Here is a 72089-nt window from a genome sequence, read left to right on the forward strand (position 1 = left end):
CCGAATTATGCAGGACTTTACGTGCTGTATTTAAATACGCATTAGAGCTTGATTGTCATGACATTATGGGCATCTCTGAGTCATGACTGAACGAAGGCCATACTTGGGAGATCGAAAGATAAACTTTGTATCGAAATTAAAGGAGGGAAGTCTTAGGCGGTGCGCATATGTTGGTAAGAGATGGAATGACAGTACATCTTTCGAAAGAGGTGACATAGGGTCAGAGAATTTATAATTCTGTGAGTGGAGTTAAGAAATTGCAATGGGTAAAATAAACTATTATGAGATTCACATAGAGACCTCTAAAGAGCGGCCAAGGTGTGCGGTCAGTTTGCAAAGGGAGCTGGAAAAAGTATGTAATAAGTGCAAAAAAAAGTTGTAATGGGGGTTCAAAATTCAAGGGGAATGAGACAACTGGTGTTGGATCGCAGCAGGGGGAATTTGTTGAATGCCTATGAGATGGCTTCTAAGAGAAGCTCGCGCTTGAGCCTAATCGGGCAAAGGCTATCTTCGATCGGGATATGTGTAATAACCCAGGTCTTATTAGGGAGCTTAACTTAAGGAACACTCGGGAGACAATGAGCATGATAGGATTGAAGTAAAACTGAAGTTTCATAGGCGGAAGGTTAACTCACATGGATCAGTTTCGCAATGGAATAAAGGGAATCAGAGATGCATGGAATAGAAACGTGCCTAGGTGGATTGGAGGACTATACTGTTGGGGATGACGGCGGAATCGAGATGGCTGAAGTTTGTGCCGTACACAAAGCGCAGGCTTGATAAGTCCCACATAAGAAGAAGATCGTTGCTGACAGAGGAAGTTACAGACGAGATACAAATAAAGAAAAGCGCATATAAGGTAACAATAACGAGAATATTGTTAAGAGCAATGTGCCCCATATCTCCAAAAGGATGTGTTGTAGTCCAGATGAAGTTGACGAGAATGATTCCGGGAATGAAGAAATAAACATCAGAGGACGGTTTGTATGCTTTCGGACTGCACTCACTGGAAATTCGAAGACAGCGGGGGAATCTTATTGAAACTAGCCGTATGTTGAAAGAAACGGATCATGTGGATGTGGAGAGGTTTTTTTCTATTTGGGTGCATCACATCTAGAGGCCACAGGCTCAAAATTGTGGACACAAGGGAAGGCGAGATTTCTTTTTTAACCACAGAGCGGTAAATCTGAATGCTCTGCCACAGACTACAGTGGCACGACATCGGTGCGCTTATTTAAGGGGGAAGTTGATCGTTTTCTGAGCGGTCAGGTCATCCAGATGATATAGCGAAAAGACGGGTATATGCAGTTGAGTTAGATGCAGGATCAGCCATGATACATTGGCGGAGCAGAGCCCCCAATTTGATTGATAGGTCCTTAATTAATAAATGCACGTTCAATTTTCTACTCTGCTGTCACCGTAATTTTAAAGTTGGAGGTTGCAATTGAGTGAGCTATTTGTACGTATTCCTCCTCTGGGATACTGAAATGTATATGTAGGGGGTATTGGCGGATTCGGAGTGCACACCCATTTGGTCATGCAGACGGATGTGTGATGACACGTGGATTTGAATGTGTTAGAGGGGTTGGGGCTTCGTTTACAGATACTTTAATAAATAATGAGCTTTAAACTGCAGCTTTCTTGCTATTTTTAAAGTGGATTAAACAATTTTGTGAAATGTTCAAAAAAAACCTTTGCTCTGGGATAAATAATTATACATGTAGGGACCCCTTCGGTTTTAAGAGTGGACGGAGATTTGGCGATGTGCACTGCGAAATTCCGTACATACAGATTTGGGAGTGTTGATGAATTTTGGTGGGTGTCTCATCTCAAGGTCTTTTTTTATCATAATACTCATAATAAATGCACATACAACTTTGAAATTTGAAGGAGTGGACAGCTATTTTGTGAACTGTTTGATACGACTATTGCTTTGCACGTGGAGTTATCAATGTGTTTGCGGTGTACTTTGATTCTGGGTTGCTCGAATTTAGTGATGTGCGCAGATTTAGTGTTGAGGAAGGATTTGGCGACGTTAGCAGGTTTAGGGTGTGTTCTCGAATATTCCGGTGCACACTCATTTACCCATTGTGCAGTGCAGTGTCCGGCAAATAAAGCTGCTCACCGATTTGGGAAAACGGAAAAGATGTTTCGTGTCACTGGATTTGCACTTGTGACGTATGTTAAGATTTCATTCACAGATACGTTCATAATCAATGCAGATTGACATTTCATCGGTACTCTTGTGGTTTTATAATGGAGACAGCTATTTTGTGAACTGTGTGAAATGATTATTCCTTTGGGGTATTCTACTGTGCATGTTGGGGTATCAGCGGGCTTGGGGTGCGCACCTACTTGGGATATGAGCAACCCCTTGGATTTGGGGATGCGCACGATGATGACCACATATTTTGGTGTCTCGGCGTATTTAGGGATGCACATGAATTTGAGTGTGAATGCGCATTTGGGACTGTGGCTCTGTCACGTTTACACACATGTACGGTATCTGCACCTTCAGATGTATGACGAATCTCGAGATTGTTTCATTGAGACAGCTATTTTATGAACTGACTACAATGATTCTTGTTCAGCGGTAATCTCATGTGCATGGCGGGGTGTGGAGGGCACGTGGTGTCAGCCGGCTTGGGGTGGATGTATTTGTGGATGCTTGAGGATTTGGGGGAACACACGTGTTTGGGATTCCTGTGGATTTACGTGTGAACGCTGATGTTGGGTTTGTTTCCGGTTTGAGGAAAACACAGATTTGGGGGTGAACATGCATTTGGTGCACACGAGTTTGCGGATGCTCACAGAGTTAGGGACTCGTCGGCAAATACGGGTGCGGCGTACTTAGTGGATGCGAAAAGAGTTAGGGATATGCCAAATAGAGGTGCACACGGTCTTGTGGTGTGCAGAGATTTTGGTGTATGTTTTCGAATAGTTTGTTGGATTCGGAATGGGAGTGGACAGAGATTCGTGTGTGTCGGCGGGTTCAGGAGTGCGCACGGATTACAGGCGATCTCAAGGCACTTTGAATTTTGAACTTTGTCCTTGATATTGCTTAGAGTAGAGACAGCTATTATAAGAATGTTTCTTGCTCTGGGAAAATCTAATGTGCACGTGACGGTGACAGTGTATTTGAGGATGTACTCAGATTTACCTCTGCTGGAGAAGTTGGGAGTGCACACAGATTTGGGGATATTGGTGTATTATGTGTTGCACACTGATTTCTAGGTTGCATGTTTGCTGGGTGCTTCAGGTGGATTTGGGTCTGCGCACTTGGTCTGAGTGCCCGTGCGGATTTGGGGATGTGCGCACATTTGTGTTGAAAATGGCTGCGAATGGAAAGGTGTACGTATGTTGATTTAGAAATGTGACAAACTCAAGGAATTTTTTTATATAGATATCGTCATGATAAACGAACTTTAATGTTGAACGCCATTCTTGCTCTATTTTTAAGGAGGAAAAAAGCATTTTCTGCAGTGTTGGAAGCGAATCTTTACCTGGGATAACCAATTATGCATGCGCAGCTGTCAGAGATTTTGGTGATCCGTATGCATTTTGTTTGGCACTCGGACTTGAACGGTGCGTGCGAATTTGGCGATTTACGGGTGTGTCAACGCATACAGGTGCACAAGGATTATTGGATGCCGGTGGATTTTGGTTTTGACGAGTCTCAAATTAATTGGATACTTAAGTTTGTTCTTAAACTTAAACATTTGTTTAATTGGAGTCTCAAATTGGATACTTAAGTATGTTCTTGCAGTATCTTTAAGGTGGAGACATTTATATTCTGAACCGTTTCAAATGATAGTTTTGCTGGGATAATCAAATGTGCATATAGGTGTTTCTGTAGATATGGTCACGGATTTGAATTGTTCACGGATATGGGGAAGTCCGCATATTTTGGGGTGTGTCTGCGAATATTTGAATGCACACGGATTTGCAAGTCGTCAGTGCATTTGGAGATGTGACGAAACTCAAGATTGTTTCATTTATAGATACTTTATTACATGTTTATAATACACGTTTAAAAGCATGTATAAACTGAACTTTGGCCTTGCTATTTCTGCAAGGTGGAGGCAGCTATTGTGCGAACTGTTTGAAATGGTGTTTATTTTTCCTCTGGGATAACGACTGTGTATATGGGGTGTCAGCGTGATTGTCGGTTAGAATCATTGAAACATAAATATAGAAATCCTTCTGCACGGTAGAGTGCCTTCGGCCCACAAAGCTGCGTCGATCATGTCCTTAACATAGACATTACCTAAGGTTACTTATAGCCCTCTATTTTTCTGAGCTCCATGTACCTGTCCACGACTCTCTTAAAAGACCCTATGATATCCGCCTCCACTACCATCGCCGGCAGCCCACTCGACGCACTCACCACCACCAGCATCTGCGTAGAAAAATACCCCTGATATCTCATGCACCTACTTCCAAGCACCTTAAAACTGTCCCCTCTCGTGCTACCCATTTCAGCCGTGGGGAAATAAATAGCCTCCGACTTTCACAGGATCAGTGTCTCTCATCATCCTATTCAACTCTATCAGATCACATCTCATCCTCCGTCGTTGCAAGGAAGAAAGGTCGAGTTCACTAAACCTATTCTCATTAGCCATGCTCCCCAATCCAGGCAACATCGTTGTAAGTCTCCTCTGCACCCTTTCTATGGTTTCCACGACTTTCCTGTAGCGAGGCGTGCAAAATTGAGCAATGTATTGCAAGTGAAGTCTGACAAGGGACCTATATAACTGCAACATTAAACTCGGCGTTAAGTTCCTAAACTCAGTCTTGCGAATGATAAAGGCAAAGGCAGCTGTATGTTTTCTTAACCACAGAGTCAACCTGCGCAGCAGCTTTCTGTGTCCTATGGACGCGGACCCCTAAGATCCCTCTGATCTTCCACACTACCAAGGATCTTAACATTAATATCATATTCTGCCGTAATGTTTGACCTACCAAAATGAACCATCTCACACTTTGTGATGAACTGCATCTGCCACTTGCCAATCACATGTAGCATCCTATCAATGTCCCCTGTGACGTCTGACTGCCCTCCACACTAGCTACAATACCTCCAACCTTTATGTCATCAGCTATTTTAGTAACCCATCCCCTCACTTCATCATCCAGGTCATTAAAAAACTCACAAAATGTGGGGGTCCCAAAACAGATCCCTGTGGCAGACCACTGCTGACCGACCTCTATGCAGACCTCTACAGCTCAGTTTTTTTCCTTCTGTGGGCACGCCAGTTCTAAACCCCCGTGGATTCCATGCCTCCTGACTTTCTCAGAAAGCGTTTGGTGGAGTCCCTCGTTAGATGCACGGCCACTGTTGCTTCCCCCAGGTAGGCTGTCCCTCAACAGTACACAATCTATATTTATTGTCAAGGTGAAAACCAGAATGGTGCTCTCTAGTCTCCGATCCTGCATTTCCCTCTCCAGACGGTTACCCACTTTTCTGATTCCGTAGGACCCGGTGTGTCTATCTGCACATTGCTCCTATCTATCACCTACTCACTTTTCCTGAACAGACAAACGTCGTTGAGCTGCATCTGCAATTCCGCAACACTGTCCCTAAGAACTTCCCGCATGTGACACCGAGCACAGAATAACGGCCTCACGAATTTTTTTCTTGTCTGTATTCTACATAGTCAACCTACCTCGCCTCAACCCGTTATCGCTAAAGCCCCATTGAAGCAAAGCCTTCCTATTCCCTTTCTCTATACTCTGTCGCCCGCTCCCCTGACGTCCGCTCTCTAAAGTTTTCTGCTTTTAAACTCTTCTCGCTCTTCTCCCTGGCTGACGTCCACGCGCTTGCTCAGTCGTGAAGTAGTAAACCGCTGAAGAAGTAAAAGTCTTCTTTTAAACTCTTATCGCTGTTTTAATTGGCTGTCGTGAACGCGCTTGCACAGTTGTTTGCCGATCAAAACTGCTGAAGAAATTTCAAAGGATTAAAAGGTTTCAAAGGTAAGAATAATGTCAGAGAAATGGGTATAATATAATTCCTGAAAATATTTTTTCTTCACAAACATCGACCGAAACAGAGGTCTGCAGCAAAGCATTACACCACAGCTGTCATGACTGTTAAAACCCTAATGCTCCCCGCCCGCAACGTCCCCCCCGCCTCCCGTCCCACACGCAAGAGGCAGCTAAGCAACGATCCCCTTTTCCGTCAGCAAACAAAGCATCGGGGCCTCTCTCCGCGCACTCAAGCGTGCAGCAAAGAATCAATCAAGACAGAGACTTGTTGTACCTCAAAGACTACTCGTTCATCGTGTAAGTGGACATTCCATAAGCTCTTTCTCCCTAATAAGGGAAAAAAAGATTCACTCTGAGAGGGTAGACATTACAAACGAATCCGGGTTTACGGATTTGCGAATGTGCACAGACTTCAGGATACGTCATCCAACATAGAGATGATCATCGATATGGGTGTGCACACTGATAACGGAGTGTCGGTGTTTGAGGGGTCCTGACGAGTTTCAAAATTGTTTTTAACAATGTTTTAAGAATTTCAATTTTGAACATCGTTCTTGTTGTATCTTTAAGTTGCAGTGTTTGAAATTATTCGTTCTCTGGGATAAGCAAGTTTGCGTTTGGGACAATCAGTGGGTTTAGGGGTGTACACAAATTTAGAGCACACACGGAGTAGGCTTTGCGGAAGGATTATGCTGCTCTTCGTGATTTATGGGTGTGCGCAGATTCAGGGGAACGAAGGCGAATATAGGTGCACTCGAACTTTTGTCTGTGAGTTTCGGGGAAGCTGACAAATCTCAAAGATGTTTCATTTATATAAAACTGTAATAGTATTTGCACTTTGAGCACTTTTTAAATTTTTTGTTTTTTTATTATTATTCTAATGTGAGCCAGATATTTTAGAATTATTTGAAATGATTGTTGCTCAAGGATAATCTAATGTGCACTTAATTGAACATGAGATGCATAGATAGAGCGGACAGCCGGTATTTTGCACTGAAGATGAACTGTCTAATATCAGAGGGCATGTATTCAATTTGAATTGGGAAACAGAACTTCACAAGTCCTTTTTCACCCTGCTTTTTTATTTACTTTGTAATTTCGTGTAATTCTGTATATTTTTCCCTGACAGTTGTTGTAAAAATAATCAACCTAAAAAAGCTGTAGTTCTAAACTTCACTCGGAATGTTTTCTTTCACATAGTGGTGTGTATATGGAATGAATGCCAGGGATTGTGCGTGAGGCATATACGATACCGGCTATTAGATATACATGAGTATGTGGAGAATGGAGGGCTGTGGACCTCGTGTGGGCAGAAGGGATTAGTGTGACGTGAAATGATCAGTTCAGTTGGTTTAGATCAACAAATGGCCCAAGCTGTACTGTTCTATGCTCGTAGTAAAACTGTTGGAATGTTGTGTGCATATCTGATCGACCGCCTCCGGAAGTTTGTGAATAACCCAGAAAGGCGTTGCAAAGATTCACGTATTTTGTAGCAGGAACTGGAGGACTCGGCTCAGATGGAGACTGTATAGTGTCTGTGCACTGATGCTAAAACTGAGGGTGATGGGACATTGGTTCATTCCTCTGCCTCTGCAGACCCTCTGTCATGGTGCAATTGTACGAGAATGCCATTGTTCACAATGCAAAATAGCCCTCAGCTTTAGTAGAACTAGCAATCTCAAGTTTGCTGCCAAAAGCCGCGTAATAATGAGAGCAAGAATAGCATGATCAGTCATAATAATTTAATCCTGGCTAAGAGACTGGTGTAGAGGGCAGGTCTTCAGGTTCCCAGGTCATCGGGGCCTCCTCCGCGCTACATACGACCTGAACCCACCTGAACCCAAATGGGACCAACGTCCGAGCAGGCAGGTTTAATGGCGCTGTTCGGGATGGTTTCACCTAATTTGGCAGGGGGATGGAAACCGGAGTAATAGGGTTTGAAGAAAGGGAAAACAGAAAGATAGCGTACAGCAGAGATGACATAAAAGACATCCAAGAGCTGAGGCATAATTACACCCTGTGGGATGCGTTACAGGTCAATAGAAGCGTTGTGCACTTAAAACAGAAAGAAACAAAAACTGCACCAGGGATGTTATATTTGAACACACGCAGCATGAAAGAAAATGGACAATATGGAAATTCAGCTACAGACAGCGAAGTATGACGTTGTGGCCATCTCTGAAACTTGCCTAAATGAAGGCCGCCAATGCGTGCAGAAAGTTCAAGGATATACTGTGTATAGGAAAGTTGTTTAATAGACAGAGGGTGTGGTCTGGCAATTTGTATAAGATTATTAAATCATTAGAAACGGATGGCATAGGTACAGGAAGTATAGAGAAACCTATGGGTTGATTTAACAAAGGACAAGGGTAAAACGGCCCAATGGCAGTTGTCATCAGGCATCCAAACAACAGCTGGGGTGTGCAGTACAAAATATAGCAGAAGACTAACGTGATGATAATTGTTAGGGACTTTAACATGAACCTGGACTGCGAAAACCAGGACAGTACTGGACCTCAAGACGGAGAACTTGCAGGATGTCTGAGAGTGGCATTTTAGAAGAGCTTGTTGTTAAGCCTTGTCGGGGATCGGCTGTTTAGGTATTTCAGTGGAATAAAGGAAATTGCAATAGTGTGAGAAGGGAACCGACCAAGGGTGACTGTGAAGAAAACTTAGCAGGAAGAACAGGAGAGTATCAATGGGTTATTCCAAATAAGATGTATTTTTCGAACGGAAGAAAGACAATACCATGGTTGACAAGTAGACAGAAAGTGAAAGCAAAGGAGAGAGCTAACATGCCCCTTTTTCTAGAACCAGGAACCAGGGATAACAGGGTTGCCTCAAAAATCAATTTAATCGATCCGGGAGGTAAGGTGCAACGAGGATGGCTCTGGGATGCTGAGGCCAGTGAGTTGTGCGGAGCAGTTGTAACCAACTGTTATGTTAATGTAAGAGAACAAACTGCTGCAGGAACACAGTCGACCAGGCAGCAACCAGGAAACCACCATTCCGGCAGAAACCATTCATCAGACTTAATCTTGTATTTTCCCACAAGTAGGAGAATAGAAAATGTAACATGAAAGCAGCAGAAATGAAATGCATAACAACATTTATTTATAAGGATTACTGAGTTTCAAAATCCGAATCAGCGGGTATGGCACCCCTTTCTTCAGTTCCTCTTGAAATGTGCTCTGCGTCAGGGCGTAAGTACACGTGTTGGTTCAGGAGCTGAGAACCTGTAGCATCCCGGCTGTCTGTTCTGTGATGTAACGGGGATGGGTGACAGGATAGCCAGATCTCAGTGAAATCCGTTGATTGATATAAAATACCACCTGTGTTATCCACAACAATATGTAACTACCGGTAATACTGAAGAGTTGAACGGGGGCCTTGCGTCGGTTCTCCATCTCCCGGTCCCTGTCATTCTCTCCGCTCTTTTGTCCCTTCAGCTCCCTGCGGGCACGACTGGCCGTTAAAACCCTTCTGACAGTCAAACATTGAACAGCAAAGTCAGAAAGAATGCAACACAAGGGGTTAAAATCCGGTGTAACAACTCAAATGCCGCCCAGGAGGGAGAGTTATCGAAGCTCGGATTGTAAGCACAATCCCAGGAATGACCATTAATTATTAGAACATGCTCCAATGTAAAGCTCTAGGGGACACTCTCCAAACAGGCCAGCACACTCACTGTCCCGACAAGCCAGATCGTCATGCACAACCAAATTCTGTGAACTGATTGAAATATTATTCCTGCTCAAAGATATTCTTATGTGCATTTGGGATTTTCAGCGCGTTTGCTGGCGCACACTGATTTGTTCTGTGAGTGTGACGAATCTCATTTATAGGAACCCGGTAACTAAATGCACTTTGAACCTTGATCTTTGATCTAACTATTATTAACATATGAGCCAGCTGCTTTTTGAACTGTTGGAGACTATTCTACCTCCAGAATAATCTAATGTGCATGTGGGTATTCCAGCGCATTTGGCGGTCCATCCAGATTCAGTGGTGTACACAGATTTAGGAGAGTTTCGGCGAGAACGTGTGCAGTGATTATATGGGTGTATGGATTGGGGATTTGGGGCCACATGTGTACTTCGTGGTTCTTTCCGACTGGGAGGTTGCACAGTTTAGGGATGTGTCGGCCAATATGTGTGCACAGCGATTTAGACATCCTTATGGATATGGATATCGAGGTGCATGAGGATTGGGGATGAGGCAAGGTTTATGTGCGTGTCGACGCATATGGGTGCACATAAATTTGTTGGTGTCGTTTGATTTGGCGTTGTGGCGAATTTCAAAATCATTTCATTTATAGTGCCTTTAATAATTACTGCACTTTAAACTATGCACTATGTTCTCACGATTGCTTTAAGGTGAATGCTGGCCCTTTAAGATGATTCGTCCTTTGCGAAAATCAAATGTATATACGTTGGTGTCAGCAGGTTTGGTGGTGTACACGATCTTAGGCTGCTTCCGGATTTGTGGGTGCCTTTGGATTCTTCGTCCTGACAAATCAGATGGTTGTTTAATTGATTGGTACTTTATTAATAAATACATTTCCAGTTGTCTACTCTGCTCTGGCTGTGATTTTTAAGTTGGAGGTTGGTACTTGGTGAACTATTTGAAATTGTTTCTCCTATCCGATAATCTAAACTGTAAGTGGGAGTTGTAGACGGGTTCGGAGTGCTCACCCATTTGGGTGTGCATACGGATTTGTGAGAGCACGTGGATTTTGGATGTCAGAGGAATTGGGTATAATGCCAAAATTCAAATTGTTTCTTTTACAGATACTCGGATAAATAATGCACTTTAACGTCGAGCTTTGTTCTTGCTATTTCTAAAGCGGATTAAGTGATCTAGTGAAATGTTTGAAATGTTTCTCGCTCGAGGATTATCAATTGTACATATAGGGGCGACCTCGGATTTGGGGGTTTTCAGAGATTTTGATATTTGCGCGGCGAGTTTTGGTACACACGGATTTGGGTGCGTCGGTGGATTGCGGGGGGCGTGACTGATCTCAAGATTGTTTCACTTACAGGTACTTTAATAATAGAACATGGAACTTTGTTCTAGATTTTTGAACGTGGAGCTATTTTTGTGAACTGCTTGTCCTGATTCGTGATTTCGGTTAATCCAGCGTGCATGTGGGTTTGTCGTCGGGATTGGGGTGCATATGAATTTAGGGAGAGCCCTTACTAGGTCATACGCACAGATTTATGGTTGAATATGGACTTGCGAAATGTGCGCAGATTTAGGCGTCTGTTGTCTAATATGGAGGTGCCCAGGTTACACCAAGATTTGTGTGTGTCAAACGCTCTGGAATTGCAGATGCATTGCGGGATTCATGCTGATTTTAATGTCGAAACCCTCATTTTCTGATCTATTTGAAATGATTCCTGCTCTGAGATAATCTATTATGCATGTTTGGAGATTTTTGGGATTACGCCGATTTAGGGCGGTGTCGACAAATATGCCCGCACGCACCAGTCTGGGGATGCGAACAGGTTTAGTGATTTGTCTGACAATATAGAGGTACACATTTATTTGTAACGCGCATTGATCTAGGAGCGTGCAGGCCAGTATGTGGATGTTTCCAGATTTTCAGCAAATATGTCCTTACACACTAATCTGAAGATGCGAACAGATTTAGTTATTCGGAAATATTAGATATCAGAAGGTAGATAATTTCAGAATCTATGCACCTTGAACTTTTATGCTGGAGGCAGGAATTTTGTGACCTGTTCGAAATGATTCTTGCCCTGTGATACTGTACTATGCATGTACGGGTGTCAGCGGGTTTGCGATGCCCATCGAATTGAAGATTATTCAGAGTTAAGGCAAAATAGTCAAATATATAGTGCACACTGTTTTGGCGCTGCGCCTGGATTTGGGCATGCGTCAGATTAAGGGGTGTTCTTTGGTATATGGGATGCACATGGATTAGTAGATGTGCACAGATTCGGGTGTCTCGGCGGATGTAGGATAGCACATGAATTTTGGTGCACGCGTGCATTTGCGGTGTATTTGGGGATGTGACCAATATCACAGTTCTGTCACATGTAAACTTATGGATCTACGGATTTGGAGGCTGCTGCCTTGTGGCAGCAATATTGTGCTCTCTCCTAAATGATTCTTGCTCAGTGATAATCCAATCTGCATTGGAATGTGTCAGAGAGCTTGGGGAGAACGAATGTGTGGTTGCATGAGGATTTGAGAGGGCACACGAATTGAACTGCCTATGGATTTTTGTTTGCAACTCATGTGGGAGTTGCTTACGGATTTGTTGATGCACACAGACTTGGAGAAGGAACTTGTGTTTCGTGCACATTGGTTAGCGGATGCACAAATAGTTAAGAATATGTCCGCCAACGTGGGGAGCACCATAATTTGGAGAAGCACAAAGATTTTAGGATAGGTATGCCAAATAAATTTGCACATATTTCATGTTTCTTTTTAATATTATGGTGCACACGGATCGGGGATGAGCACAGATTTGGGCGCCGCGGTTGGTTTAGGGGTGCACACCGGTTTCGTGTTGCGGGTCTAACCTATGAGCTTAAATAAGTATTATGGAACTGTATTCTCAGATCCCTCTGCTCTCCCTCATTCCTCAATTCCCTAACAATTATTGTATAAGTCTACCCAGGTAGGTCCGGACAAAGTGCGATGACTCTTGATCCCATCTGGATGGAATGTCACATTAGATTCCAACTGCAAAATGTTCGGTCCGTTTTCCCAGTGGCTTCACTGACGCTGAAAGATTTCATGAATTACATCGCTGTCCACTCATGCTCTGAACCCAGGTGTCATCTGCAAATCAGGTTTCTCATATTACAATTGACTTATATAACCTGTTCCTTAGAATGTCTTTCAATAATTTTGGGGGCGCACACAGATTTGAGATTGTCGGTGAATTTGAGGTGCATACTAATTTGATTTGCGGACAGTGTGCAGATTTAGGTGTGTACGTATATTTTGTCATTTTGTGAAATGGTTTTGGGATAATCTAGTTTTCAAGTAGGTGTGTCCACGGGTTTGAATTTTTACATAGACTTAAGGGTACCCAAGTATTTGGAGGTGCGCTCGGATCTCAGTGTTCTCAGAAATTTGGTGTGTCTGCGGATTTGTAGGTATGGAGAAGCTCAAAGTTGTTCCATTTATAGATAGAACAACAAAAATGTCATTTGCACTTCGCCACCTGCCCTTGTGTTTCTTTTTTTCTTCTTTTTTAGGCAGCCATTACGTCATAATTTGAAATTATTCTTAGTCTGTGATAATCGAAAATGCTTTTGGGTTTCTCAGCAGCTTCAGATACACAAACACAAACTCGCACAAACACACACACGCACAAACACACACACGCACGCACACACACACACACACACACACACACACACACACACACAGACACACACACACACACACAGACAAGGGGTCTGAGGGCGCGCTCTTACTTGAGGATGTGCGTATATTTTGGGGTACACACGGATTTGGGAATGCGTACAGATTTTGGTGTACGTTCTCGAATATGGGGATGCACGTGGATTTCGGGTTACTCACAAATTTGGTTGTGTCAGAGGTTTTGAAGTTTTGCCTGGACTTTAAACTCTGCACGCAACCATGTTCTGAACTTTTGAAATGATTCCTGCTCTGGAAATATCTGTTGTGAATATGACAGGAGTCAGCGGGTTTGAGGTGCATACTGAATTGGACATTGCGCATATTTAAGGTTACCTTCTCGAATATGTGGATGCAAATCTATCTGGCAATTGAGCAGATTTAGGGGTGGGTTCTCCTGCACACGTAAATGGTGTTGTGCGTAGATTTAGGCTGTGGTGTCGAATATGGGGGAGCACAGGGAGTTGTGATTAACGGTTGTCAGCGGGTTGAGTGCACAAGGAATTTGGGGCTGCGCTCTTATTTAGTGACGTAAGCAGATTTGCAGGTGCACACGGATTTGGTGATGTGTCCGGATTCAGCGGTGCATCGTCTAATACAGAGATGTGCACTGATTTGACGATGTGTACAGATCCAGCGATGTGTTGTCCATTACAGGGGTATACACTTATTTGGTGATGTGCATATACTTAGCCAATACCGGTCTCAGGCATCTTTCAGATTGGTAATTTTTGTCGTTTTGGAGTTGCGGCGCATCTTAGTTTCATTTATAGATTATTTTAAAATAACTTTCAACAGTAATCTTGTTATTCTATGCTGCAACCTGCTACTTTGTGAACCGTTTGAAATAATTCTTGCTCCCCAATGGTCCAAGTGGATTTGGAGCTGCTCACGCATTCCGGGCTGAGTGCCGATTTTTAATGTTGAGACCCATTTCCTTACCCAGTGATATTCCGGCTGGATTTAGTCCTAAAACTGCTGGAGAAAGTGCGGAAAAGACAGATGCTGCTTTCTCCCGGTAGGCATTAGTTTTTGGGCCAAGTGCTCCTGTCACGTTTTGTCACCCTGTAACCTTATTCTTCAATCTCTTTGAATTATGGCGGACAACATGGAATGTCTCTCTCCAGCAGATTCATCATGATCTTCATGACTCCTGTATTTCTACTATTTTTTTTACATTTCCTAACTGAATATGCGATTTTTTGATGTTTCATCGCCGAGCAGCAATGAACCATCTGACTGGCCTTGCAGAGTTCTGTTTGGGAACAAGTTGACTGAATCAGCATTTCTGATCGTGTTTTCACGATCACGCTTAATAAAACAAGTCGGCCATATTCTGAACAATTTGAAATTATAACCGCAGTGTCAGCGGGCTTGGGTGCACAATCAATTGTGTATTGCGCAGATGTAGGGTAGCATCGGCGAATATGGAGATGCGCACGAATATAAGGGTGTTTTATCAAATATGGGGGTGCGCACTGATTTGGAAAATGCGCAGATTCACGGCTGTGGTGGCAAATACGGGTCTGCAAACAGTATTATGGAGTGTAGATGGATTTGGCGAGTCGCGCAGAATTAAAAGTGTTTACCTGAGTGTTTGGCACGGATTTGGTGATGTGTACAGATTTAGAAGTATGTTGTCAAATTTAAGGGTGCATTTTGGTGGGAATATTAAATGCTCAAACAGACATTTTCTGAACTGTTTGAAATCATTCCTGCTCTGGAATAATCTGTTTTGTAAGTGGGGTGTCAGCGTCTTTGGGAACGCACTGATTAGGTGAGGTGCACAGACTTGGGGATGCATTTTGGGTGTGTTGGCGAATCAGGATTTGTATACGATTAAGTTTTGGTTTTCATGTGGCTTTCTAATGACTAGGCTGCCATTTAGTGAGCTGGTTGAAATGGTCTTTGCTTTGGGATAATCTAATGTGCATGTTGGGATGTCAGTGGGTTTGGGGACTGTGCAGACAGAGGGGTTCACATGGTTTTGGGAATGCACGTGAATCCGGGGATGTGGCAGATTTCAGGATTTGTTCTCGAATTTAGGGTCCACACGTATGTTTCGATGTGCACATATTTAGGCGTGCCTTGTCGAATATGGGTGTGCACAGGTATTTATTGTTAAACTGAGAGTTGCGACTCTCGGCCGATTCACAGTTCAAATCGTATTTCGGGGTACATGGGAATTTTAAAGTCGAAACAGCCGTTTTGAACGGTTTGAAATGATTCTTGCTCTGGAAAAATGTAATATATGTGGTGCGTCAGCGTGTTTGGAGAGCTCACTGATTTGCGGATATGCGCAGATTTCGGGGTCTGTTTTCAAAGATGGGCGTGCACATACATAAGGAATACATATAGATTTGACTGTGTTTGGTGGATCAAGGACTGCACAGGAATATTTGCCTGCGTGCAGGTTATTAATAAAGAGGAAGTCATTTTCTCAACTGCTTGAACTGATTCTTGCTCAGAGAAAACCTAAAGTGCACGTGGGAGTTTCAGCAGCTTTGGGGTGCGCACTGAATAGGGATTATGCATATTTAGTTTATGACGGCGAAATCGGGAGAGCACACGTTCTTGGGGAGGGCTTGAATCCGGGGGTGCGTACGGATTTAGGTGAGATCTCGAAAATGGGTTTGCACAGGTGCGCTGATTTAGGGGTGTGAGCTCCAATATGGGGCTGCCGATCTATTTGGGGATTGAGCAGATTTAGGGTTGTTTCGACGAATATGGGAGTTGGAAAGTTTTTGTGGGTGTATATGATGGTTCGGACGGATCTTGCTGTGTCGGACCTGGGGATGCGTGCGGATAATTTAATGTCCAGGTCGAAATTTTGAGTTTGGAGTGAATCTTCGTCAGGATAATTTAATGTGCATATGGGAATATGCGCAGATTTGGGGAGTGTTCGTGGATTTCAGTGATGTGCGCATTTTTAAGGGGGAATTTTAAAAATGGGGGTGCACACGAATTTGGGTGACAGCTAGATCTGTGTACGTCGGCCGATCTGCAAACGGATTTTAAGGGGCGTGAGAACTTTTAGTGTTGGGACAGCCATTTTCTGCTCTGAACCAGATATCTGTAATAGCTGGTTCACTACCGTACGTACTAATCCAGGTTCGAAGTACGTCTGTCTTAAGTATTACACACCTTTTGTGATATAAACTGACCTCGGCCTCGGAGCCACCGGGATATTTAACTCGGTCCAGTCTGGCCTTCAGTTTGGCGTTCCTTGACCTCGTCTCTGCCTTTTATTCAATGCTGCTTGCTCACCTGTGGTTCTCGTTCCTACTCCATCGCCCACCCCCAACAGCAGGCATGCGCATACTACATGTTAATGCCAGGGCAGCTTCATCAAACACCTCAGTTAGAATATTAAATCTCTTTCAGTACATGTGTAAAACCCGTGCTCCTTACACCAGTCGCACCAAATGCGTGAAGGGAGTCCAATACGATGACATCCTGCAAAAATCGTTAGCTACACATTTACCTGCACTTTCTAAGCATCTCTTTCCTCGTCAGATCACCAATCCGGAGTTGCTAGTTCTTAAGCCATGAGACTTCGGAACCACTAAATTGACTGATTTGGAAATTTTGGGGGATCTATTGGCTTGCATAGCACGACTCCCCTGTTCCTCCACACTGCGATCAAATCTACCATATGCACTCTGTAACTCAGTTTAAAATGTTATTGTGTATGAACATTTTATTGTGATGAAATTCTACGCTGTCCACAAAAGGTGCCATTGATTCACTTAGAGATGAAGCGAAGAATAATGAGCCACGGTGCCCAGTAACCTCAATTTTACCCCAGCCTAATCGCAAAGTTGTTTTATGTTTTTTTTCGTTTACCTTGTGAGAATACACATAAATATCACAGAGGGGATGTTCAAATTCCTACCGGAAAAAAAAAACACCGGAATGAACTCCGATTTCCATTGTTCCGAGCTGGAATCGTCTGATTCTAACCGCAATGCTACGTGGAGCCCCAAACTGCAAGTTAACAACCCACATATCCACTTCTTCTCTGAAGTCATTTACAAATATCAGAGAAAGCAGGGTTACCGAACAGATCGTTTGCAAACGCCCCATCTACTGCTAGCCCCATACTCACCAGACCTCCCAACGTTCTCGATCGAGCAATTGTGGGGGCTCTTGTCAAACGCCTCACTCAATTCCATACACCGATCATCAATCTGATTAATTTGTTTTGTCACTCTCTCAGAAAGTCATTCAGGTGCGTAAGGTATGACATTCCCCTCACAAAGCCAGTTGATTGCCTGTAATTATGCTTCTCCAATTATTTGTCAAACCTATCGTGAAGAACCTCTTCAAAAGTAGTCACTGTTCTACAATTCCCAGTATTATCCGTATTACTTATTACCCGTCTTAACCAAGCTTATATTTAGAGTTAATACTTCGCTAATACCCGCTCACGATTAAAATTAATAAACATCATGGACCAACCCCTGAAGGACGCAGATTGATACCTCAATTCAGCTTTCTCTGGTTAATGTAATATCTGAATACAAACTGCCGATACTCCCAACATCTTTCTAATTGAATACATACTTTATCCCCGATCGCGTTTGTTTAGAGAGATCGTCAATTTTCCCTGTTGCGTCAGTTCAAAATTAGCTGAACCTTTGTTCCATTAATTATCAAGTTTCTGTTTCTGTCACTCTGTCCTTTTTTACGATTCTTTGTTTGATCTTTGTCCAAAGTCAGTTCTGCGTTGGCATAGTCGAATATCTCGTTGACACTGACTAAGATTAGACCAGTGAGAAGCAAGACACAATCTGCAGACTCTAGAATTCCAAAGTGCTGAGGGAGCTCTGCAGGCCAGGCAGCATCTGTGGACAAGTGTAAACTGTGGACGTTTTGGGCAGAGACCTTTCATCAGAATTGGATTTCTTTTCCTCTCTCTCCAATTCTGCTACCTGAGCTGAAGTCTTTCGCCAGCACTTTGTGCAGGATTAAATCATATCAGTTCACATTTCGCTTCGCTGTGTCTTCTGTTCTTGGGTTCACAACATCGCCTCGTCCACCCAACACCGCTCCTCCACCTTCCCTTTGAACGCTAACATTCTGTTACTGGAAATTAGTTCAAATCGGAAAACAGAAAGAAAAGCTGCAGGTAGGGACAGAGGAGAAAAGGGGATTTTCTGGGATGCTGAGTCTAGTGGTGCCGTTGCGATCGACTGTACATACTTGTTGTATGACTGCAAGGCAGCACTCACAAAATGCTGGAGCAATTCAGCAGCTGGATGGCAACTTTGGAAAAGAGTAAACATTCAATTATTCGGGCTGACAAACTTCATGATTTTGTCTGTGTTCTCCTGCATTTCGAGCATCGACAGATTTTCTCCTGCTGTGTTTGTAGCTCTGTTCATCAAATTGTTTCTGTTTATTTACAAGTGGGAGTCCAGAACAGGAGGGTGAAGGCAGCTGAATTGCACTACTGTATATCATTTATTTCCATATGTTAATGAGTTTCAAAATCCGATTAAGTGGGTATTTCACCACATTCTTGAGATCCTCTCGGAATTTGCTCTGAGTCATGACGTAAATACACGTGTTGGTGCAGGAACTGAGGATCTGCAGCATTCCCGCTGTCTCATCTGTAATGTAAACGGGATTCGTGACAGAATAATAAACAAATCTCTTTGAAATCCGTTGATAGATGTGAAATACCAAACGTGTTCCCCACAACAATAGGAAACTACCGGTTATGCTGAAGAGCAAAACGATGGATTTCCGTCTGCTCTCCATCTCTCGGTCCTTGTCATTCTCTCCACTCTTTTGTCCCCGGATCCTCCTGCGGGCTCGACTGACCACCAGAATCCGCCTGGCAGTCAGAATATTGAAAATCAAAATCAGAAAGAATGGGACACAAGGGGTAAAAATGCGGTGAAACATCTCAAATACCACCCATGAGGGAGAGTTTCTGTATCTCGGAGTAAGAACACAATACCAGGGGATACCATCAATTATTATCATAGACTCGTATACAAAGCCCCAGGGAACACACTCCAGACAGGCCAGCACACTCACTGTCCCGATAACCACAGCGGCCGTTCTCTCGGTGCAATATTATGTTCTCAGCTTCTCACAGCAAATAGCCACAAACCGATCGACGGTGAACGAGACAGTCAGCCAGACAGAGGCAGCAGTGCTCGCAGAAATCAGCCACCTAGCGATACTGCACACAGGAGTGATGAACAGGAATGATCGGGGAAAATAAAGCCAAGCAGTCCACGTCAGGAGCGGAAGCGAGATAACTACCAGGAGATCGGCCGCTGCCATTCCCACTAGGTAGAGAGTTACACATTTGGAGAGACCGCACTTATCCCGGGACAGGATCACAATCGCCATCAAGTTCGCTGAAGAGAGAGGGGAAATAGGAAATTGAGAAAATACTGAGTAAAACCCATTGCCGCAGTTTTCTGGGAACATGTAATATTCCGATTTTTTGTTGCATTCAGCGGTAGAAGGGTGAAGAAAGGGTCAAGAGCTGGCTGAGTTTACACATTAAAATAAAGTCAAATGAGTTAAATGCGGATTCCTTTCTGATGGCCAAAAATATGAAGAGGAAGCAGACAGATGAAACTAGTACCCTCAGAGTCAGTACAGTTTGCAACATTTTTATCGGCTTCATCCGCATCTGATATGAATGAAATGAATCAATTCGGACGCCGATGGCAGGATTTTTGCATTAAACAATCATCAACTTCTCTGTGACTCCCTGTCAGCGACAGAACAGCCGAAGGACACAACAGAAACAGGAATTCGCGGAACCACTCATCCAGACAAAATAGAATATATGGGAAAACAGTTAACGTGTATTTTCTGAGCTGTTTTCAGAGAGCCCCCATGACACGACTTTCTCCTACTCTTTCTATACAAGCTGCCTTAGGCTTTGTGTTGCCAGTACTTCCCGTGTTTGTTTCCTATTCCAGCATTTGCCACCTCGCTGACTTTACAGCCGAACTTTGACTGAGGCAGCAGTCACAGTCGAGTCTGATACAGCCTCTCAGATATACTTGACGCCCCCGACTGAATCCATCCCAGGGAAGCCGGAAGAATAATTCAACGTCCAGTAGCAGGCACGGTGACACAGTCAGATGTCTGTAGCCGTGTCAGATGTGGATATATTATAATACGTTTTACAGTATTTATAGTTATACGGATAATATAATACATTTCACATTGTTGGTAGTTATGAATCAACACCTCGGTTTTGTTAATTGATCAGCAACGACGTCATTGTGTCAACAAACAACTGTTTCACTTTCTGTCACACAGCTCAGTTTTACAGAAAATCCTCAATCTTCCTGCTGCAACAGGCTCATCAAATTTGCTGAATCGTTACCACTAATCGATTATTTGATCATGACACGTACCTCACACAACCACTCATATACCAATACAGACAATCAATTAGCATCATCTCCGCGACAGTATAAACACAGTATTTGCAAATGCAGTGTAGCTGCTTCGAGACCAATGGCACAGAGACCCAAACATCACATTATTGAACACAAACCGCTGGACGATATTTGCTTGGCCCACTGAGGTTTTCCGATGTTGGCAGATTCGCTGAATTCTTACAGCGGTTTATTTTTAGATCCAGATATCAGAATCCACAATCGCTGTCTTTGATTCCATTCCTAAAATGCCGAATACTAGGACTGGACATGTGGCTGTGGAAACCAGCGACAGAAACAATCACTATATGGGTATTAATTTCAATTCCCACCAACGACAGCTGATACCGCAGCTTACCGAGAATTCCAAAGGCTGAAATGAAAGGATAGTAAACTTCTCCTATCCGCAAAAGGACTGGATAACCCATTTCCGTGATTGTGTTGCTCCTGAATTCACAGCTCTATCGGAAATTCTGAGCTAATGTATTCAAAACGCATTTAATTTATAGAAAGGATCTGTCTCCAGAGACACTGATATGTCGCTGACTGACTACAGTCACGTGAACAATCATGGTAATTCAGCACCATTCATTGTCTCTGATGTAAATATTGGGCCGACAGAAGACAAGAACTTCTAAATTCCTAGTCATTACCTCCGCGGTTCCTCACCTCGTAAGAAGAATGCTGGAGCTCCATTGATAAACACCCGGAGCAGCCAGATTTACAGATTTCATTTTTTTCTCTGCTAATTAACCACTTGTGAACAGAGTTCAACGACACGTCCGAATCCAAACATCTCTGCCTGTGGTTCTCCATTTTCAACATCATCCGGGGCATACGCATACACAGGCGGAGTGGCCGTGTTCGGATGACCACGATGCTGATGTACTAAAGATGACAACATTTGCAGATGCTGGAAATCCTCAGGGGAAGCCGACACACACACAAAGTGCTGGGAAAATAATCTTGAGATGTTGCTGACGTAATTGGATCTTAAGAGCATCTCAGACCAGCCAGAACTCAAAGGAAGAAATGCTTCGATCTGCAAAGGGAATATTCAATAATAAATATTAAACATAGGACTCGAAATTGGGAGATGAATCGACGTAGGATGGATGAAAGTGAATGAAAGAAAGACCAGCATCATATGCCATATTATAACTGTGTGAAAAAGACAGAGGTTCAGACCGACAGATTGACAGTGGCACACGCTGCAACGGCCACTTCACACAACCGTCTGGCATATACCTCTCCCTCGCGGACCGACTTTCCTTCTCCTACCAACAGGGGAAAACTTCAATCAACTCCGATTTTCCCTCCTGTGGGGTCACCAGAGCAGTCGCTCCTCTCTGACACGCAAGGTGTGTTGCAAAGCACAGAGATACCGACAGCTCATTAGTTCCACAGTTTCAGAGAGCAGAGAAATTCAGATTCAGTCCCAGACTGAACTCAAGACCCATACACAGATTACCAATACAACGGCTACACTGAAACACAGATGGATAATATTTCCATTAACCTCGGCACTACTGTCCTACACTAGATACACAGACCCAGTCTCCATATCCACACCCACGGGGTTAGCAGTGTCAGTGTGAGCTCAGGATTGGACGAACAGCTGGAAAATTGCGAAACTGTGAATGTGGTATTGGAAGAACTTAAGAAAGTTTCGGATAAGCGCGCGGGGTTCTGGATAATATGCGTTTGTTATAATTAGTCCGCAGGTTAATATCAGACAAATGAAATAAATGGATCATGTTCAAACATTTAGGTAACTCGGGGTTTATGGCTGAAACCGCAGCTTTTCACAGTCTACTCTGGAGATTTGCCCGTGAGGAAGAACTATATTATATCCATATCGGCTGTTGTACAGAGCTGAATGGCAGAGTTAGTAATGAGGGGCGCAGTGAGAGTTTAGGGATGCTGACAAAAGTGAAGGAGTGAAGATGTGACAGACGGACCGTATATAGAGTTATGTGAGGCCATTCATTCCCAGAGGGAAGAAAACCGAGAAAATCAATATTTACATGGGGCCAGATTAAACGGTTCGGAGGGACCTGACTTTCCTTGTCAACAAATCACTAAGAGTTAACATTCAGGTACCGCAAATAATTAAGGAGACAAACAGTTTTTATTTTTATGTTGTGATACAGGAGGATTGATAAGAGTTATAGAGATGCCTTACTAGGAGGTGTCCTGCAGGTGTGGTAAGAATGCATCCTGAATGTTAGATCCAGGTCTTGTCAAACTTCCTTATGAAAGTTGCCACTATTGAAGAGTTGGTGCTGAAACTATTCATCACACTGTTCAGGGGATAGTTCAGGGGATGACACACTTGCTGAGTGCGGGGAGAGTGAGTCTGTATTCCCTGCAATTGTGAGCAGAATTGCTGGATTCTTTCAGATCATTCAGCCCAGTTGCAGGGAGGACGTATCCCCTGAATGATCATTATATTGGCATGTGTCACAGTCCCAGAATGAAGGAGCGGATATTCAGCAGCAGTGATTCCCTCTTCAGTTAAAACATACAAAAGAACAGGACAGGAGTAGGACATTTCGTCCGTGATGTTGTGCTGACATAAGCAAGCCAGTGATGCCTCATTAAACTAATCCCTCTGCCTGAATGCACGTAAAATATTATTTCCAGGTCCGGGCACAGTTCCTCAGGAAAGTTATTCCTGCAACAGAGAGAGTGAAGGGACTATTCCTCACACTGAAAGCGACGGCAGGCTGTCTTTATGAGGGGAGAGTGCATGAGCTCGGCCTCTATTCTCTGGAATTGTGAGGAGAATTGATGGATTCTGTCAGGTAATACGACCGACTGCTGGAAGGATGCTTCCCTTGAATGAAAATTCTTTTACCATGGGTCATAGACTCAGAATGAAGGAAATGATATTCACGATGGGGTGGAAAATAAATTTCCCTCATCAGGGATTTTTTCTCCAGTTAGAGAATTCGGTACTGGAAGAGACAATTTAGTCTGTGATGTCGGACCAATATGGTTCAGCCGGTGTTGCCTGATTAAACTAATCACCCTGCCTGCATGTTCTCCATATCCGACCCTTCTCTGTGCATTTGATTGCCTATCTCAAAATCTTATGATTACCACCGCCTTCACCCCCACGCTAGTAATGTATTCTAGACACCCGCAACTCTCTGCTTTGTTTTGATTTAAACATTTCCCCACACATCTCCACTGAACATTTTCCTCTCTCACTTCAACTGCATGCCCTCTTTTACCCGATCCTTAAATTAATTGAGAAAGGTTATAGTTGCTTAATGTTTTTATGCCTCTTTATCTCCCCTTGGTGGCTGCCATTCTGGAAAGAATAACTCAAGTTCGTGCAAATGCTCCTTTTAGATCTCCTCCCTATAAACCTCTTCTGAACCCTTTCAAAAGCCTCGGTCTGCTTCTTATAACGGGGCGACCGAAACCCGATTTAAACTCCAGATGGCACCTAAACAGAGACTGATAAAGCGGCAACATCACTTCACTTTATGACAAGAATGATCCTCCCAGTTATTGCCTTGGCTTCTGCCATCCGGAAAGAATTCTTTGTGAAAGAAAAGTTTGTGTAATTTCTGCAACTTGAGACCTTGTAGATCTTCTCTTAAAGGCCCTCCCGATAACCTCCTCTATCCCCTTTCCAAATCCTCGGCATCCTCCCTATAATGGAGCGACCGAAACTAAACGCTATATTCCACAGGCAACATGACCCCGTCTCTGGACGAGGACGAACCGACGGGCGTGGGCTGGTTCTGTGATGTCCCGAGAAGCAGTAGGTGGGAGAGGGCTGGAGGATGTTTGCTCTGCACACGGACGGGTGGATACAGTGATCATCCGAAATGAACGGCCACAACATTTCCTCCCTCACTACAAAGAGCTTGCTAGACGGGAAGCTGAGCATGAAATTCACATTCCGGATAAACAGAAAGGCCACAACTGGTAACGGTCTCACAGCCTGTCCGCGGGAGGGAAAGGTTCCCCAGCAAAACGCAACCGAAGACAAAGCCAGTATGCCGTCCAGTCTGGAGTCGCAGCCGGTGCTCAGTGAACCCTGAAGCTAGGCAGGAATGGAGATCGGGGAGAGTCCGGGGGGAAGCATTACCTACCTTAGCGCGAATCTGGCCCTGGCCGCGGTCATATCGAACACACCAACCCCACCAACTTTGGCTTCTATCTACCCCCTTCAATAGGGAGACGTGCCGCTCCTCGCCTTTCCCGGGCCAAAATACACCATCCGCCTGCGTGGATTTTCAGAGCTCGGGAATTCTGTGGTCCTGATTGCAACGGAAGTGTGGAGTGAAAGCGCGGTAATGCGACGTTTTGCCGTGAAGGGGAGATCCTCGGTGGGGAGGAGGGTGTTCGTTGTATAGTCTCAAATAACTATTTATGGAATAACACAAATAGCAGACGTGTAAAATATAAAAAATATTAATATGTTATTGTGATTCACACTGATGCAGTGGCCTCTAATCTTAAACAGGGAACATGTATTAATCACGCTGTCCCATGTCTGTCCTCACACTAATAGCACAGGCAAGTGTCAACCTCAACGTAATCCCACTGCACCACGTTTGCCCCAGAGATTTATGTCAATCTTCAAACGAGCGCCATAGCCCTGTTCTCTTCCCACAGGTCCACGACTGTCCCCAAACTAATTCCATTGCCCCCTCTCTCCATACCTGTATTTTTATACTCCAAACTAATCACCCTGTCCCACTATCTCCCCACAGCTCTGTTCCAGTTCCTAAAGTAAGTAGCTGTGGAGAGGAGTATCATATTCTTTCGGGCTGGAAACGGAGCATAAAGCAGGAACGGTTGTGCTCCGGGAAATACACAACGGATATGTGGAGGCAGCTCTTGTATGGAGTTCCGGATAGGTTTGTCCCACTGACGCAGGGAAAGGACAGTAGGGTGCAGGAACCATGTTTGACAGGAGATGTGGAAAGCCTCATCAAGAGGAAGAAAGGAACTGATTTAATGTTTCGGAAGCATGGAAAGGAAAATAAAAATATCTATAATGACTTCGCAAGGGAGGATTAAATAAAGCCCCAAGGCAATCTATATGCATATGACGAGGATAAGGATGATGATGAGCAGAGTGAGGGTAGGATAAGTCATGGAAAGAAAATGAAACATGCGCCTGGAATCGGTGAGTTGGGGCAGGTCCTTAATGAAGACGTTACTTCAGTGTTAACAGTGAAAAGAATCATGCTTTTTTAAAGAGCATTAAAAAAACTTATGTGCTGGGACATGTCGAGTTTAAGAGAGAGAATGTGCTCGAAATTTTGAAAGAAAAAACATTAGGATAGATTAGTTCTCCTTTGTTGTTGGGATACATCCCAGGTTACTGCGGGTAGTGAAGGAAGAGACTGCAGCTCTCTTGGTGATAATCGTTGCATTATCACTGGCCATTGGGAGTGTCAAAGTATAGAAGCATTAAAAATATTATTATTTTATTGATGAAATGGAGTGGGGATGAATCTGAATATTATAGTCCAGTGAGTCTTACTTCAGTGGTGAAAAATTATAGGAGAGGATTCTTAGAGACAGCATTTACATGAATTTGGAGAAGCATATCCTGATATATGGACAGTCAGCATGGCAAGTCATGTTTCCTGAGTCTGGTTAAATTATGTGATGTGACAAAGCACATGGCAAAAAAAAGAGCGTTTGATATAGTGTTTATTGCGATATTTAGTAAGGTATTTGATAAGGTTTACTATGCTTGTGTCCTTCGGAACGTCAGTAAAATTACCCAACAGTCATCGTCATGGAAAGAACATGATCACCTGTACCAGAGCAACAAAGGAATATAAGCTGGGACTTTGTTTGTGCCAATGGTTTAGATGGGACATCCAGGTGGGTCTCAAATTAAATGGTATATTGTCCAACAAGAAGAAAAGCTACACTGTATCTGGCGTGGGGCAATGAGCCTGGCCAGCTGACCGGATCTTTCAGACTAAACAGTACAATTCCTTAAGCTTAACGATAGCAACACATAAGGACAAGCATGGGACTTGTGAAAGAGTATTAAAGTTGAGCAGGTTGCATTGCGAGAGCATTATGCAAAAACTAGGGAGAGTTGATTGGAATCAGGTATTTTGAAGTACAGGAGGAGATACTGCCGGTTATCTTATGTAGCAACAGTTGGGTAACTCCCTGGTGCCTGATAGGGTATACCCCTGGTAATTGAGAGGGATGTGAAGAGATTTCTGGGGCCTTGGCCAATATTTTTGTGACCTGCATAGCAACAGGTGAGGTCCTGGAGGACTGGTGAGAAGATCAAGATGTTCCATTATTCCAGAAAGAAACCAGGTATGAACCTGGAAATTTTAGATCGGCAAGTCTCTCGTCAGTTGCACGGAAGGTACTGAACAGAATTCTGAGAGGTAGGACTTATAAGTAGTTGGAAAACCAACGATTAATTAGCGAGAGCCTGCATGGTTTTCAGTGGGATAATTTGTGTATTACAACCTTGATTGAATTTTTTTTATAATGTAACGAGAATTACTGAGGAGGGAGGAGTTATGGTTGCTATTTCAACACATTTCACAAGGTCCCACATCAGAGGCTCATCCAGAGGTTTAAGATGCAAGGGGTCAGTTGTGAATTGGCCGTTCGAATTCAGAACTGGCTTGCCATTTGAAGTCAGATGGCGGTGGCTGAAGGGAACAATTCGAGCTGGATTTCTATAATTAGAGCTGTTCCGCGGGAATCAGTTCTGTCACATCTGCAGTTTGTGATGTATATAACCTATCTGTTTGAAAAAGTAAATTGGTATGGATAGCACAGATGACTGGCAAAGAAAAGAGATCGATATCTGTTGATCATATTCAGATACGGGCAGAGAAATGGCAGATAGAATTGACCAAGTCAAATGTGAAGTATTGCAGCTCGGTAAGTCAAAAATGTGAAGAGACAGTGAAAGAAGAGTCTTCATTGCAGGACTTTTACCAGATGTTAATGAGCAGAACGATTTTGGTATTCAAGTTCAAAACTTCCTGCAATTTCATATGCGGATTGATTAGTTAGTGAAGAATGCATATGGCATGCTTGACTGTACTAATCGATGCACTGAGTTCAACAGTCTGGAAGTTATGATGGACATGATATAACTAGCTAGGCTGCATATGGAGCATTGCGTACCGTTCAGGTTGCCTCACTCTGGGAAGGAAGTTGAAGCTTTGGAGAGAACGCAGAAGAGGTTTACCAGGATATTGACTGGATAAGATGGAGTGTGTTTGGACAACCTCGGGTTGTTTCCTCTTGTGTGATGGAGGCTGAGGTGAGATTTGATAGAGATTGATAGGATTATGTGTTAACATGTCTAATACCAAATTATATGCATTTAATGTGAGAGGGAGTGAGTTCAAAGAAGAAAGGAAGGCTCTGTGTGAAAGACAAGTTCGTTTAAACATTCGGGGGTGCCGAGACTGAGCGCTTGTGGTAATGCTGGAAGGAGATACATTACTGATTTTTCAGAGATTCTTAGATCGGTATACGAATGTGAGGAGAATAAAATTTGATGGATATTTTGAATGCATATTGAATAGCTTAGATATCTGTTTAGTTTACTTGGCAACTCCAGGAAGCTATCAAATTTGTGAGGCGAAGGGCCTGACCATTGCTATAATAATCCGTCTTCTATAATATTGTTTAATCGACATTGTTTCAATGTGATTTTAGATTCCGTGTCTTGGTTTACCCAGCCAAGCTCCAGAGCTTCTTTCAGCATTTGGTCCAATTTTGACAAGCCATTCCTCATTTACACAATCGATTCCCAGATCACTCCTTGGGACAAGGAGCCTTTCTCCAACACCAGGCTGAGGAAGTAAGGGCAATACGCTGACGGGGTTCTCTTCTCTGTGAGTTCTGGGATTTCCTTAAACAATGAACTTTCTCAGTGACAGACTGAGTGAAAGGGAATGCAGAAGGCAATATCTGCACAGTGATGCGACGTCCCAGTGGCTGTGAGCATAGGAATAGTCACTGGGCAGCCTCTTCACCCATTCTGTAAATTTCTGGGTTCAGTCATTAGCAGCAGAACACCGACTGCGGGAATTACAAAGCAGAATATTATCAGAGTCGGACAGCACGAAAGCACAGAAACATGCCTTTAGGACTTTCTTGCCCACGATGACTTTCTTATCTGATTGGTCCGATCAATTTGCACAATCCCTCTCCACAGGCCTCCCATGCTGTACTCATGAAATATCTGTTAAATATCGGAATCAAGCCCCAATCAATCATTTCCGCTGACATCTCGATCCACACCCTCATCAAGATCTGAGTGAAGATCACCTCAGGTTTACTTTAATATTTCACCGTTCACCCCTCTCAGGGGGAGGGATAGGCGGATTGAGTGGACAGAGAAGACTTCATACAGTTCTGGTAGGTAGCGATACAAACTTTCACTGCTGCTGGCGTGCTTGTTACTTTGGTTCGAGTATATTCCAGACTATCAAGTCACTCGACTGTCACAAGGGCAGGAATGGCTGCAGGACTTCCCGTGCTTTAGATGTTGAAAAATTGACATGGTCGTGTAAAAGAGTGTAAAGGCAGTGCGATAGCAAATCAGGGATAGTATCACAGATACAGAAAGTGACTGTGAGACGAACACTGAAACATAGAGTACCAATCGGAATGTTATATACAGCCTCCGCCAGATTAACAATAAAAACTCAAACCTGAGGAACCGATCGGGAAGCGGAACCTGGCCATGTGCCCTGTTACTGGCACTGGCAAATTTACCTCCCCAGGAGGTAAATAATGATGTATGGCATAATTCTTCAGTTGTGTCCAGGAAGGATTCATGTCACTATATGAAGAAAGGCACACTAGCGAACAGTCCATACTGGATCTAATATTAGAAAAGGAAACGGATCACTCCGCGGGTCAGCATTTCAGAACGAAAGGGCAACCCCCACCCCCCCGACATTTGCCTTGCACTGGCATAAAACTAGTGAGCATGCAATACATTTAATTGGGGATTTGAGAATTATGGTGCTACCCTGCTCGGACTTGGGAAGGTAAATTGGGAAAAGGTGTAAATTAGGAAATGCGCAACAGAAATATGGAGTTTGTTGAGGGAGAACTGACATGGGGATCAGTATTGGCTTGTCTCTTTGACGCAGGGAAAGGAAGGTAGGTGAAGTAACCGTGGGAGAAAACAATATTGGGATTATTCAAGAGGAAGAAAGAAAGATATTTAAGAATTAGGAAGAAGGGATCTGATAGGGTTATGACGATTCACAATGCACACAAGGAAGAATTTAAAAATGGACTTAGAAAAATTAGAAGGTGTCTTCAGAAGGCCTTGGCGAGTTGTCCTGTGAAGAACAGGTGGGGAGTGTAGAGTGTGTGGGCAGATGAGAGGAAAGCTTGTGTCCGGAGTCCAAGGGGGCAGTGAAGCTCCTCACTGAATACATTGATCAATGTGAACGGAGCGAAAAAAGGCTGATTCGCCAGATCATGCCGACGTTGATAAAGTGGATGCGCTGGAAACTTGGAAATCATTATGGTAGATGAGTACCATATACAGGAAGGGATACCGTCCAGGTAATTTTGGAAGGCGAGCGAAGACATTGCTGAACTTTTGGACAGGATATTTGTGTCTTCTCTGCCCACGGAAGTAGAAGCAGAACGAGATGACTGGAGGTGGAAAATGTTATGCGTTTGTTGAAGAAAGGTAATAGGGATACTCCTAGGAATTTTAGACCAGGAAGTTTTATAACTGTTGCTGGTAAACTACTGGAGAAGATTATTGAAGAAAGAATTTATGAGTATTTGAAGAAACGCGGTCTGGCAACGAAGAGACATCATGGCTTCTTGTCCTTTATGAGTCAGATTGAGTTATTTGAAAGAGTGAAAATGAAACGAACAGCTGAATCAGAACAGACAAAGTGTGTATTAATTTTGGTCAGGTATTTTATCAGTTCGGTTCCTCAAAGCAAACTCATTCAGAAAGTCAGTAGGCATGGAATCCGAGGTAATCTGGCTGCGTTGATTCCAAATTGGCTTCCTGATAGAAAGCAGATTATGTAGGAGATAGAGTGAATTCTGTCTGGAAGACAGCGGGCAGCCGTGTTCTGCAAGGAGAGTCGAAATTCTGGTACACTTTACAACTATGTATGGAGTCTCCGTTACAGTGCTCCCAGAAATAGGGTTGATGGAAATAACAGACTTAATCTGACCACTCAGCAGCAGCTGGGTAATTAATGGAATTAGGTGTGACGACGTAAGCAAATCGCTGAGATATTGACTGAACCAGCACGATATCTAAGCTGACCTGTCATTTACATATCACAGGGCAATTGCTATTTTATTGAATTAGGGATGACGGCGTAAGCAAATCGCTGAGATATTGACTGAACCAGCACGATATCTAAGCTGACCTGTCATTTACATATCACAGGGCAGTTGCTATTTTATGGAATTAGGGCTGACGGCGTAAGCAAACCGCTGAGCTATTGACTGCACCGTCACGTTAACTAAACTGATCTGCAATTTACATGTTACAGAGCAGATGCTACAATGACATCAAAGCAATATTTTGAAATGTAGCCCTACAACTTAAAACCAGCATCTCAAAAAGTGTTCAGCTGTAGCTTCTGGTGCCTAGTAAACGAACCAGCCAATTCGAAATTCCCAATTCATGTGCACACCAATTTATCCGAATGCCAGTTTACCTCTGAATCGTGGTTTTATATTATTGGGTGTAGATACTCAATATTACGATCCATCTAACCCTGAATCCACATGACCGACGTGGAATCCATGTCTTCCTCTGAAATCAATAGAAAATTAAAACTAGAAAACTACATAAACCAAAAACGTAGCGACGGCAAAGCAAATATCCGGACTCACGCCTGTATTCCTTCAAAAACATTGCAGGCAATTGGAGAATGCAGAATAAACAATTTCCTAGCTTCCATCTTCTAATGCTACAACCATCCATTTTACTCCATGCTTCAGTGCGATCAAGGATAGAGGGATAGCACAGTATCAACGACTTTCTAGATTGGTCAGTGCAGTGAGACACTAAAGTTCTAACCCAGACATACAGTCAGATAACCACAGGAAATTGCTGCACACAAATAAGGACTTCATTCCGTCAGGCCCGTGAAGAATTATTTGAACTGCCTATTCCCATCGACCAGCACCCGGACCATGGCGATGCATGTCTCTCGCATCCATGTACTTATCCAAACATCTCTTAAACTTTGACATCGGAATCTCAATTAAACTTTGATTTGGAAGTACTGTCTACATTCTGACGACACTTTGGGTGAAGAAAAGTCCCTCATATTTCCCTTAAACATTTCACATTTCACCCTTCACCTATGATCTCTAGTTGTATTCTCGCCAACCATCGGCGGAGAAAGCTTGCTTGCATTTGCACTCTCTATACGCCTCATCATTTTGTATACCTCTATCAAATCTCCCCGCAGTCGTATAGCTGTTAGGGAATAAAGTGCGAACATATGTAATATTTCGTTTTAATTCAAAACATCCAATTCCAGCAATAGCCGTATAATAGACATATTTAATAAAGGGCACATCTGTCCTGCAGGTAGTTGAGCTATACTGCAACAATTTTCCAAATTAGGCCTCAATAAAGTCTTAAGCAACATCAGCATAACGTCCGAACACCTGCACTCAGTACTTTGCTCCATAAAGGCCAAAGTGCGGAAAACTATTATTACGACCCTGTCTAATTGTGCCGAAACGGTCAATGAATTTTCGATCCGCATTCCCAGATTCGTTTGTCCTATCGTACTCCTCGGTGCCCTATTTTTCATTGTGTAAGACCAACCCTGGCAGTCCTCCCAAAGTGCAACTTTTAAATATTTGCCTGTTTTAAATCCGATCTGCCACATCGACAATTTGCTGATCAAGTTCACAAACTTATTATCGAGATCACTGATATAGATGACAAACTACAACAGACACGTCAACGATTCCCAGGGCACTCCACTTGTCCCAAATCCCCAGTCAGAGAGGCAACCATCTATTATCACACTCCAGCTTCCCTAACATAGCCAATGGCGTAACCAGTTTACTACCACATCTGAAAGACAAGCGAATGAAGATTCTCGAGCATTATCCCATACGGGAACCCTACAAATTCCTGGCCTAAGTCCCAGTAGACGGGATCCACGGCCTTGCCATCAACACCATTCCTGATAACGTCTTCGTAAAGTTCTATAAGATTGGTTAGATATGACCTACTAAACACTGGCCCATACTGACTATCGCTAATGTTCCTGTCTGTCCAAATACTCACTTCAGTACTCATGACCAGCGTAGTCTGAACACCGAGGACAATTCCTCAGTACGTAATACATGACAAGTCCCTTCCAAGCAAACTATCGATTTCATCCAGCGGTCGACACTGACATTTATGGCCTATTGTTCTTAAATTCTCTTGCAATACTTCCAGGCGCATTGAGAGTAGTCTGGAAAAGGAAGGTGTCGTAACTTGAAATGATTAATCGACTGGACTTCAACAGTACGTGCACTGGATAGAGCACAGAACGTAGAATATTGGAGCACAGTAAAGCCCTTCGTCACACAAGGTTCCGAAAGCATTTCAACTAATTTAGGTTGATTCTAACTCATCCAGGCTGTATCGGAATCAAAATCGGAACCAGATTTGTTACCGCAGGCATATGTTGTGATTTTTTTTTCACTTTACCTTAGCACTACAATGAAATACAGGATAAATAAATATATAGGAAAACAAAACAGAGTAACAGGTGGCAGAGGGGGAAGTAGCTTTTCCTGAATCACTGAAAGTGAGCTTTCAGGCTTCTGTCTCTCCTTCCCGATGGTAACACTGCTGAATGTTAGAGGGGCAGATGTGAGGGAGCCCACTCTTACACCCTGCTGGCAATCTGAAAGGCAGGGACCAGGACGAGATCTCCGACCTTCCTGTCGAGTCTGGTGGGAATTATGGCATCGAATACTGAACTGTAGTCCAAGAACAGCATTGTCACATAAGAATCCTTCTTCTCCAGATGTATATAGACGGTAGGTAGAGCAGAGCTATTGCGCCGTCAGCGATCGGTTGTGTTTGTAGCAAATTATAAGGGGTCAGCACTCTTCTGTCGTAACAAGGTTACATACAGAAATCACACAGGCCTGCGTCCGTCACAAAGTAATGTAAATGCCTGGTTTTGTCCCCACAATCTCGTGTCATTTCCCATAACGATCTCATTTACACACTCTCTGCCCACTGCACCTTGTTAGATCCCAAAGTAATAATCTGTGTAAGTGAAAATATGATTATATTAGGCTGGAAAATCAGAGCATAAATCAGGAACGGATACGTCCTGGGAAATGCACAATGGAAATGGAAGGCATTTCATGCTGCGCTTAAATGGGTTTCTCGATAGGTTTGGCCCATTCAAGCAATGACCATAGGGTGAAAGAACCATTGTTGAAAACAGATATGAAGCATCTGGTCAAGAGGAAGAATGAATCTTTAGGAATCTGACCTCAGGATTAGAAAGCAAGAATCAGATATCACGGTAAATTTACAAAATAGTCGGGGACAAACTCAAGAATGGAATTGGGGTAACTAGAAACGTCTACAGACGATCTGTAGTAACTTTATGGAAAACCCCAAGCCATTCTAGATGTATGTGAAGATAAAGATGACTGAAATCAGTGTAGGACCGATGGGGGACAGAAGATGAAACTAGCCTTTGAAGTCGAGGGAAGAACGGCAGGTCCCGAATGAAGACTTTAGTACAGTATTCACCAATGGGAAGGACATTTGTAATGACAGTTTTAAACGGCACGATGTGCGACAACACATCGACGTTAAAATACTAGATGTATTGGATCTTTTGAAAAAAAAAATAGAATTAATAAGTCCTCTTTTGCGGTGGACAGAAACCCTGGGTGAATGTGGAAACAGTGAGTCCTACTTCAGTGATGTTCAAGTTATTGGAGAACATTCGTAGAAACAGGATTTACTAGAATTTGGAGAAGCATTGTCTGAATTGGGAAATCAGTATAGCTTTGTGAGGGGCTTTGTCTCAATTCATGAGGATGTGACAGTTAAAATTACCGTTAACGATGGTAGCATCTTTCAGCAGGCTTGGTATCCGGGGAAAGGTGGTCGGTGGATTCAGGACAGACGCCCAAGTGGATAGTTTTGGATGGAACCTTTTCTCCCTGGATGCTGGTGTCAGCGGTGTCCTGCAGAGATCCGTTCTTACAACCCCAGACATTGTGCTTTAAAAATAACATGAAGATGGAAGTGAAACGGTGGGTTGTTGTGTTTGCAATGATGTGGAAGTTGGTGGAAATATGGATAGCATAGAAGGCAGTCACTCATTACAACATAACAGTGACAGGACGCAGAGCAGCGCTGTTAGTTAGGGATGGGTTTCGCTGTTATTGAGTGACTTCTTTCGGAAGTATGAATTTGAAAGCAAAGGCGAAACTTTCTTGAGTCAATCGAGAGCAGCACGTTAGAACGAGTTCCACAATGCATCAGAGTGATGAGACATTTTCCAGTAAGTCAAAGCCTACTGTTATGAAGGAAGAACAGCTCTGATGGGCAGAAGGGTGCAGAGTTGCCCATGTCCACCTCCACCCCCCGGAGGAATCACAAACCATTATTGTTGCTATGCTGCTCATGAGAGAGAGAGATATGGAAAAGAAAACATGTAAGAACATCTGCTATAGAAAAGAGAGAGATGTGAGAGGGGAGAGAGACTTGTTGATTCACAGTATTATGACTTCTGGGAGACTTATGACTTCTGAGAGGATTATTTATCTTATACTATTCTCTTCATTACAATTCCTCAGTGGACAGCCGGAGTGGGCTGGTTTGATGGACACAGCCATTCAAAATTGATTGACGACTAAGACCCCGTGAGTAGGGATAAAAGTGAGGTCTGGAGAGACACCTCTCAGACACACCATTGAGCCCTGATTGAGTGTTGCAACCCACAGGAAGCTGTGGGGCATCGGGGATGAAACAAATATATCGGTCAGTTAAACTCACAGTGTTATAGCAGGGCCGTTGGGGACTTGTGTGTGTGTCCACTCATGCCAGAGTGACGAGTCCACCACAGTAGAACGGTCTAGCTGAAGGACGGAGGGGTCATAACTGAATGGCCACAACGAAACGACGGATCAAGAACGCAAAGGAAGTTTTTGCTGACTGCAGCTGTTACTGCTCGCTCGCTCTCTCTCTCTCCCCAACGATTACAACACAACAACCTATCTCCCTCAACACGCATGCACTGAACTGAACGTTATCCATATATATGACAGTTCATTATCTCCTAGACATCGACAGTGCTTGTTATTATTCCTACAATTTTAGGTTTATTATTGCTAACGTGTATTACCTATATATTTGCATTATTGATATGGATTTGCTTATTTTATTAATATACACCTTTGAATATAATACCACCAGACTCCAACGGATTCTTCTTTCTCTGCTGGTCAGTCACCCAGTTACGGGGTATATACCAAATTTCGGCCTCCTCTTCCGGGATTTTTTTTCCCAAATTGGGGGAGGGGGTCAGGGAATCGGAATAAAAGTCCCTTATCTGATCTGGTTGCGTGGGTAATCAGACGGGAAACCAGCAGAGATGGAAATAGACGAATTTATATAAAAAAAAGACTTCGGGGGCATTAGAGGATGCCAGGATGTTGGAATTGGTGAGCGTTGCGAAACTATTAAATCTCTCGGTGGTGAAATTGTCGATGAGAACGTTGGAGATACAGGGGACAATAGTCATGCATTATGTATCCGAGGGTGTGTTCCAAATGGATGCATTGGACCTGTTCCCTGAGATGAAACCAGCCAACGGTGAGGTTCAGTTACAGATAGAAAAAACAAGGTTGGCTGAGAAGGAGATCACGAGGCAGCATGAACTTCGGTTAAAGCAGATGGAAGCAGAGAGTGAAGTTGGAAGGAAGAAGCTGGAATGGAAGGAGGCCGAGAAACAGCGGCAGTTCCAGAGGGAGAGATGGCAAAATGTGGATAGCGGGGCAGACCGGGAGGAGAAGCTTAATGTTAGTAGAGAGTTTAGGTTAGTACCTCCGTTCGAGGAGACGGACGTTGATCGGTACTTCTTGCATTTTGAAAAGGTGGCAGTGAATCTGAAGTGGCCCAGAGATCAAAGGGTGGCGTTGTTACAAAGATTATTAAAAGGGAAGGCTCAACGGGCATAAGCGGCGTAGTCAGAGGAGGCAGCAGAAGGTTATGAGAAAGTAAAACAGGCTATCCTTCGGGTCTACGAGTTGGTACCTGAAGTGTATAGACAAAAGTTCAGGGATTTAAAGAAACAGTGGAATAAGACGTTTCCAGAGTTTGCATACGAGAAGGGCGTGCTCTTGCATCTTTGGTGCGCTGCAGAAAGGGTGGAGGAGGATTTATTTCCTTTAAGAGATTCCATTCAGATCGAAGAACTTAAAGGTGGTGTTTTGGATAATATCCGGACGTATCTGAACGAGAAGAAGAATAACTCTATATCGGAAATTCCCAGGTTAGAAGATGAATATGCCTTAACCCACAAGACAATATTTGCCCCAAATAAGAATTACCAGAAAGGCAGTAGGGATGGTAGAGAAAGCGCACCGGCTAAGGTAGAGGATAAGCCGGGTGCTAGTGGTAAAGGTAAGGAAGAGGAAAAGCAGGCTGGCAGGAAGTTTCCAAACTCTGCTTATTATAATTGTGGAAAAGCCGGTTTTATTGCATTTATGTGCTTTGCTCCGTAGAAGGAGACAGGAAAAGGGAAAACAGCAATCCCTACTGGTTGTATTCAGTCGGTCAGTAGATCGATGAGGATGGCAATGGTGGATAGAGCCCAAGAGGGGCGTGAGAAAGTTATTTCGGAAGGTACTGTGTCTGTGAAAGGAGAAAGGCCAGTTCCAGTGAGGATCTGCAGCGATACTGGGGCTGATCAGTCATTGATCCTAAGTAACGTGCTAGATTTCGGTCCTGAAACTGGAGAGGTGGTATAAGAGGAATAGGAAAAGGGACAGAAGCTGTACCTCTGCACAGGATCATTTTAAAATGTGACCTTCTATCTGGACCAGTCGAAATATTGGTGCAGTCGGAACTACGGAGAGACGGCGTGGACGTCCATCTTGGTAACGATTTAGCAGGTGGTGACGTCTGCTCAACAGTGAAGCTGACAAGCAAGCCTGTGAGTGCTCAGGACCCGCCCCTAGATGCTAAGATTTATCCCGCATGCGCAATCACTCGCAGCATGTTGAAAAAGGCGGCTCAGAAAGAAGCCAGTTTAAATGAGCCCAGTGTTAACTTGGCTGAGACGTTTTTACCGGCCATGTACCAAGAGGGGTGAGAGGGTGGTAAAACGGATAATAGGGAGGTGAAAGAGAGGAAAGGAGAGGAGGTAGACGGACCCTTAACAAGGAGAGAATTTATAAAAGAGCAGAGACGTGATGAGGAGATTGTGGCATTGAGAGAGTCAGTATTTTTTTTCTTTTTTTTTTAATAATTTTTTATTGCATTTTTAAATGATTACAAAGTATGAAAAAAAACAATGTATATAACCCATACCCCCTCCCCTTAACCCCTCCCCCCTAACTGCCCCATAGGAAAAAAAAAGAAGAAAGAAAGAAAGAAAGAAAGAAAGAAAGAAAGAAAGAAAGAAAGAAAGAAAGAAAGAAAGAAAGAAAGAAAGAAAGAAAGAAAGAAAGAAAGAAAGAAAGAAAGAAAGAAAGAAAGAAAGAATGAATGAATGCCTGGTGGTTGGAAGATCTCCACATGCTCCATGGAATTCGTAATAATCGGATACACATTTAAGTATAGATTCTTGGAAGAAAGAAATCTATGGTTGTATTCCATTAGAAAAAATTACTTATAATTTAAGAGATAAATATGAAACATTTTTGAAAATTTGGAGCCCTTATTTACAAAAGACAGGATTAAATATATAGATGCTTTGAAGATGAAACAATTGGTTATTGGGGGAAAGAAATAAATATACATATTAAAAAAAAAGTTTTTTTTTTCTGAGACAGAGATTGAGAAAGAACCAGAGGGTTACTACCTGAAGTAGGGTGTGTTAATGAGGAAGTGGAGGCCGACCACGGTGCCAGTCGATGAGAACTGGGCGGTGGTACAACGAAAGTGCATCGGAACGAAATTTTGAACTTGGCTCACAAGCGACCTCTAGGTGGACATTTGGGAGTTATGAAAGAATTTTATTGACGAAATACGAGGAAGGATATTGCTGACTATTGTAAAAGGTGCCATACCTGTCAGGTGGTAGGAAGGTCAAACCAAGTGATCCCTAAGGCACCTCTCAGACTGATACCCGCTTTTGAGGAGCCATTTTCCCGAATCAGTGTGGATTTCGAGGGTCCTTTACCTAGAACTGCCAGTGGGCGGCAGTACGTCATGACCATGATATGTGCTGCTACTCGATTCCCGGAGGCTGTGCCCCTGGGAAATATTAGGACTCCTTCGGCAGTAAAAACACTCGTTAAGTTTTTCACTACAGTAGAGTTGCCTAAAGAAAAACAGTCAGATCGGTTGCATACATATAAATCCCGTGCATTTCAGCAAATGTTGACACAGATGAGGGTTAAACACATTTTAGCCTCTGAATACCTTCCGGAATCGCAAGGAGCGTTGGAAAGATTCCAGGTGAATTTATAGACCATGATCAAAATCTACTGTCAGGAAAACACTCGAGACTAGGATGATGCATTACCACTTCTATTATTTGCAGTGAAGGATACGGTTCAGGAATCTCTGTGGTTCAGTCCATTTGAGCTCGTTTTTTGACACAGGCCCAGAGGACCTTTAACCTTACTTAAAGAGAAATGGTCTCGTCCAAACGTTCAAGTCAATGTGATTGACTAGGTTTTGAAATTCCGGGAAAGGCTATATAAGATATAAGACCCGGCACAGCAAAATCTTAAAGACCCCCAGACTAAAATGAAACAATGGTATGATAAACGAAACCGGGAGCAAGAACTTCACGTGGGCGATAAAGTATTGGTCCTACTCCCTATAGTTACCAACCCCCGACAGGCAAGGTTTCAAGGACCATATAATGTGATTAAGAAAATGGACTTGCTGAATTATGTGATTGAAACACCTGATAGACGAAAGCCTAGACAGTTGGTTCACGTAAACATGCTGAAATGTTATCATGACGCGACCCCCACGGTGGTCGGTGCGGTCACGAAAACCGATGAGGCAGAAAGGATTGTTAAGGAGTGGTCAAAGCGTTTTGAAATGATAAGCATAGTACCCACCAGACTAGTAAACTCTGTTATTTGAGCCAACCTTGCTGATAAGGTCAGTCATTTGGAGCATGAACGAAGAGACCAGCTCACCCAGCTCATTAAACGGCATGCAGATTTATGTCCAGATATTCCAAGGAGGTATAAAGGAACAGAGCATGATGTTGTTGGTACCTTAACCCATCTTAATTCCTTTATCGGATGAATTTGGAAAAGAGCAAGCTAGTGGAAAAAAATTAGCATATGCTAGCTGCTGGTATTATTCGTGAGTCTGCTTCTGCATGGACATCTCCTTGCGTGGTCGTACCAAAGCCGGACAGTACCAGAAAAAAAATTGTATGGATTACAGAATGGTGAATGTTGTCACACAAACAGATGCTTATCCAATCCCGAGAGTGGAAGATTGTATTGATAAACTGGGTAAAGCGAGATACATCACTCAGATTGACCTGCTAAAGGGATACTGGTGCATTCTTTTGACAGACAGGGCTCGAGAAATTTCAGCCTTTGTCACCCCATCCGGGTTCTTTGAATATAATGTGTTGCCGTTTGGAATGAAAAATACCCCAGGGACATTTCAGAGAATGATCGAATCAGTCATTAGAGAGTTGTCAAATACAAAGGCTTATATTGACGATGTAGTAGTTTGAAGTGACACCTGAGATGAGCACATTGAGGCTGTAGGAAACCTGTTTAAAAGAATGTCTGCAGCCCATCTTACAGTGCACCTCGCAAAGATTGAATTTGATCATGCCACGATCATGTACTTGGGGTATGTGGTAGGACAGGGGATGTTGGCTCCTATGCAAGCTAAAGTACAGGCTATTTCTGAGGTTCCTGTACCAACAAACAAAATAACATTGAGAAGGTTTTTGGGCATGGTGGGGTACTATCGATAATTTTGTAAGAACTTTGCGGATATCGCCCTCCTGCTTACAAAACTCCTACGGAAGTACGAAAAGTTTGTGTGGAGTAATTCTTGTCAGGAAGCTTTTGAGAAGTTGAAAACCATACAGTGCCATCACCCTGAGTTAAACGCACCTGACCTTTTTAAACCTTTCTCCCTGGTGACTGATGCAAGTGATAAGGCTCCAGTGGCAGCCCGATTGCAGAAAGCAGGGGAGGGAGTGAACACACAGCAGCATAAAGTTCAATGTGCATCAGAGAAATTACTCTCCTGTGGATAAAGAATTGTTGGCATCATGGCGATACAGCATTTTGAGGTCTACATGTGTTCGGCACAGAGACCATTAATTGTTTATACTGATAACAACACTTTGGTATTTTTGGCTGACATGAATTATAAAAATAGAAGGTCACTAAGTTGGAGTCTGTTGCTACAGGAAGTTGATATTAAAATACAACATATTAAAGGGAGTGACAATATAATTGCTGACTGTTTATCTAGATGCTAATTTGAAAGTATATCTGTATTATTTAAGACCAGTTTTGTATTGTATTAAATTCTGTAATTCTGTAAGATGTTGTATTAGTTAATTTTCACCTTGGTGAAAATTCCCAAAAGGATGGGAGTGTTATGAAGGATTAACAGCTCTGATGGCAGAAGGGTGCAGAGTTGCCCATGTCCCTCCCCCCCGGGAGAATCACAAACCTTTATTCTTGCTATGCTGCTCATGACAGAGAGAGTTGGAAAAGAAAAACATGCAAGAACATCTGCTACAGATAAGAGAGATAAGAGAGGGGAGAGAGACTCGTTAATTCACTGTATTATGACTTCTGAGAGGGTTATTTATCTTATACCATTCTGTTCATTAAAATTCCTCAGTGGACAGCCGGAGTGGGCCGGTTTGATGGACAGAGCCATTCAAAATTGATTGACGACTAACACCCCGTTAGTAGGGATAAAAGTGAGGTCTGGGGAGACACTCCAGGAGACACACCACTGAGCCCTGATTGAGTGTTGGAACCCACGCGAAGGTATGGGGCATCGGAGACCGAGCAAAGAGATCGGTCAGTTAAACTCATAGTGTTATAGCAGGGCCGGTGGGGGCTTGCGTATGTGTCCACTCATGCCAGAGTGACGAGTCCACCAGAGAAGAGCGGTCTAGCTGAAAGACGGAGGGGTCATAACTGAATGGCCACAACGAAACGACGGATCAAGAACGTAAAGGAAGGTTTGCCTGACGGCAGCTGTTACTGCTCGCTCGCTCTCTCTCTCTCCCCAACGATTACAACACAACAAGCATATCTACCTCAACACGGATGAACTAAACTGAACTTTATACTTATATATGACCATTCATTATCCCCTAGACATCGGTAGAGCTTGTTTATTATTGCTTGTTATTATTCCTACACTTTTATGTTTATTATTGCTAACGTGTATTATCTATATACTTGCATTATTGATATTGATTTGGTTATTTCATTAATAAACACTTTTGAATGCAGTACCACCAACGGATTCTTCTTTCTCTGCTGGTCAGACACCCAGTTACTTGGTAGGTAACACCACTGAAAGCTACAAGTATCACAATTAGCACAGAGCGGTGCACTGCAGGAGCAGGAAGAAGTGTGATTGAAAGGTATGCTTGAACACATCCGCTGTTCCGCTTATAGTGACGATCGAAAGGCAATTTACCTGACAGTAAATCAGGAAGATAAATATAAAACTTCGTGGCAAATAGTAGCAAACAATAGAACTGCCTGGGAACCTGCGGATAGTTCACTGGTTTCACTTGCTACTTTTTTTTAAGCAGAGAATGCATGGAGAAATACTGGTAGAATCGAAACAGGTTTGAGAATATCTTTAAAGTTAAGTAGACTGCATCGCACGTCACGGATGTCGGGTGGTGAAACCATTCACTGGCAGAGGTCAGCTTCCTGAGAAACGGCCCGCGTATATGCTGGAAAACGTCCTTCAAACTGTCCACAGTCCTCGCTAATCTCCAGAAGACACGTTCCCTTTTTGATCACAAGTCTCTGGAATATCATTGTGGATCTTTTACAGTGTTTCGTGGAGTAAGTGCAGTGTATTTTATTGTAAAACATGTCGGCTGTCACTGTGATTTCCATCACTCAAACCGCCCGAAATAACTGGAACGACAGAAAGGTAAGAATGAACGAAAGTTACAATTTAATAAAGAAGTGTTCTCCATTTCCCCGCCAGAACAAACTCCTTCCCACAATTTCAAAGGCGATATGATGCATGAAATGTTAAGAAATAAATCGACTTTGAGATGAATGCCTACTTTAAAAGCAACACAGATATAAACTAAATCATATTTAAATAGTTGAAGCCAGGTATCATGGAAAATAACATGGGAAATTCACATCATATTTTTTTTAAAGTAAATAGATTACAATATCATTTGAGGAGTCAAAATCATGACGCAGTGACAGAGAAGGTAAAAAATGTTTATCCGTAGGAGTTTGTGCAGTTGGTTGTCACTAATTTCCCTGACGTGATAGCCACGCTGATATCCTCAGTGAGAGAAAGATAAGCATAAACGAATACTCCCTATTAATAAAGAAGTTTTCGCCATTTGCCCGGCCGGAACAAAATCCTTCCCTTAATTTCAGAAGGGAATGTGCTCCGACAAATGCTACGAAATAAATCTACTTCAAGATGAATGCCTACATCCAAAGCATCACAATATATAAAAAAAAAATATCCTATTTAAGTAGCTGAAGCCAGGTATCATGGAAAATAACACGAAGGAATTCATATCGTGTTTTATTTAAATTAAATAGATTACATTATCCCTTGAGGATAAGCCACGACACGGGAACAGTGAGAAAAAAAATAGTTTAACCTAAGTGTTTGTGCAGTTGGATGTCACTAAAGTCCTTAGTGACGCTAATTGCTAAAAGCCACGCTAATTGTCTCAGTGCAATTGCTCTCTCCTCAATAAAAGTTTATAAACCGATCCCCAGTCCTTCTGAGCAGCTGAAACGTTCCGTGCAACTGGGCGGTGCCTCTGACGGAATATGGGATATCCGGCGATTTACTACATCGCGGCCATTAACTATCCCACACTTGTAGCGATTGGTGTCCCCGGTAAGATGCCGGAGCTGGTTACTTTACGTATGGTGCCGTCGTCTTGTTGTTACTCGGCTGCTGTATCCACACTGTTACTAGCACAGATGTGACCGTCGGCTGCAACTTCTCCAGAATGGAGGATTCGGGCATCTGATGGATTTATTTACATTTCCATACTTCGATCGCAGTGTTTTCTTCTTTTTGTCAATTAGGTCGGTGCCGATGCTGTCGTTGCTTCAAAGATTTATCTGGCAAGGCTTTCTGAAGTGATAATGTCTTGGCTTTTCTAGGTCTGTCTCTATCAGTGTAGACACCTCGACCGTATAACAACGTAGCAGCTTAGTTCCGACACCTAGATCTGTTCTGCTGTATGTCATTAAATGGGAGGTCGTGCTTTGTATCTCCTTGATGCCACTTTGACACCGCTACAAATAATCCCTCAGCTCTTTCACCTCTAGTAAAGCAAATGGTGTTGTTTGCTGTGGCTATCGACCTTTTCCCGTACGTGAGTCGGGGAAAAGCGATGCCTCACTTTAAACTGTCGTAAGGTGGCGAACACACTGACACTCACTTCCGTCATTGTCCTCCAGCCGGAGCGCAGCGCCCGAGACCGCACACACTGGATTCCCGCTTTTCACCAACAAACGAACTATCCATACACTGAATAGCATCTGAAGAATGGGGCCATTCGGGGAGATGCTGCTGACCATATTTCTATTTTGTTTCCAATTTCAAGTAGTTTATTTAACGGTGATTGTGATTCTATATCGGGGAAAATACATCACTCGCTACCTGGTTGGAGTGGCAACAGCGGATCTGATGGTGGTTATAGTTGGTGCTTTAGTGGAACAGATCAACAATATCTACATCTATTCTAGATCTCTGCTCATCACTCCTGTTTGCGCTCTGACACTTGTACTTAAGGTTGTAGCGCCGGACTGTTCTGTTTGGTTCACGGTCAGTTTTACCTTCGATCGCTTTATCGCAATATGTTTTCGAAAGCTGCGGGAACGATACTGCACTGAGCGAACAGCAACGGTGCTTATGGAGACCGTGGTTATACTGAGCTGCGGGAGAAGTGCCCCGTTTTACTTTGCCCTTGAACCTTACGTCATCATTGACAACGCGCCATGGCGGTGCACCAGCTCATATGAATACGCTACTTCACCTGTATGAAGAGGAAACGAATTACTGGACAGTATTTTAACACCATTGCTACCAATCGTCTTAATTCTAGTGTTCAGCGTGTTAACGGTAAGGCATATCGTTGCGGCAAATAGAGTTGGCAGAAGGCTTCGGCACAGCAGCGACAATCAGAAAGATGCCGAGTTGGAAAAACGCAGAAAATCGATGATTTTGTTGTTTTCTATATCAGCTAATTGCATATCATTTTGGATGCCCTATGTAGCCCAATCCCTGAAATGGCAGGTGCAAAACTATATTTACCTGTTATTGAATTCCCCGGTATATATCCTACAACAATTTGGGTTCCTGTTGCAACTACTCAGTGTGTGCACCAATACTTGTATCTATACACTGACACAGAGGAAATTCAGAGAAGAGCTGAGGAATGGAATGAAGTATGTGTTTACATTAAATGGCCATCTCTGTTGCTAACACCCAAGACTAATGGCCATTCAGCGGAGTTTTCAACTAAAGCTGTTTTACAATGAACAGGTTTAGCAAATATGTATAAATTCAAACAAACAAATGGCTGGTCATTTTGAAATTTCAGAATTTCCGGAAGGTTACTGACTTCATAGAGTTCAGGTAGGTAGCAATACAGAAAGGGAGGACAACGTGGAGTGTTGGTTTGTTAATAGGCTGTGAGACGAACAGAGGAACATGAAGGCCGCGATCACCCCACTTGGAGTATTCTATACACCCGCCCACCTGATTGACAAATGGTAACGGGAACAGTGGGGAACCGATCGGGAAGCGGAACTTGGACGTCGGCTATGTTATTGGCACGGGTAACTGAAAGTTCCATAGTATTCTTTGGCACCTCCTGAGGGGAAAAGTTTCAGGTTTGGCATAATTTCTCAGTTATGTCCATGAAGGATTAATTTCACTTTATGAAGACAGGCGGACTAGCGAACAGTCCATACTGGACCTTGTGTTAGAAAAGGAAACGGTTCAAGTGATAGATATCTCCGCGGGTCAGCATTTCAGAACGACAGGGCAGAACTCCCTGACATTTACCTTGCACAAGGATAGGACATGAGACCATGGGATATATTTAATTCGGGGTCTGCGATGTTTTCTGCTTCTTGGCAGGAACTTGGGATGCTACATTGGGAAATGATGTACTCAGGGATATGCGCGACAGATACATGGAAATTGTATAGGGAACACTGACATGTATAGGCCTGTCTCATTGACGCAGGGAAAGAATGATAGCGTAAGGTAACCCTGTGTGACAAGAAAGTTGGATCAACTCATCAAGTGGAAGTAAAAAAGGTACTTAAAGTTTAGGGAGAAACTATCAATCAGGGTTACAGCGAGTCACAATGTAAGCAGGAAAGAATTTAACAATGGACTTAGAAGAGTTAGAAGTCCTTGGAGAGTTGCACTGTGAAGAACAGTAGGAGGCTGGAGAGAGTGGGGCAGAACAGAGATAAAAGAGGAAAACCTGTGTCTGGAGTCCAAGGAGGCAGTGAAGCTCCTCACTGAATACATCGAGGAATGTGAACACAGCGGAAAAAGGCAGATACGCCAGATCATGCCGACGCTCAGAGAGAGGATGCGATGGAAACTTGGAAAACATGATGAAGATGATTCCCCCGTGCCGGAAGGGATATAGTCCAGGTCATTTGCGAAAGCGAGCGAAGATATTTCTGAGCTTTTGGGCAGGATATTTGTGTCTTCGCTGGCCACGTAAGTTGAGTGAGTAGAACCAGATGACCGGAGGTGGAAATGTTATTCATCTGTTGGAGAACAATAATAGGGATATTCGTTGGAATTATAGACGGGTGAGTCTTACGTCAGTAGTGGCTAAACAATTGTGGATGATTTTTGTAGACGGAATTTATGAGTATTTGGAGAAACGATGTCTGGCAACTATTACAGATGTCTTAAATTAGGGATTGTATCAAGTCCAAAGAGGAAACATATAAATTCGCAAAAAAAGCGGCACAGCTGAGGAATGTGAGAAATTCAGAGACCAGCAGAGGAGGACAAAGGGCTTAATTAGGAAAGGGAAAAAATATTATGAGAGAAAGCTTGCAGGGTTCATAAAAACTGACTGTAAAAGCTTTTATAGATATGTGAAAAGAAAATGATTGTTTAAGACAAATGAAGTTACCTTACGAACAGAAACAGTTGAATTGGTCATAGGGAACAAAGACATGGCAGATCAATTGAATAAATACTTTGGTTCTGTCTTCACTAAGGAGGACAAAAGTAATCTTCCCGAAATAGTAAGGGATCGAGGGTCTAGTGAGATGGAGGAACTGAGAGAAATACATGTTAGTAGGGAAGTGGTATTAGGTAAATTGAAGGGATCAAGGGCAGATAAATCCCTAGGGCCAGATGGCCTGCATCCCAGAGTGCTTAAGGAAGTAGTCCAAGAAATATTGGATGCATTAGTGACAGGAGGGGCCGGATGGACCCAAACGCATGACGCAGACACTGAAGAACTAGTGAAAGGACAGGATGGGGATGCCATGGCACCAAAGGTAGAGCTGGGGTTCAGGTAGATCGAGTTCAGGCAGGCAGAGAGGAGCGTGCTCCCGAAGTTCAGGCAGACAGATCGGAGCGGGCTCCCGAAGTTCAGGCAGGCAGAGCGGAGCGGGCTACCGAAGTCCGAGTTCAGGTAGACAGTCTCCCGGGATTCAGGCAGGTAGACAGGTCTCCGGGCTTCAGGCAGACTGGTCCCCGGGGTTCAGGCACACAGGATGGCGGGTCCCCGGGTTCAGGCAGGCAGGAAGACAGGTCCCCGGGTTCAGGCAGATTGGTCCCCGGGGTTCACGCAGGCAGGACGACAGGTCCCCGGGTTCAGGCACATTGTCCCTGGGTTTCAGGCAGGCAGGAAAACAGGTCCTCGGGTTCAGGCAGATTGGTCCACGGGGTTCAGGCAGGCAGGAAGACAGGTCCCCGGGTTCAGGCAGGCAGACAGGTCCTCGAGGTTCAGGCAGGCAGACTACCGACGAAGGCAATGGATAGGAACAGGCAGAACCACTGTCGGGCAGCGGCAGGTCGGCTGGACCTGCCCGACGGAGGCAAGGGGTCGGAACGGACATAGGTCCAGGGTGATCAACTCAACAGTCATGATAACCGGAAAACCGGAAACGGCCGGCAGACAGCGCGACCGCGCGAACAAAACAAACGAGCGGAGAAGCGAGATCAGCGCATGGAAAGAAAGGTGGGGGAGCGGACCAACCTGGTAGTACTGGCACGGGGCAGAGAAGCATGATGAAGAGAAGATCAGAGCCCGGGCGTAATCACAGAATGCAAAGCAGAGTTCGGAGCCGGCGGAGAAACGGGGAAAAAAAAACAAAACGACCACCCGCCTGGTCCCAGTCCCAAGGCCCCTTATAAACACCTGCAGCTCAATGAGTTACAGGTGTGCCTCCTTGAACCAGGAAGGTCCTAACTAGATCACGGGTGACGGGATGGACAACTGCAGGACCCGGAGTCCGGAGCCACCGGACCGGATCAAAACCCAGAACGCGGTTCCGGACCGGACTCTGACAGTACCCCCCCCTCCTCTAAGGGTGCCTCCTGGCCAACAAAGCTGGGCTGGACGGCCAGGGACGGTACGGGGGGGGGGGGGGGGGTGGGCGAATATCCAGTGCAGAGAGGACACCAGGGTATCGGGAACTAGCCTTCAGTGCCTGTGCCAGTGTGTCCATGTATGCGCTGGTCGTTCTGTCAGGAGTGGCCGGAACGACCCAAACGCTGGACGCAGACGCCTTCTGACCGGCCCTCTGCACGTCTACATCCACTGTATCTCGATCATTTAGCCCTCTTGTAGTCTCCTCAAAGAATTCAATCTGGTTGGACAGGCATGGTTTTCCCCAAAGGTAACCATGCATTTGTCTTTCTTTTGATATTTATTTTTAATTGGTTCATCATTAAACAAACATTTCATAAGGTGTATTTCAGACGTTGCACATATATATCAGATAATCATATATATGTAACAAATCTCCACAAAGTATTTATCTGCAGTATTCACTTATAGAAAAGAGTGGAAAGAAAAAAAAAACAAGCAAAAGGAAAACAAAAATCTCGGTACAAGTACGGAGTGATCTTTATTTACAACCTATTCATTGATTTGTGAGAATAAAATCAGACCTATGAGGCATTATACAGTTAAACCATGTTTCCCTGTGTGAATCAACGTGTTCCAGCTTATGGTTAACAGAAGCTGTTATCTTCTCCATTTTGTAAATGTCCATTGTAATTTCCATCCGTGTGTTTACAGTTGGGCTCTCCTCTGATAACCATTTCTTAGCAAGCGTCTTTTTAACAGTCACCAACAGTATATTCATTAAATATTTATATTTTTCAACCGTTCTTGAGGTATACATCCAAAATATATTGTCTTACTCCTTCAGGGTATTTCACACTTAAAGATGTCTGTTAGGGCGTTGTGTATCCCCTTCCAATAGTACTTGATAACAGGGCAGTCCCAAAAAATATATGACAATCATTTGCATTTTGATTTCCACAACTTCTCCAGCAAACAGGGAGGTTATGATCATAATGGGATTTCTGAGAACGTATTATAAAATATCTTATCAAGATTTCCATCCAAACTCCATCCATATCTGTGAACTGGTGCACTTCAATTGATACGTCCGTATTATTGTCTATTCTTCCTCAGATATAATTATCCCTCCTTCCTTCTCCCATATTGTTTTAATGTCTGAGGTCGAATGTGTTTTACGATATGACAACTCCTTATACAATGGTTCTACTACCGTTATCTGAATTATGTGCTTTTCTAAATAGCTCTATCAAGCATGTACATGCCTTGATTACAATTTTGTCTTATTAACATATTGTGGCATCTGTAAATACGGATATAAATCTTGTTTTTTCCAATGTGTTTCTGTATAAGCATGTCAAAACTGAACAACGTTCCTTCTTTCATTATATTGCAAATAACTCTAATTCCTTTAGCTGTCCAGTCCTTTAATCTAGCATCCGATTTATTTGGTGTAACGTCCGAGTCATAACACCACTTAAGAATTGCAATATCGCGGGGGCTTCACCTGATGACGTAGGATCAAGACGTGAGAAGCCCGCTTTCCCGTAAAAGACTAGTAAAGTACTGTTTCAGTGAAGAAACTTAATAAATATCCTCTTAAAAATGCTTGTGAACTACTGAGGATTATTTTTAGATATGCCGCCTGAGCAGAAAAAGAAGGGAAAAACTACTTTGAAGACAGCGCAAACCGAGAAGACAAAAAAGGCCTACCACCATGTTGGAACCTTAGACTCAGGCTGGATCTCCTTATGATGAGACACACTCTGTCTCCGGAGATGATCAACAGGAAACTGTGAGGAACTCAGCAGTCTCTACGAGGAAAGAGAAGACACTTCTCTAAGAAGTGCATATACATGAAGAAGCAGGTATGCATAAACAGATGCAAACCAAACTAGATCCCATCTGCAATTGAAATTGGAAGTGAATCGGAAGTAGAATCGGATTCTTTGGACAACGTGGAAGAGGAAGAGGAGGAACCAGACGAAATTAAAAGTGGAGATCAACATGACAAAAAAGATACCTTAATGGAAATAATGTTAGAAATAAAAGTTCTAAAAACAATAAAAATATATATTGATAATATGAAGATTATGCTTGACACGATTATGAAAAAAAACAGAAAAAAATACAAAAACAAGAAAGTTAAATAGCTGCAAGAAACAACGGGAGATATCATTGAAAGAGTGGACAAGATGAAAGATAATATACTGCCTGGACATCAGAAAGAAAGCGATTGTTTGAAAAAAGTGGCTGTGCTTGAAAAGTATAGCAGGCGAAATAATATTAAGATTGTTATTCTTAAAGAAGGTACAGAGGAAGAAGGTCCAATAATTATTTTTCAAACATGGATAACAGAGATTTTAGAAATGGGAGAGGGAAATCAGTTATTAGAAATTGTAAGGGCTCATAGAGCTTTCAGACCGAAACCACAACAAAATCAAGATCCGCGATCAATCTTGATATAGTGCTTAACATATCAAAACAAAGAAAGGATCCTGAAAGCAGCTGTCAAAGGCCCCTAAAAGAGAAATGGACCATATAGGGATGTCAGCGGGGTTTCGGTGCACACTGAATTCGGATTGCACACATTTAGTGTAGTGGCGGCGAATATGGAGTTCACGCTGATTAGGGGTGCACATGGATATGTGGATCAGCACGGTCTTTATTGAAATATTGGATATAGAATATGGTTACGCACTGATTTCTGGGTACTCCTACGGTTATGTCTGTTGGCCCATATTCAGTTGCTGTCGCTTTTTGGGTACGTGGGAAATCTGAATTTTGAAAAATACCTTTTTCAAAGTTTGAAATGATTCCTATTATATATGTGGGTTGTCAGCGCGTTTCGGTTGCGCACTGATTTGGTTACGTTCACAGATATGTGTGTTCACGCGGATATGTTGATGTGCACAGATTTTGGATTATGTTTCCAAAAATCACATACACACCAATTTCGGAATACACACAGATGCTAGCAGATTAAGAATTGGACACAAATGTACGGTTGAGTGGAGAGTATGGATTTAGAGGCTGCCAATTCATCAGCTGTTTGAAATGTTACTTCCTCTGGATTAATTTGAAGTGTATGCTGGTGTGTCAGCCGATGGTTATGTGGGTGCACAATGAATTGGCAATTGGGTTTAGAGTATGTCGGCAAATAAGCGTTGAACAGTGTCTCGGTTTGCACATGGATCGGCACGGACTTTTGGTTGTTTTCCTGAATACGGGGATGCATAGGAATTTAGGTGTGTTGTATCGTAAATATGAGGGTTGTCACGCTTCTGTGGGTGATTTGGGTGTGTCAGTTGATTTGGTTGTATGATCTCAGACTTTGGGAAGCATGCAGTATTTTTAATGTTAGGACAGTCATTTTGCGTTTGAAATTGTACTTCCTCTGGTCAGTAATGTGTTATTTGGGCTATACATTCATTTTGGGCTGCACTCTTATTTGAGAAAGCGCGCAGATCTGGGTGTGAGCAAGGGTTGGACTGCTGAATACGAGGGTGCTCACAGATTTGGGGTGACAATCAAATATATATTTGTGACGGTCGATGTGCAAAAAGTATTTTCGGCGGAGTAAGTATTTTTAATGTCGAGTCATACAATTCTGGATTGTTTGAACTAATTCCTGCTCTGAGATATTCACCTAAGCTTGCGGAATTTTCAGCGTGTTTACAGTGCGCCATGATTTGGATATCGTGCTGATTTAGTGACGTCACCGCCAATATAGAGGTGCACACTGATTTGGAAACACTCACTGAGTTAGTGATGTGTAGGCCAATAAATGAAAGGTTGCAGGTCCTGATGAATTAGTAATAGAACAAATGAAGTCCCATGAAGATTCTGAAATTGAAAAAGATTGATTTAATCAGTGACATATATGAAACTGGAACAATACAAGAAGAGATGAAAAAAACAGTATTAATCTTAATCACACTTTCTAAGTAACCAGGAGCAATAGAATGTGAATTACATAGTACGATAAGTTTAAGGAGCTATATCAATAAAATACTTCTAAGAATTTTAATGACAAGAGCTAACGGTAAGACACAAGCTGAAATAGGTAAAGAACAATGTGGTTTTGTGGAAGAAAAAGATATAAGGTGCGCGATATTGATGTTTCATTTATATAACCTTTGATAATGATTGCACTTTGAAAATTGTTCTTTCTGTATTTACACATAAGGCAATTATTTTGTGAAATATCTGAAATGATTCTTGCTCTGGGCTAATCTAATGTGCATCTGGAGGGTCAGCATGTCATTGAAACAAGGAAGGCATGGACACGGTGGAAGGCCAATATTTTATCCTGAGTATGAAATTTCTAATACCAGAGGGCATGCATTCAAGGTGAAATTGGGAACAATACCTGATTACAGAGATGGGGCACGATATGCTGTGATCTTATCGGAATATTTTTTTAAGTACACATGCAATGTATCTGCTGATAAAATTCTTGATGGAAGTTCAACAGCAAAAGGCTGTAGAGCTCATCGCTCAGTACTGAATAAAGTTACAATATCATTATTAGATTCCAGGACCAGGATATGGGCTCCAGCCGCTTTACACAAGGTGCACTTATCTGATATTTCCATTTGTTACCCATCAAACCGCGACAACGTGGATATCGCGCAGAAATGAACCTGAGATCCACATGAGAAAAAGTGTCAGCATTAACAGACACTAATATGTTTCGGGACAGCGCTCTGTCACATTGGATCCCTCCAGGTGTAAACACAAAACCATGTGAAGACTAAAAAATAATATAGTTAGCCTTTCTGTCAAGACATTCCCGATATAATAGCGATAAAAATAACAAAAAATAGTTATAAATTCATCTATTTTCCTCTGCCCGTGCGGTCAGTCGCCAGGGCCCGTTGTTCATAAACATTTCTCCTTCATACTGTAATTGATCTGGTATTGGGAAATGGACCTAGTCAGGTGTCAAAAAGCATTCGGAAATATGAAGACAATTCTATCTCCCTTCTCATAGCATTAGACAGGGTTATTAACAGACAAGGCGAAATTTGAGGCTAACAGGCAGGAGGTGGGAAGCATAATTCGGGAAGCATATTTGCTTGGAACTCTACACAGATACGTTCCAAAGACTCAGACAAAGGATGGTAGGCTACAGGAACCGTGGTGTAAAAGGACTGTTGAAAATCATGTCAAGACGAAAAGAAAATCGGACTAAAGGTTCAAAAAATGAGATAATGATAGAGATCTAGAAGAGTATAAGGCCAGTAGTAATGATCACATGAATGAAATTAGTAGAGCCAGAAAGGGGCCACGAGAAGGCCGCAGAGAGCTGGATTAAAGAAAACGCAAAAACACTCTAGAAATGTGTGAAGAACAAGAAGATAAGACATAAAAGAATAGGACCAATCAAGGGTGACATTGGAAAAGTGTGAATGGAACCGAAGGAGATAGCAGAGGTACTTAATGAATAGTTTGCTTCAATATTATGGAAAAATAATTTGGAGATTGTAGGGATGACATACAGCGGACAGAAAAGCTTGAGAATACAAATATTAAGAGACGATGTGCGGGATCCTTTGGAAGGCATCTCATTGGATAAGGCAACGGGACCGGACGATATGTACCCAAGGCGACAGTGGGAGACGAGGAAGGAGAGTCTGGCGATGATCTTTGCAATATCAATGCGGACAGAGAGGTTCTGAAGGAATGAAGGACTGCCTATTATGCTCCCTTATGCAAGAAAGAAAGTACAGACAGCCTAAAAGTTCCAAAGGAGGGAAGAGGGCAGTCCGTCAGTGGAGTGACAGTCAAAATATGAACATGCATAGGATCAACAGAGAACAAGATGCTTGGATTCAGAGTTAACTTGCTCACAAAGTCGGGTGCAGTCTGGAGGTGTGTTATATCCGGTGTTACACAAGGAGTTGTTTGTGAAATATTTAAGTGTCCTGGATGGAAACGTTTCTGGGCGGGGTATGAATCTTTCAGAGAATATAAAGATTACTATCGTTGTAATTAGCGTAAACGACCAATTAATGATAGAGAGAGATATTGATTAGTTAAACACCTGGGTGTGGAACTGACGGATGGGATTTTATCAACACGAAATGGTGGGTGTTGGACTCTGGGACAACGATTCCGTTCACTGTTATTGGCAAGTCGATTAACCGTGCTGATGTGATTTCTGTTCCCAGCTCCCTGGGAGTGTTTGTACACGTGGTTAGATTGTGATGAAGGCTAATGCGGAGGTTACGTGTGTTATCACTGTGGAAGATGTGGATGTTGTTGCAATTTACAATGCCAGGCCGGCCGCATTTGGAGTTGTAATTGCCCCTTAATCTGTCCTTTTTTAGAGAATACAGAAGAGTTTTTCTGATACGCTGCCTTTGGTTCACCAGTATGCTTTTTGAGAGAATGTATGAAAATAGGAGCGGCTGCACAGACGTGTATTTTCTCTGAACGACGGAGGCTGAGGGGAGATATGACAAAGCTTAATAAGATTGTGAAGGGCTTTCATACAGCAGAAAACCTGATTCTTTTCCTTATCCGTAGGAATGCAGGAGATATGCTGCAGAGATTCAGCCCGTCAGACAGATTCAAGGAGTGGATTAACCTACTAAATGGGTCGGGCAGATATCTTGCATCGAGACTATAAAGAAACATGGAAGAAGACAGAATATAAACATGGGGAAATAGAATGAGCACACGGCCTCTGCTGATATGTGAAACAATGTGTAGGGGAAGTTATCTCAGTGAGGGTTGATGAATTAAGAAGATGGAAGCATCGCTCGTAAGAGGAAAGCCACGCATGAGAGAATTGGAAAAAGAACGGTCCCCAGTTAGATGTGATGGGGAGGTGAGAACAGAAGTGGTATGAGCGGCAGAGATTGAAGGGGAAGCTAATTGTGGTTTATAAAGTGATGAGGAATATTGATACAGTTGGCGGCTTGGGTAATGTTTCCAGGGTTGTAATGTCTCCTACCAAAGGGCTTGCAGTTTAGGTGTAAGGAGGCAGTAGAAAAGGAGATGTCAAGCCTGTTTTTTTTTTTACCGCAGAGAGTGGTGGTTGTCTGGAATGTAACGCCCAAGATGATAGTGGAGGCAATCACAATAGTAACGTTAAAAACATTCTTAGACTGACCTATGCAAGAGCATACGGAGTGACCCAAAGGAGATGATTTCACTTGACCATCATGGATACTTTCCCTGCACCAATGGCTTCACTTTCTTGGATTCTTCATCTCAAACTCTCGAAATGTATTACTTATTTTTCTTCTTACGTGCACAGTTGACTGTTGTCTGCACATTGGTTGACCCCCATGTTGGTGAGCTCTTCCATTGATTCTGTTATGGATATTTTTCCAAAAATTAATTGAGTATGCCCGGAAGAAATAAATCAGAGCGATATATACTGTATGTAATGTGTTAATAAATAAGTTTAGCTGGGCATTCGATTGCTAATTTGCTCAACTCTGCACAATGGTGCAGATAGAAGTCCGTCGTTTATTGTTTCAAGTGTATCTGTCTCACATATATTCGTCTGACATTGGCCTGTAGGACACCCTCTGGGTAATGACGTAATCCCCTGGTATGTTTTAAAACCTTCCACTAGCAGCTTAAATGCAAATGTTGTGGTTTTGATGATCTAATACAGGGAATGACCTGTCTTCATTTACCATATCTATGCCCCACATGAGTTTTCACACTTTTCTGATTCATCCCGCATGAGGAAAAAGTCCCAGCTCTCCCTGTATCTCTTGATACCTCGGACCTTTGAGGCCATGCAATATTCTCTAAATCATCTGCAGCTTAATGATGTCCTTCCTCTACCAGTATGAGCAAGTAAGATCTCATCAATATCTTGTACTTCTACAATACAACACCCTTAACGGATGAAGGCCAGTGGGCCAGGCACCACCTGAACCATCAATGTAAGAGGCAGAGATAAGGTGGATGGCAACAGTCTTTCCTCCAGAGCCGGGGAGTTGAAAACTGGAGGAAATAGGTTTAAGCTCAGCGGCGAACATTTTAAAGGGGTCAAAAGGGGCACGTTTTCACATACGTGGAAGGAGCTGCCAGAGGAAGTGACGAATGAAGGTTCAGTAACAATGTAGAAGACTCATGCATCGAAAAGTTTTAGCGGAACATAAGCTGGCAAATCGCTCTGGAAATCATGGGCACAATGGACCGGGCAGATAAAAGTGTTACACAACCCTTTGAATGAATACGTGGGACGCGGCGAGGGAAAAGACTGTCTTCTCACTAGAAACTCCACCATCACGCATTGCTTTAGGGTGCATGAGTCTGGAAAGAATTCATCTTTTGTTGGGACTGTCCAATCCTGGAGAGCACAGCCTCAGAAAAGAGAGGCGTCCATTCAGAATTGCGGTAAGGAGTATTGTTTTTTCGCGAAGGAGTAGTGAATCAGTGGAAATCTTTTCCACCGGCAGCTGTGCAGGCCCAAGCTTTAACTATAGCTAAAGCAGAGGTAGATATAACATTAGATTACAATATAATTATGGTGAAGCATAGGACTGGTCCCAGGGTTGAGATTTTAGATTGGAGAAAGGCTAACTTTGAGGAGATGCTAAAGGATTTAGAAGGAGTGGATTGGGACACTTTGTTTTATGCGAAGGATGCAATAGATACATGGAGGTAATTTAGAGGTGAAAATTTCAGGGTACAGAATCTTTATGTTCCTGTTAAGTTGAAAGCAAAAAAAATAAAAGTTTGATAGAGCGATGGATTTCAAGGGACATTGGAAACTTGGTTTGAAAAAATGACAGAGATCTACAATAACGATTGTAGAGTAAATGAATAAATAAAGTGCTCGAGGAACATAAAAAATGTCAGAACAGAATCTTAAGAAATAAATTAGAAAAGCTAAAAGAAGATATGAGGTTGCATTGGCAAGTAAGGTGAAATAAATCCAAAGGGTTTCTGCAGTTATATTAATAGCAAAAGGAGAGTGAGGGATAAAATTAGCCCCTTAGAGATTCGGAGTGGACAGCTATGTGTGGAGCGAAAATAAATGGGGTGATATTGAACAATTTCTTTTCTTCGGTATTCACTCAAGAGAAGGATATTGAATTGTGCAAGGTAAGGGAAACAAGTTGGGTAGCTACGGAAACTGGGATGATTAAAGAAGAGGAAGGCCTGGCGATTTTAATCAATATAAAATTGGATAATTCTCCGATTTCTGACAGGATGTTGCCTCGGACCTGGAGGGAAGTTAGTGTAGAAATAGCAGGGGTTCTGACTGAAATATTTCAAATGTCATTAGAAACGGGATGGTGCTGCAGGATTAGCCTATTGCGCATGTGGTTTCATTATTTAAATATAGTTCTTTGAGTCAACCTATCGAGTATCGCCTGTAGTTTTGACGTCAGTGGTGTGTAAATTAATGGAAAATGTTCTTAGAGATGGTATATATAATTTTCTGTATAACCAAGGTCTGATCAGGAACAGTCAGATTTCTGCGTGGAAGGTCATGTTTGACAAAACTTATTGACTTTTCTGAAGCAGTTACTAGGAAGGTTGACGAGGGTAAAGCGGTGGATGTTGTCTATATGGACTTCAGTAAGGCCCTTGTCAAGGCCCCGCACGGAAGGTTAGTTAGGAATGTTCAATATTTAGGTATTAATATTGAAGCAGTATAATGGATACAACAGAAACGAGATGCCAGAGACTAGTGATGGATAACTGATTGTCTGGTTGGAAGCCGGTGACTCGTGGTGTGCCTCAGGGATCTGTTCTGGGTCAAATGTTATTTGTCATATATATTAATGATCTGTATGATGTGGTTCTAAATTGGATTAGTAAGTACCCAGAGAATACAAAATAGGTGGCGTTGTGGATAATGAAGTAGCTTTTTTTTTTCAAAGCTTGCAGAGAGATTTAGGCCAGTTAGAAGAGTGGGCTGAAAGATGGCAGATGGAGTTTAATGCTGATAAATGTGAGGTGCTAGATTTTGCTAGGAATAATCCAGATAGGACATTCATCATAAATGGTAGGACATTGAAGAATGCAGCAGAAAAAAAAAATCTAATAATAGTGCATAATTCCCTGAAGGTGGAATCTCATGTGGATAGGGTGTTGAAGAAATCTTTTGGTGTGCTGGCCTTTATAAATCATAGCTTTGAGTACAGGAATTGGGATGTAATGTTAAAATTATACAAGGCATTGGTGAGGCCGAATTTGGAGTATTGTATACAGTACTGCTCACCGAGCTATAGGAAAAATGTTCATAAAATAGAGGGAATACCGAGGAGATTTACTGGAATTTTGTCTGGGTTTCAGCAGCTAAGTTACAGTGAAAAGCTAAACAAGTTAGGTCTTTATTCTCTGGAGCGTAGAAGGACTTGAGCGTGGGGGGACTTGATAGAGATATTTAAAATTATGAGGGGGATTGATAGATTTGACGTGGATAGGTTTTTCCCATTGAGAGTAGGGGGAATTCAAACAAATGGACATGAGTTGAGAGTTAGGGGTCAAAAGATTAGGAGTAACACGATGGGGTACCTCTTTACTCAGAGAGGGGTAGTTGTGTTGTATTAGCTTCCAGTAGACGTGGTAGAGGCATGATCGATATTATCATTTAATGTATAATTCAATAGGTAGCTGAACAGGAAGGGAATGGCCTGTTATGTGCTGAGTTCAGGTCGATGGGACAAGGTGAGGGTAAGCGTTCGGCACAGACTACAGGTGCCGAGTTGACCTTTTTCCCAGCGTCATTGTTATATATTATATGGTTATATGGATATCTTCTTGATTGGTCAATATACGAAGGGATATTCGCTGGAGGCTGGGGCAATGCTGAATACTGAGACTGAGAAGAGAAATGGATAAGATGTAATGAAATAGTGGAGCAGACTCGATAGGCCAAATGGTCTAATTCTGCCGTGATATCCCATTGTTTTTTGGTAACATACACTGTATTCTGAACTGCTGTTCCATAAGTCAAAAATATCCTTTTCAGGGAAGTTGATGAGGATGTGATATTAATTTGGTTGGAAGTCCCCCACCTCCCACCACTTCTGACACTCCTGATACGCCTCCAATTGCACATCGCTCACGTGGCGCTCCTCCGCCGCCATTCGCAACATCCCTTCCTCCCGTTACATTTATAAACTCGCTTTCCACTCCATTTGGGCGTATATAGCACTGACAAATGCCCATGGTTCTCTGCACAGTACTATAGTTCCATGCAGAGTTTAAAGTGGATATTCTGCAAAACCGTGACGCCTCTGAAATTTCCAATAAATTGTGGGCTTTTCTCAACCGCTGCCAATGTGAATTTGTGTAGACCACAAGACTTTATAAGATTGCGAACGATGGAGAGATAACATCTGTTGAACTGCACAGACGCATAGTGAAAAATACTGATGTTAGCAAGGCTGAGGTGGCTTGGCACTGGGTAATGCAATCGATATTCTATAGTTTGACGCCCCATTGAGTAACTTCTATTACCCAACCCTTCCTGTTATCCTTGCCTTCAAAACTTTTACTTTGCAAATGTCTCTTGAGACACAACCACCAGTTTACTGAGTTAAGAAACCATTGTCAACTGCGATATTATTGTACTTTTCCCTGTTGTTCAAATGCTCTCCCTTCGCTCTTATTCACCCAACAATGTCCGTTCTGAAACTTCGGAATCACGGTCAGTCCAGAAGCCATTCCTCTCCTTGTGATTGTCAAGTCTCTGTGAGAATTTGGAATTTATTCAACGAATGTAACAATTACGCGAGCTCATTCACCATTTGCACAGTTTACTACTTGAACTGTATAAATCTGCAGTCTTCCGCCGATTTTTGAGATTTCGGAATGGCCAACCACAAGATTGTTTGAATATATGACTACTTTACCATAACTAATCATTTTTTTTATTTTTTTTCTTTGAAAACTCCGCTGAATTGCAATTGGAACCGGACGTTAACTATACAGATGCCCTTTTAAGGTAAATACATACTTCATTCCATTCTTGAACTCTTCTCCGAATTTCCTCTGTTTCAGAGTATAGATAAAAGTGTTAGTGCACATAGTCAGAGCTTGCAACATGAACCCACATTGCTGTAGTATATATACCGGGGAACTCAAATATCAGTTTTGAAAAGAATACTTTTGCGATTGCCAAGACAGGGAATGAACTACATAGGGAAACCAAAATAATACGAAATTAGCGGATATTACAAACAATATCATGGATTTTCTGCGGTTTTCTACCTCGGCACCCTTCTGATTATCACTGTTGGTCTGAAGCCCTCGGCGGACTCTATTTGCCGCAATGATATGTCTTACTGTTAACCCATTGAAAACCAGAATTAAACCGATTGGTAGCAACGGTGTTAAAATGCTATCCAGTAATTCCTATCCTTTCCACAGTGGTGATGTAGCGTATTCAGATGTGAAGGAGCAATGCCACGGTATGTTGTCAATAATGTCGTAAGGTTCAATGGCAAAGTTATACGGGACACATTTGACGCACCTCACTATATCCCCAATCACGATAACCACCGTTGCTGATCTCTGTGCAATATCGTTCGCGCAGCTTTCGGGAAAATATTGCGATGAAACGATCCAAGGTAAAACTGAACGAAAACCAAACAGAGCAGTCCCTCGTTATAACCCCAAATAACCATATAACCATATAACAATCACAGCACGGAAGCAGGCCATCTTGGCCCTCCTAGTCCGTGCCGAACCCTTAATCTCACCTAGTCCCACCTACCTGCACTCAGCCCATAACCCTCCACTCCTTTCCTGTCCATATACCTATCCAATTTTACCTTAAATGACACAACTGAACTGGCCTCTACTACTTCTACAGGAAGCTCATTCCACACAGTTATCACTCTTTGAGTAAAGAAATACCCCTTCGTGCTTCCCTTAAACTTCTGCCCCCTAACTCTCAAATCATGTCCTCTAGTTTGAACCTGCCCTACTCTCAATGGAAACAGACTGTTCACGTCTACTCTATCTATCTCTCTCAAAATTTTAAATACCTCGATCAAATCCCACCTCAACCTTATACGCTCCAATGAATAGAGACCTAACTTGTTCAACCTTTCTCTGTAACTTAATTGCTGAAACCCAGGTAACATTCTAGTAAATCGTCTCTGCACTCTCTCTAATTTATTGATATCTTTCCTATAATTCGGTGACCAGAACTGCACACAATATTCCAAATTTGGCCTTACCAATGCCTTGTACAACTTTAGCATTACATCCCAACTTCTGTACTCAATGCTTTGATTTATAAAGGCCAGCGTTCCAAAAGCCCTCTTCACCACCTTATCTACATGAGACTACACTTTGCACCGTTATTCTTAGAACTCTCTGTTCCTCTGCATTCCTCAATGCCCTACCATTTACTCTGTATGTTCTATTTGGATTATTCCTGCCAAAATGTAGAACCTCACACTTCTCAGCATTAAACTCCATCTGCCAACGTTCAGCGCATTCTTCTAACCGGAATAAATCTCCCTGCAAGCTCTGAAAATCCACCTCATTATCCACAAAACCTCCTACCTTAGTATCATCGGCATACTTACTAATCCAATTTACCACCCCATCATCCAGATCATTTATGTGCATTACAAACAACATTGGGCCCAAAACAGATCCCTGAGGAACCCTGCTAGTCACCGGCCTCCATCCCGATAAACAATTATCCACCACTACTCTCTGGCATCTCCCATCTCGCCACTGTTGAATCCATTTTATTACTCCAGCATTAATACCTAACGACTGAACCTTCTTAACTAACCTTCCATGTGGAACTTTGTCAAATATAAAAGTCAGAGCACATACAGGAGTGATGAACAGTTATCTAAAATAAAAGTAGAATTTTTTGGGAATAGAAAATTTGACAATAATCGCATTTCTGTTTACTTGTTATGTCTGAGAATCGGTAACGAAAACTGATAGCAGGAAGACATAGTGGTGTTAGCATAAATGTGCTTTGGCGGATTCAGCTGTTGGCAAGTTGTTTCAATAGACAATAGGTGCAGAAGTAGACCGTTCGGCCCCTCGAGTCTGCACCGCCATTCTGAGATCATGGCTGATCACTCACTATCAATACCCAGTCCCTGCCTTGCCCCCATATCCCTTGATTCCCCTATCCATCAGATATCTATCTAGCTCCTTCTTGAAAGCATCCAGAGAATTGGCCTCCACCATCTTCCGAGGCAGTGCATTCCACACCTCCACAACTCTCTGGGATTAGATGTTCTTCCTCAACTCTGTTTTAAATAACTGAACTCTTATTCTCAATCCATGCCCTCTGGTACTGGACTCTCCCAACATCTGGAACATATTTTCTGCCTCAACCCTATCAAATCCTTTAATTATCTTAAACGTTTCAATCAGATCCCCCCTCAATCTCCTCAATTCCAGTGCGTACAAGCCCAATCTCTCCAATCCCTCTGCGTAGAACAGCCCTGCCATCCCAGGAGTCAACCTAATGAATCTACGCTGCACTTCCGCAATTGCCTGAATGTCCTTCCTCAAACCTGGAGACCAAAACTGTACACAATATTCCAGGTGTGGTCTCACCAGGGCCCTGTACAAATGCAAAAGGACATCCTTGCTCTTGTACTCAATTCCCCTTGTAATAAAGGCCAACATTCCATTGGCCCTCTTCACTGCCTGTTGCTGTTGCTCATTCATCTTCATTGACTGGTGAACTAGGACTCCTAGGTCTCTTTGCATTTCTCCCTTACCTAACTCGACACCGTTCAGACAACACTCTGCCCTCTTGTTCCAGCTTCCAAAGAGGATAACTTCACATTTATTCACATTAAATGACATCTGCCAAGTATCTGCCCACTCACACAGCCTATCCAAGTCTCCCTGTGTTCTCCTAACGTCCTCTTCGCATGTCACACTGCCACCCAGTTTAGTATCATCAGCAAACCTGCTGATATAGTTTTCAATGCCCTCATCTAAATCGTTGACATAAAGTGTAAAGAGCTGTAGTCCCAATACAGAGCCCTGTGGTACCCCACTAGTCACCTTCAGCCAGTCCGAGAAACACCCATTCACTGCTACCCTTTGCTTTCTATCTGCCAACCAGTTTTCTATCCATGTTGAAACACTGCCCCCAAAGCCATGAGCTATGATTTTACTCACCAATCTCCTATGTGGCACCTTATCGAATGCCTTCTGAAAATCTAGGTATACAACATCCACTGGCTTACCCTCGTCTAGCATCCCTGTTACACCCTCATAAAACTCCAACAGATAAGTCAAGCATGATTTGCCCTTGGTAAATCCATGCTGGCTCGGCGAATCCTATTACTGTCATCATGATGTGCCACTATTTCGTCCTTAATAATGGACTCAAGCACCTTCCCCACGACTGACGTTAGGTTAGTTCTCTGTTTTCTCCTTCCCTCCCTTCTTGAAAAGTGGGATAACATTAGCCACTCTCCAATCTTCAGGAACTGATCCTGAATCTAAGGAACATTGGAAAATTATTACCAATGCATCAGCAATTTCCTGAGCCACCTCTTTTAGAACCCTCGGATGCAGACCATCTGGACCCGGGGATTTATTAGCCTTCAGTCCGACCAGTCTACTCATCAAAGTTTATTTCCTAATGTCAATCTGTCTCAATTCCTCTGATATCTTATGACCCTGGCCCATCCATACATCTGGGAGATTGCTTGTGTGCTCCCTGGTGAAGACAGTTCTAAAGTATGCATTAAATTCTGTTGCCAATTCCCTGTTTCCCATAACAATTTCTCCCAATTCATTCTTCAAGGGGCCAACATTGTTCTTAACTATCTTCTTTTTCTCCACATAGCTAAAAAAGCTTTTGCTATCCCCTTTTATATTCCTGGCTAGACTGGGCTCATACCTGATTTTTTCTCTCCGTATTGCTTTTTTAGTTAAGATCTGCTGTTCCTTAAAACTTTCCCAATCATCTGTATAACCACTCATCCTAGCCTAGTCATACTTCTTTTTCTTTAATGCTATACAATCTCTGACTTCCTTTGTCAACCATTGTGGCCCCTTCCCCCTCTTTGAATCCTTCCTTCTCATTGGAAATAATTGATTTTGCATCTTTTGTATTATCCCCAAGAATAACCGGCACTGCTGATCCACTGTCTTTCCTGCCAGGGCATCCGCCCATTTAACTTTGGCCAGCTCTTCCCTCATGGCTCCGTAGTCTCCTTTATTTAATTGCAACACTGACACCCTTATCTGCCCTCTCAAATTGTAGATGAAAATCTTATCATGTTATGTTATATGTTATGAGAAGTTTTCCTCCAGTATTCAATGGGTCAGATCACTGAATGTCCGATAGGTATTCTTTACCACCTATCTTTCTCTGATTGCTTCCATCATTCATCTGGCTGAAGAGTAGATTGCATGTTATCCTGATATATTCGTACTTCTACGGACATCAATAGTTCCACGGTGCGTTATTTCATTGTAATTACATGCAGCTGTTTAATCATAAAGGAAAAAGAAATTGATTTAAAATATTTCCTTTACAGCCGAACCCGCACATGATCCCACACCACAGCTGTACAAAATGCTCCGGAGTATGGCACCTGATGCTTCTCCATTGGATGCAACGAAGTAGGATGAGTGGACAGGTTTTATCCAGATGCTTCAGTCTTGTGCTTCAAACTGACCTTGTATATATTGACAGTCAAAATAACCGCATGCAAAAGCTGTGTTTTTTCATATTTGGCCCTCCATGAAAAATCACAGAAATCCAACTGCCCGAAATCGGAAATGAAGCACAACTCAGGTACAGAATCGCAGAAGCTATTAATGTTCAAGTTCTTAAAGTAACCAATCTTAGTGACCGGATGTAGAAACGGCGGTCCAAGCGGATCGTACCATCTAAGCTATCCTCATTTGCCCACCTTTCGACCTTACCCCGTTAAAACCTTCCAATCCATGGTTGTCCAATTACATTCTGAATGTTGGGAAAGTGTATACCTCAAGCACATTCTCGGGTACATCTTTACATATACTTACCCATTGAACTGGTCAATGCGGTCCGTCCACCTCCTATTAATCTTCACTCATGACTTTATATCAAAGTCCATCAGCAGACAATTCTCTAAACTGTTTGTCACTGTTAAGTCTGCTGAGACACGAGTATTGTTTGCCTGGTCAGTGGTGGGCCGATATTACCGTTGTTGTCATCATCATGTTCAGCAAAGGCTTTGCCAGTGGGTGTGTAGTAATTGTTCTGGAAAAACAGCAATTACTATATTCTTCATGACAGGAAATCGCAGTAAAGTTCGGTTGGACAGTAGAAATCACTACCTATCATTTCACAGTGAAAGCTTTGTTGAAAACACTTCTCGATTCCCAGACCATTAATTCTAGACACTGAATACAATTGGCATATGTTATACAACCTCCGATTCTGTTTCCACGGATTCGCATACGAGTCCAGATTTAAAATTGAACGGATAAGTCAATACGATGTTTGTGAGGGGACTTCATTGCAAATGTATACAATTCGTTTTAATCTTACAAATGAAAACATGCGTCTGATACTGAGAAATGACAGGAAGAAAAAGGAAAAGAGCTGAACTAGAAGGATATCTCACCCACCTGTTTACATTCCTCAGCTTCTAGAGCTTGTGCATATTAATCCGGTTGTGGTTCAGGTCAGTGCTCATCCTGCAGAGACCACTCTAATCTGTTCCTGTCAATGTTTTATCTCATTCGAGCAATACTTAGAAATTATTTCTAAATCTTTATAAACTGTCTCAATGTTATTGTACACAAACATATAACTGAGCGTATCTCGTAATTCTGCCAGTGCAGAAATATAACGGGTTAACTACACCTCACCTTGACTGTAATTAATCTGACTAGTGATGTACAATAATTCTGTCTTGTTGTTCTACACCATTTTCTTAAAAAAAAACAGAAAGCCTACACAGTTATTCACAGCAAACAACACAATTATTTCAATGTCTCTGAGTACCAAACGTATGTTTACACGTATACAGGTACTTCAACAATTATCTTCATTATTTTATTCCGGGTATAATACATCAGAGGAAATCTTACTGGTTCTGTAAAGGTGACGAAATCCCGGCATTCTCATGTTCCCCGGCGGTTTCCATTATCTGAACCCACTGAACACCAGCTGCTATTTTCGTCACTGCGAGTCTTTATCCGCGAGCCCATTTCACAAAGTCGGATTTTTTTTTCATATTGACTTACTAAATATGAGAATTTAATTGGACACGTAAACCAATAACATTGATTTTCTTTTAGATATACAAACATTAAAATGTGCGGGTGCCCCGAAATACTAACACGGCCGAAGGTGATGATGGAAAACAAGAGTGAATATTTCTCCTTATTCGCTGGGTCACCCCTGATATGAGTACGAAAATACAATAAGAGCGGAGGTTAAATGTCTTTATGTCCACTGATGTTTCTGTCACTCGTTGATGCATTGACCGTACAACTCTCTCCTCTGAACGATAAGTTGCACGGAATTCTTTCCACATCACATCGCCATCTCCAGTTGTGCAGGTACTACCAATGTCATTAAATATTACACATTTGAGGTACTGACACTGCAGATTAAAATTTGTGTTTTTATTTGCTGCAAGGGAGCGGACATTGACAAATAAAACCATCACCAATATGTTCTAATTTTCAGCGACAGTGTGATCATTGATTGCAGGGCATTATCGCTGATATGTGATTCTGCTGAAGAGCTTTTTTTATATAAAGAGAGACATGGTTTAGTGGTCATACATCTTGTTTTTGCCGTGTCCATCATGAGGTTAGACAAGCAGTTAATTCACCAGTGTACTTGGAGATGATTCTGAAAAAAAAGCAGCGATACCCTCTGTGTGAGTGATCCTGGGACCGAATGAGATGTGATATTAACATTACAGAATTGAGCGAAATAGCATTACCCATGTAGTAGCTAAAATGTCAGAATAAGCATTGATAACACAGCGTGGGAATTGATGTTCCTGTAAACCTGTGATTATTGCAGTAACCGATCCGTTGAAAGGCAGGAAATAACTCCAATTGTGCCCCCACAGCCGAGAAAGTACATCGGGTTCTCTGTCTCTTTATTGAAATCTTTCTTAATCTATCTATCCATCTATTTGTGCACCTATTTATTTATATGCGCTCATTGGCGATAAACCGAAAACGTCTTTCATTGAAACAGCCGTGATGACAATTTCTATGGAGAATGCAGAATTATAACGAGAACAGAGATGTATACTTGAAATGATTGCGAAAGTCCCTCTGGGTTATGTCTTGCTGAATTGGTTTGTTAGTGTATTTCTAATTCCTTTTTAATTATTGTTTGTCGGTACTGATTGCCCGTCGTTTCAGACAATGGCATAACATTTGATGGAGGAACTTCATAGTGGAAAAGCCGTTGAGCAGGGGCAGTTCCACTCTCTCGGCCTCAAAGGTCTTGGTTCAATGACAGGAAATAAAGTCAGGGTTGGAGACTTCCTCCATTGTAGCGGATGTCCATGAAGTCTTTTGTGTCCTGCTTTGCCATTTGCTGTCCATGAAGCGTTGCTGCACCGCCTCCTTGGGTATTGGATCTTGTAGCTGATCACATCCGCCGAGTCCGGGAACTGTCTTCACATGCTGGGATAAGCAAATCCCTAATTCATGGGCGTTCAAGTTTCTCGGCTACCCTCACAGGGTATAGCCCGCCTATTGAAGCGCCGTACCAGGGTTTGCCACTGTCGGATGCAAACATTTACTCGGAGCCGCCGATAAGGGCTGTGTGTCAGCAGGGGAGGAACAGCGGACCAGTTGCCTCTGGCTAGAGTACGACAGGCCCGCCACCAGAGGTGCAAATAAGTTACTGTTTATAACATTTGAAAATGAAGGGTCTTAGAGATTTTATTTTGGCACGAAACTTGAGCAGCTAATTTGAAAACTATGAACAATTACTTACTTTCGTAGCCAGTACAACGTGCACTAAATAAATAGCAAATCTGATCGTTGACAGAACACAGTGGCTCTCTGTTAACGGCAGGGAGTTTTTTTTTATCAATTGGTAAAATGAAGGATATGTATATATGTCCCTGAAGGTGGAAGAGCCATGTTTCACAGAGCCGTTAGTATTTCAACGCTGGTGGGAGTTGATGATATTTAGCATAATAAATGTTAACAATATTTATTTGACGAGTACAAAATCAACATTTTCAGTATTACAATGACAGTAATTCTGTTCAACGGAGAGACACCATCTGGAATTGTGTAGTATTCTTGTCAGAACAACACTTTCTAGTACGTACATATACCGTTCAGCCCGCGCCCTTACATAACTCCCATTGAAGATCCAGAAAAATCATCCTCACTCGCTTGAAATTTGGTCAGTTTCCTGCACTCTCATTTAATTCAAAGAGTCATCATCATTATTCTGCAGGTTTCATTGTTTGACTTTGCACAACATTTGCCTGACTGAAAGATATTATAACCCTGAAAGGGTGAGCATTTCTCAATATCTATGTCTCACTTTCTGGAGAATATACCCTTATATCTTCCTCCAGCGTCAAAAAAACACAGAAACCCTATAGCACAATGCAGGCCTTTCGGCCCGGAAAGCTGTGTCGAACATGCCCTTACCTGAGAAATTACCTAGTGTTACCCATAGCCCTCTATTTTTGTGAGTTCCATATACCGGTCCAGGAGGCTCTTAAAAGACCCTATGGTATCCGCCCCCACCACCATCGCCCGCAGCCCACTATATGCACTCACCACTCTCTGCATAAAAATAACTTGCTCCAGGCATCTCCTCTGTACCTACTTCCAAGCATCTTTAAAATCTGCCCTCTCGTTCTAGCCATTCCAGCCCTAGGAAAAAGCCTCTGACTATCTATACGATCAACGCCTCTCATAATCTTATACTATCAAGTCACCTCTCATCCTCCGTCGTTCCAAGGAAAAAAGGCCGAGCTGACTCAATCTATTATCATAAAGTATGCTCCCCAATTCAGTCAGCATTATTATAAATCTCCTCTGCACCCCTTCCACATCCCTCCAAAAGCTGGGGAATATAAAATGTTCATGTTGTTTCCCAACACACCTCCAGCATTCGTCCTCGGTAACTTTCACCGTCTTCAATGGGAAACGTACGAGGATATAATTACCTGAGCAGCCCCCAGCCCCTTGTGCGGATTCTGCAGGTGTCACGTCACACCCTTGTCCACTATCCCTCCCGACTTATCTCTTTCCTCGTAAATATCACTGCAAGCTCTACCTGCATCTACACGTCTTTCCTCATTTCATATTGGTGAGATCCAATATAGATTTCACAATGTGGAACACTATCGCTTTGCTTTCACCTTTTAAAATCCCTGCTTTTTGCATTCCCGAATGAACGTGTGAACATTTTCCAGTGTTGCTATTGTTACGTACTTGTGACACATGACATTACGTACTTGTCATGTGACTGGGGTTGAAGCTGTACTGGACTTGAGGTAATGGTCTTGTGATGGTGGAATGACGTCATTTTCCCGCCAGTAGAGATCATGTGACGGTTTTTTTTTTAACAGGTTATAAAAGGTAGACCCCACCCTGTGAGGGGGGGGGGGCAGTTCGTGGCTGGATTTGCCAAGTTGACTTCATGCCACTGCGTGTTTGAAGTGATGACGCAGTTTAGTTGAAGGATGAAGTTTTTATTTAATGCCTAAAGGTTAAAAGGTTAATGCCAACAGGTTCTTTATGATTCTGTTAGTTCGAGGGAATTAGAGGAGAGTGAAGATTCAAGGTTGGAAGTAAAGATCGAGGAGAATCGCTTTCTACGGTGAAACGGGGGCGACCTTTGTTTGATCCTTATTTGGAAGGATTTCGTTGACTATCTTCGTGCTAATCCCTAGGTCTACCTAGAAAGGATTGAAGGTTGTGGAGAAGGAAAGGTCAGTGCCTTTAAGCCGTTCTGTTTCGTAAATTCTTCGTGGGAATTTCGACGTCGGGGATCGAAGCAAGCGACGTGAAAGAGAATTTAAATCGTCCTGTAAAGTCTCTCCTTTTAAATGGACTGTGAGCATATCGAACTTTTGGCAATATCACTTTAAGAACTGTTTTGGAATACCACTTTAAAGAACTGTTTTGGAATAGCACTTTACGAACTGTTTGAACAGCCGATCAGCAGCTGTTTCCGGTTACGGTAGTGTTTGTTTACTTTTGGGGGGTTTGTTTTCTGTGTTTAATAAACGTGTTGTTTGTTATAAGAAACCCTTGCCGAACTCAAATATTTATTGTTGCCTGAATACGTAACACTATCAAGACGGATCTGCGGTCGGCCTTTAAGAAGGGAGCCTAGTGATTCCCAGGTAGATTGGCAAAATGAGTTTCTTAATCACATGTAACAGGAAGCATAGATTCACGTTGGAAACTTGCTTCGTGACCCGCCTCTTAACATATCCTACTTTATGCCGACAGATGACAGTGAATAAGTGTATGATTGGGTATACCACACGTAAATCTTTGGCAAGTCAATAGGACTGGTGATGCCATCCAGCAAAGGACTCCGTTTGATCTCATATCATTCTGCATTGTGAACCGTGGACAGTGCTCGTCCAGGCAGAATCTCCAGCGTCTGAGCATTGGCCACAGTTGCAGGGAAACTCGCCATTTCAGTGTCCCCGTTTGAATCAGAAATCTGCTTTGCCGAGAAATATATTGTTGTTCAACACTGTCCTTCTCTACCTCTTCCCATTCTGTAATTGAAAGGCTGCAATCCTGTAAAAGAGAATCTAATCGTTGCCATCGGAGGAGAAATTGGAGACAGATATATATATGCATTGGCAATAACACATACATCGCTGAAATCAACAAAACTAGTACGAACGTTGATGTTCTGATCAATGAACCGGATGTTTTAATTAATGGCGGTGGACAATGATATGGCGGAGTAGGAATTGAAATGAATTGCTGTCGCAAAAAATGGCAACTGTTTCCGTGTTTCTGGTAGAAAACAATATACAAAAAAACGGCGAATCACACGCTGAGATAGCGCAGTGAGCATCACGGATCGTATTCAAAGTGTGGAATGAAAAAGCGTTTTATCAACGCTGAGTTAGTCGAAAAGAAACCGAGGGCCACGCATCAGTAGGAGTCCCACAATGGATATAGAGTGGTGAGTCAGCCCACAGTAATGACAACTGTCCCGAATATCGCACATCGATACCAGCTCCGCGATGGATACAGACTTTTCCAGGCAACCGAGGACAATACGTTGGGACAAGTTCCACACTGGATGCAGAACGGTGAGACTTCATCCTTCCAATAGGCCGAGGGCCGCTCCTCAGTCCAAATTCCACAATAGGCTCAGAGTGGA

The sequence above is a fragment of the Hypanus sabinus genome, chromosome 18 (genome assembly GCF_030144855.1).
Source record: "Hypanus sabinus isolate sHypSab1 chromosome 18, sHypSab1.hap1, whole genome shotgun sequence".
In the NCBI taxonomy this organism is placed as follows: Eukaryota; Metazoa; Chordata; class Chondrichthyes; order Myliobatiformes; family Dasyatidae; genus Hypanus; species Hypanus sabinus.